General features: G+C 41.6%; 1 protein-coding gene and 1 pseudogene across 2 annotated transcripts; one reads left to right on the plus strand and one right to left on the minus strand.

Annotated features, from left to right (window-relative positions):
- Positions 1–12023: 12023 nt before the first annotated feature.
- RH36 (RNA helicase 36) lies at positions 12024–41844 on the minus strand. Of its 2 annotated transcripts, XM_086515125.1 has the most exons (8): positions 41222–41844; positions 40651–40973; positions 14159–14362; positions 13210–13291; positions 13018–13116; positions 12851–12933; positions 12661–12750; positions 12024–12572 (listed from the first exon to the last, which is right to left on the minus strand). In XM_086515125.1, the coding sequence occupies exons 1-8, from the start codon at positions 41789–41791 to the stop codon at positions 12374–12376; spliced, it is 1650 nt and encodes a 549-aa protein (XP_086371251.1). In that variant the 5' UTR covers positions 41792–41844; the 3' UTR covers positions 12024–12373. The 2 variants fall into 2 exon arrangements, 1 of the variants encoding a protein (XP_086371251.1); XR_015188471.1 differs by having other exon boundaries at positions 12433–12572; positions 12722–12933; positions 41222–41839.
- A 2501-nt stretch (positions 41845–44345) lies between these two features.
- LOC147456684 (uncharacterized) lies at positions 44346–45508 on the plus strand (annotated as a pseudogene).
- The last annotated feature ends 26581 nt before the right edge of the window (positions 45509–72089 follow it).

Consider the following 72089-nt stretch of genomic DNA (forward strand, 5'->3'; position numbering starts at 1 on the left):
ATCTAAACAAAAACTCCACTTTACATGGATAAGAACAGCATCAACATCCACAACAAATTTTATACTGCCTGGCATAATCATAATAATTATACAGAGACACCATTTTTAAGTCTCGAGCTCTAGCATGTGTGTGTGTGTGTGTGTGTGTGTGTGTGTGTGTGTGTGTGTGTGTGTGTGTGTGTGTGTGTGTGTGTGTGTGTGTGTGTGTGTGTGTGTGTGTGTGGTGTGTGTGTGTGTGTGTGTGTGTGTGTGTGTGTGTGTGTGTGCCCACCCATTCCCAGGCACCATATTCTAATAGGTAGTAGACGCATAGAATATGGGCCTACTACCTCAAGAAAAGTTTTTATAGTTTTGAACCTTTTAATATTCTTATTGTAGTTCAAGAAGACTAATCAAATTCTACAGGTAAAACTTAAGTCTGGACCAGTTGTGTTTTTTAAAAGAATTACAGATACAAGCAACAAGGTCTCTTTTAGAAAACCCATTATTAATGAATTTGGAGTCATGATTTCAACATAAGCTATGAAGCTGTCTGACAAGGCATACATAATAAGAAAAAGCATACCTAGACAGGTGTGTAATGAGTTCTTGAAGGGTCTATTGCTTTTCCTTTTTGTATATTCAGAGGATATGAGATTGAGATTTTCTCTTTTCCAAAAGAAACAAGTATAAAAATTACCCATGAATGGGGGGGTTAGAGTAATCTCAATATTCAGGAAGTGTGTCTTGGAAATGACCCATTTGTCAAGCCATATTACTCTATCTGAGAACGTCGGTTCAATGTTAAGACACGGTGGATAAATATCTTTAAGTGTATCCATGAACATAGGATTGTTAAGGCTACACAAGTCATCCATAAACCTAAATGAATGACGAAAGTGTGTGAGTGACAAAGTATTGGCTGCGTTACTTAACATTTTTAAGAGCCATTGGTATTCAAAGTGACAAAGATAGAGATTACACATAATCGGAGAGCACGAAAATCCCATTGGGATCCCTAAGATTTTCTTGTAGCAGGTAGCACCCACTTGGATACAACTATTGTTAAGGAGCCTAGAGACATATTTATATAAATCATCTTCTTTGAAGATGAAAGGTGTGGATTTTTTAGACTTTTTTAATTAACCTTTATGCCTTTTTGTTGAGATACATGTATATCCTAATCTTGCTTTGTGAGCAAAGGCCAACTTTATAAGAGTAGATAGAGTATTAAACAGACCAACATGTCCTTTTAGAGGAATATTCTCATAACATTGTGTTTGTCTACAGTAAAAATAGAAAAAATGTTTTCAGGGAGGTTAATAGTAAACTCCACCGCGTTTTTTATGATCCAAAATGGACAACAATCTATATTTCTGAATAGTTTAAGATCATTACGCTTGATGGAGCAAATTGCTTCAATTTCAAGCAGAATATAATTTAAGTAGCAGTTGATGTCATTCGTAATCAAGGAAAAAAGACTATTGGATGCGTCATAAATCCATCTAAATTTATGTTTATGATTTTTATACGTTGGGAAGAGTATAGGAATTTTCAGAGTGTTAGGACGGTACCCTAATTCTCATAGCTCATTATTTAAAAGTGTAGCAGTACAAATCGGAGAGGTATCAATTTTTTTAAAATCCAAACCATTGAGCCTGGCAAACGCCGACTCACATGCCAACTTTTACATATAAAGGAAGTAGTATTCGATGCTTTATCAAGGCCTATAATAAACCATTTCTCTTTAACATCAGAAATTGAATTCTGAGTAAGCCAGGTAGTATCATTACTTAGCCATACTTGCGTCATAAGACTGATCCTTTTCCAAAAAAAGTTCTTTGAGAGTTGAGATCAGTAGAGTGTAAGCATCCGCCTCCAGTTGGAGTTTTAAGGCCAAGTTGGCCAGGCATTCAAGTAGAGCCAATAAGGCAAGCAAGGATTAAGTGGAAAAGGAGGAATATGATTCAAGCCTTTACTCAAGAGGTTCCTAACCAAAGTATCCGATATGATTTCAACGTTAGATGTACATACATGTGAGCCAAAATCAGTGAAAGTCTTACAAAACTTTGGAAATAGATGACAAGAACAAATAGGAACCTCATCAATATGGAGGAACCTATTTGAATAAAATAGATTCTTGATAGGTGGCAAGGATTTCCATCCAAACATCACATCCATTAGTAACAGAAAAGATCCAAAAACATGTCTAAAACACTCTGTAAAGATAGCTTGGGATAAAGAAATCCAAAATCTTGCTGGTAAACAAGCAATGTGCAAATATTCTATTACATGCTTCTTCCTTCGGAGGTAGGTAAAGTCTTCCACAGGCGTTCCTCTGTACCTGCACATTACATATCCAAAAGATTTCTGATTGGTAGGTTTCTTCCCCGGCCTCTAACATAACTTCTACCTCTCCCTCTCCCAAAAATAGAATCACTCGAGGAGGGAGTCAAGAAAGAGGTGTAAGACGTAGATGGAGAGACAAGAGTGTTGGGGCGTTTTGAGACTTGAGATTCCTCATCATCAATATTAGGCTTGATTTTCCCAACCATGCTTTTGATTCCTTTGTATCCTCCATATGTGGTTAGTAGTGTGCCGCACTCATCAGAACCAAGTTCCTAGAGAGTGTCACACATAATTGATCTGTATTGAATAAAGGCGATTTGAGCTAAGACCAGCTCTTTAGCTTGTCCACTGGGCCAAGCCATGAGCAAAAGAGGGAGAGATGAAACTCTATGCTTTGTCAGAAAAGATACTAGGCAGATTGTTGAGGGCATACCAGATGGCATGGTCAAACCAAATGATGCTCGACTCGCAAGCAGCTTCAGGATCTAAAAATCTGCATGCACACTTAAGGTAAGGTCTGAACACCTTCCATATTGTTTCAGTGTAATAGTCAGCATTATTTTTACTAAAAGTCATCACACCTTTGGTTCTTGCATATAGACCTGTATTCGAACTGCATTTTTTGTCATCAAGGAAGTTCATATTGAACGGAGCTTTAATTAGATCACCTTTATCCAAGAGCTGAATTCCTTTAAGAACTTTAAGTTTGCATTCTTCAATAGTGGCAGGTGCCAGGTTGGCCAGGAAGACCCAAGTTTCCATAGAAATGGGTGCAAGAAACCCTTTATTTGGGAACAGCCAAAGTTTGTCCTCTACACCCAAGGATTCTACTTTAATCTGTTGTGATGGTAAAAAAGGAAAGGCCCTAGAAACCTTCAGCACCACATCTAACAGGGACGCTTCACTAAGCGAACATAGGTCCTTCTGAAATTCTTTTACAGCTTCGAAAGCAGCGGCATCCCTACAAAAGAGGCTGTTTGGAGGAGGAACTATAGGTGTAGAGGGACCAGTAATAAAGATGGGACTAAGCCCGCAAAATTTTTTAGAAGCAAGCTAAGTCCTGCAAATGGGCTTTGGAAATACCCACCAAATTAGAGGTAAATTCCCGAAGAAGGTTGATACCATCAGATTTATTCTTAACAAGGAGAGCCAGAACCTTCATCCATTGGTCAAAAGAGATAAGTTGGACAAGAGACAGACTAGAATCCTTCGAGGCATCAAAAATTAAGGTTGAAGCCTTGCTATCTTGAATACACTTTAACACAAGTAACGAAGCAACGGAAAGGGGTTCCATAGGAAGCGTGAGCCCTTGGGAAAGGGATACAATCTGCATAGATTTCAAGAAGAGTAGTTAGATTACATCATTTTGGAAGGGCTGAGTAGACCTGAACATCTTATACAGAGTGTAACGATTTTTTGAATTTTGCAGCCCTATGCAGATAAGGCCGAATCCTAAGAGAGATATAAGGAAAGGTGCTTTCTATTTCTTTAGCAAGTCGTAATTTCTCCGAAATCGGAGCTCTTTTGACAGGGTCAGAACAGACTTTTATTCTTGCAGTGACCTTTCCAGTAACCTGGTAGACAGAAGTAATAAACTAGTGAAATGTCATGAACAAAAGGGGAATTTCTAGAAAGTGAGAGTATAGAGTGGAATGGTCGTGCTAGCAACCTTTAACCAGTCAGGTCAAGGAGGACCATTGAGACTGTGTGATAGCACCCCTACCTATTAGCATATAATAAATTATATAGTAATAGGCACTTATAACTAGAACTAAGGTCTGAGAGATAAAAACACTTAAGTCAATCTCTCTTATGCGTTTATTGTGTGTGTAGTAGTTCTAAATATATAAAAATATATACGCAAACGAACTATACCAGTTCATAGACCAATAATTATAGGCAAATACAATGGATTTGTATAATAATTTATTTGCAGTTGAAAATAAATTCTATACAAGGTAGTAAAGATAACAAGTAAAACTTGGGAAATAGTCATCCCAGACTCTGGCGTGAAGTTGCTTCAAGGTAAGCGAACTGCCCCCAGTCATCTACCACAAAGAACAGAATGTTTTTATCAAAGAAGGTAGCCCTCACCTGCATCCATACCACAAGAAAATAGTTCGTTAGCACGTGGCTGTACACAGGTGATGTTGGGCATCCCGGTTGTTATCCATGTCACAATGAAAAAACAAACCTTTCTTCAATAAGTTTATTTAAAACAATAGAGTTAAAATAAGAATTCCCCATTTTTTTTAAAACAATCCAGGAGAGTGATCTTCCTCTCAAAGCTAATATATAATGATTTAGTTCCAAAAAAAAACCAAACCTTAAGCCCTATCATCATCTGAATCTCTTACTATGCCATAATCGACATATTCTTCCGAAAGCCAGTATAACACATAGTCGCAAAATATATTCATAACCACCAATTTCCATCCACATTTACCCAACCAAGGCAGGTTTGTTCATTTTTTTATGGAAGAGCCAGAAAACGGACAAATAAACAATTGCTTCTTTTTATAGTAGTCTAGCCTTTCCATTTTCCAAAGTTATGCACGCCAGGGAAGGTCATTTAAAAGGCAACAGCTTGCCCAGTCAGTACCAGCTAAAAAAACCAAGTCCAGCATCCACTCTTATCCGGAGCGCCACACAATTAAAGTTTTGCTCACCAAGTATAGTCTGGTAATAAACATCAGCAGGTAGAATAGGATTTTATTTTTCGTTTTTTAATCGATTCCTACTATTCAAATGCTCATAGCATTTCAACTAAGTTTCCCAAATCCGCATGTCCCACATTAACCAACTAGTGAATTAGTTTCGAGATTTGGAATCTCTTAGCATCAGAAAAAAGTCCCAAAAAACCAATTGGAATCACAACCTCAGAACAAAGGAGTTATTTTTTATAAAATATATGTCTAATTAACAAATTATCAATTTTAAGCTTCTTCTTTATAGCCAAATCTTTCAGTTTGTATTGTTTTTAAAGCTTCCAGATAGCCGAAACCATAATTACCCAGTAGACCAAGAGATAAAGCAAACCAGTAGGTCAGGTCATACGCAGCATAATAACCAAGTCCGTACGCGCCATAAAGAACAGAACTATGATGACTCTTTTTTATGAGTAAACTATTTAAGTACGATCTGAGTCAATCTCAGTAAGACCTGTTAGGAAGGTCTAATACCCGGATACAGTAACCCAGCCAAAGACACACAACGAGACCTTCCTCGACTTAGTGAAAGTGATCTTAATGCATGAGTAGAAAATTTACAGTCAGTATTTTAACCAAAGACTACAGAGAATGCTGAAAAAACCATTTTATACTCTTCCATATAACATTATGCAGGTATGCAACCATACTCCCATGTATAGATCAAAGGTCAAGTTAAAAAAAGTCATGCTTTAGGACTTCCTACAGTAGGTGACCAACTCATTTAAGGTAAACAGGCAGTCAACCATTAAAGTTATATCCTGTAAGTAAAAAACCAGGCAAAAAGAAGTCTGCAAAAATTATTTTCAAGATTCAAGCATCTAAACAGAAACTCCACTTTACATGGATAAGAATAGCATCAAAATCCACAGAAAAATTTATACTGCCTAGCATAATCATAATAATTATACAGAGACACCATTTTTAAGTCTCGAGCTCTGGCAGCGATTGGCTACAGTCAAAGTACACCAATTTCATTTAGTATACCAGTCGACCTACTTCTCATGCCATAGATTTAAGCCAAACTTACCAGCATATATTGTTTTTAGGACTTCAAGAAAGTCGAAACAAAGTTAGCCAGTCGACTAGGTTATGAAGCCAACCTGTACGATAAGCTAGGTCAAAAGTACATAGCTTAATAAAAGCCACACTCGTACAGGCCAGAAAGACCAGAGTTTTGCCACATCTTTTTCATGAGTAAGTCTTGAGTCAAACTCAGTAAGAATTAAACGGAATGTCTACTACCCAAGAAAAGTTACTCAGCCAAAGACAAATAACCCAAAAAATGTCGAGACATTCATCGGTTAAGTGACAAGGTCCTACACTCATAGTAATGAGTACATAATATACAATCAGTATTTCATTGACAGTCTTCATAGTAAGCCTGGAGAACCATTTCAAATTTTTCTACAAAACAACATGCATGTAAGCTATAATACCCCTATGCTTTTGCCCGAAGATAGTAGGTAAAGGGTACAATCAAATTAGCTAAGCTTAGGACGTCCAAAATTTGGTGACCAAACCGATACAGGCAATAAGCCCACTGTAAGTAATAAGCCTAAAAAATCTATGCTTTCAAGTTTCAAGCTATTTAATAGACAACCCATTATGTACGACATATATTGCACAAACAAAATTAGCAAAATTTTCCCCATTCTTGGCCATACCATTTAACCTATTTGAGATATCATTTTATCATCTCGAGATCTGGCAGCCAAAAGTCAAGTTAAGGTTCTCAAATTTCTTCAAGAATATCAGTTTTAAACATATTTCCCATAACTCTAGACATACTCGAAAAAACAGTCATATTAAACGGCTTTTTAATTACTGCATTTCAACCATTAGAATCCCCATCCACACATTAGCAAAAACCGTCCAGCTCACAACTATGTTTAAAGCTTCAAGAGAACATCAAATAACCTGTAGACTTGATGACGACGAATCCATCACCACTTTCTCAATTTTTTTCGGCATGATGAGGACACCACAGCAAACCAGAATTAAACGCACAATAGCGGTTACAGAACACAATGCCAAGTGAGCATTAAGAACTCACTTTCCAAGGTATTTATAAGTGATGATGCTACTCCTTAGCAGAAGGGGCCCGAATTCAGCAAGTATTGTAGCATCGAGGTCGGCATTCAAGTCCCCTTATCTAGGGATTATACACAGCACAGGATCCGGATGCGAGAGATCAGCGCAGGGATCACTTCGCACAATATTCGCTCACTCCTACTCTCATTTTATGCAGAAGAATCCGTGCGGCAGTAACCTACAGAGAATGCTTTCCAGCGTTTTTACAGACGCTACATAGGTTTAAGCATCAAAGGACAATTTACCCTAAAGTAAATGAGGATAAAAACACAAAAAAATTCAAAGGCATACACACCATTATTATGAGCCATATATGCTTTATTAAAAGAGTTGGAAGATAGCAAGGTATTCTTGCCTACTTTCAAACGGTGGAAAACTCGGTAGACATATTTACAAAACACACTACTGTTCACAGCATTGGGTGGAAAAGACCATCAGTACCTAAAACTACCAATATTTCTCATGCGACTATAGTCAGAAATAAATTAGACAAACTACGAGAGTAGACAATTTGCCAATCACTACCAAGTGAGATAAAGTGAGGAAGTAAATTATTTTGGGAATTCCGAAGCAATAAACATTGAGTACAGATATCAATGTAGGTCAATAAAAGACGGGCATTTTTTTTGAAAGGGTGAGTGCACAGAAACTGCCTTGAGTAGCTTTCCGAGAGTTTTTACATCCACCATCTCCAATTTTATATATTATGACTTCTAATGATGATCAGGTTTTAGCTATATCCATTGCACATCTTCAGCAGTCAAATGAGTCTACTAAGAGAACAACACTACTCCGTTATGAACGTCATTTATTTCCGCAGTTAAGAACATCAGTTACTCAGACTAAGTGGTGGACATATAAGGATAGAGTGACGCGGGTGACTCTTTGGGGTCGAGAGCATTTTAAGAATAATATCCATCTGGCGATGGTGGTAGAAGCCATGGGCTTAGGGGCACAATATTATATGTAGAACATTCAATGAAGCGAGGTTTTTTCGAACAGTTATATATGTTAGCGCCGTTTCTTCCACCACAAAAAAAAAAATTGTATCGTGGTTATGGACAGCTACTCCGAGAGTATTTTAATTGCACTCCTCGCACTCCCACCTATGAATTTTGAAATTCACCTTTGACTTCCAAGTCAATTCGAAGACGAGAGCACCCACAACACTCAAAGAAATATAGCATGAAAGCCTAAGTTTTTTTTAGGGCTTCAATTTTTTAGGCTAATCTCAAATTTTTGTAAGGAGAGTTGAACTAAATCGAGTTTAGTCATAGTGCTTTCTCTCAAAAACTTGAAAAAACTTATGTATGAGAAAATTTAGGGACAAATTTATTATATTTAACGCCTTTTACACTCAATGTCTCTACACTTTGTAGCTTTCCTCACCCTCATATCTAGAATCTTGAAATAAATTTCAAAATATGTTGGAGGGATGTCAAAGGTGAATTTCATAATTCATAGGTGAGATTGCTCTAAGCCTAAGTGTTTTTTAGGGCTTCCATTTTTTAGGCTAATCTCAAATTTTTGTAAGGAGAGTTGCACTAAATCAAGTTTAGCCATAGTGCTTTCTCTCAAAAACTTGAAAAACTTATGTATGAGAAAATTTAGGGACAAATTTATTATATTTAACGGCTTTTACACTCAATGTCTCTACACTTTGTAGCTTTCCTCACCTTCAAATCTAGAATCTTGAAATAAATTTCAAAATATGTTGGTGGGATTACCCTAGGTCTTTTTTAGCATTCAGTTTTACTCTGTGTTTTCCCAAAAAAATTAGAGACAAATCTACTATATTTGAAGTTTTTTGCACTAAACTTCTCTGCACTTTGTATATTCTCTAAACTTTAATGTAGGTTTGTAGTTTCTTTGAACTTTGGATTCGGAGATGTTCTCACCGTCGATTTAAGATTGTGATATTAAATTGTTATTCTTTTTGCATCCATGGCTCTTTTGGAGCATGGAGATTTTGTATTTTTTATGTTTCTAATTCATTAGAACTCACTCTTCACTCTAATGAGTAAATGATGGTGAAGCAAGATTTTTTAAAAAGCTAGGTAAATCTCAAAATTTGTAGGTGGGATTATACTAAACCAAGGTTTTTTTCTCTAATTTTTGTGGATCTTCTAACCTTCAAATTAAATCTTAGGAGTGTGTGGCTCGTCCTAGAGAGAGAGAGAGAGAGAGAGAGAGAGAGAGAGAGAGACCCTTTTTTTAACGCCCAATCCACTCTCTTCCTTTCTTTGCGTCGGTCTCTCCCTTAACACACACACACACACACACCCGCCCCCGCCGCCCTTGTAATGGAAATGGCCTATGAACTTTGAGAATAGCGGAATTAGGAGAATAAAGAGAGCGTTTTTGTGAGACTGCTTTGAGAACATAGAGGGTAAAGTTAATTGATGGTAGCAACATAATCATAGTACTTAATTAACTTGGCATGAACAATACTTTTGCAAGAGAGTTTAGAGAACTTAACAACAGTTGAGGACCGGATTTATGTGAAGCCGGCCTCCCCCTCCAATAAACTTGTATTATAGATTCTCCCATCAAGAGAGACTTGGTACAATAAAATCTTTGTGTTCCTTATGACCTAGGTGATACAATGAAGATGGAAAGCTTCATGCATCACGAGCATAACATAGACTTTGTAAAAAGCATTAACTATCCCCAACCTCAGTCCCAAAGCCAAACACCTTCAAAGGTGGAGAGAGCTAACCGAGAATGAGGGTAGGGAAGAGGAAGAAGAAATACTCAAAAGAGAAAGAAATAGTTCCTCACTTATCATCACCCTTCTTGCTAGCATACCTAATAGCATAGTAATGAAAATGGAGAAGATGACAAGCTTAAGCATTGAAGCATAGCTCTTGGTTAGATTTGCATTTCATAGCCAAGAGTGCCGATGTAAGCTCTCAACTTCTCTACTAGCTTGGAAAAAGAGATGGAGCTCTTCCACTTTGCACTTCACACAATGACAGAGTGTGTCTGTGTGTGTGTATGTGTGGGGAGGAGAGTATATCCTACAAACATGTCCCCCTCCTTGCTTGGGTTGACCCCTCTTCTAGCTCTAGATGAAAGCTCATTGGCCTTTCCAAGCCTAGCCAATCACAAGCTAGGTGCATATCAAGCAACAAGGGTAGCCCTGGGCAAGTGTCTCCCTTTCCTCTTTGAGAGAGAGGACTTGATAAATACAAAAACAATTAATTAAATTAACTAAATTTTCATTGGACCTCCTAGGGATCAACCAATAGGCTTTGGACACTGCTTGAGAGAGCAACCTAGCTAGGGGTTTGTCATGTGTCCTACTTGCCTCTTGAGCAAGGGATGCCCTTTGGAGGAGAGAACCTCCCCTACTTGCATGACTCAACCCCTCCTTGTAAGGATATTTGTTGACTTTTGTGACACCTCAAGCTCCTCAACCTTGGGCCCGGTTCTCACCACAAGCTCGGCCCTTAAACCCCTCAAGATTGGATTGGGTCCCACCTCAAGTACAACCATAACAACAAGTAAAGAAATGAGATGGCACGATTAAACAACAGAAGCAAATTTACTTGAACAAAAGCGAGAAAATCTAATAGTTGAGAGCAAATGACACAATACTTAGCTAGAAAGATAAATGTTCGAAGAAATGTGGAGCATTCGGATGATATTTAGATTAGTTCAAGGAGCTTATCTACTCCTAATCCCAAGGGAGTCTAAAAAATCTTAAAGTCTAAAAAGGCACAACAATCACTATTTGTGGAACATTTAAGTTCACAAAACATAAATTCCTCCACCTACAAAACTCGAATTCAAGTACATAAAATATTGGGCAAGTGTTAGCAAGGACAAGACGCTCCATAAAATCAAACTTGTAAGTAAAAAGATAGAAATTAGCAAGAAAAGCAACACAATTTATGCCCATAGTCACCGATGATTATATATAAATTGTCCAAAAGAAAATATGACCAAAATATACTAGAAACATTGACAATACTATAAAGCTACATTTTGTTGAATTACCATACTAAAGAAATAAATAACCATAAGAGGCCATGACTATTGAACCTGGATGATATTCAAGTATTGTTCTATACTAGTACCATTGACAATACTATAATAAAGCTGCTTTTTATCGAATTACAGTACCAAAGAAATAAATAACCATAAGAGTGAACCATACTTTCCCAATGACAACTAAGTAACCCAAACATTGTCACAAGGAATGCACCACGGGAATTGTACAGAAGCACTTTTCCATAGTTTGGAGAATGTTGGGATTAGGGGAAATAACAATGATTATGGAGATATAAAAGGCATGCCTTGCATTATTCATGACCAATGTACAACGAACCTCTTTCACAGAGGGAGAGAAGAATCTTAGGGCTTACAGCCGATAAGGTGGAGGTCGTGACACCATGCCACTAGCTGGCCAATTTGAGCCCTCTCTGTATATGATGCTTTTGAACTTTTGTAAGATGCATGTTTGCCAAGTTGGCATCACATTGCTAGTTCATGCACATGGTAGAAGGGGGTATTCATTTCATGGTAACCATCGCATGACTAATCATTACATACAAGAAGAGGTTCACAAAGAAGGTCAAGATCATAGAAGGCACCAACAAAATCGAAGTACTTGCATGATCCAATCTAGAGCGAGAAGGTAACTACTACCAGCTCCAAAATGGCAACACATGTGGCAGGGGCAGCCTTGCGACCTTCTCATCTCTTCAAGAAGACTATGAGCTGAGCTTTTGAATTTACAAACTCACATTACTTACTTGCGCAAACATTTCAGATTTAAAGATAGCCAAGGTCAAACAGCTGCAAGAACACCCAACACCTAGAGACTAACTAATATATGGGTTATATTATCAGCAAAGGGAAGAACACTGATGGCTTCAAAAAATGAGCTACTAGAAACAAACACTAACTTCATCAAACACATCGGTTACAAATAACAAGCAACGGACGGGCTTGTTCAAGAACCTACCACACAAAGTGGTTTCTTATTCTTGGATAAGCATTTGTAGTTAAGGGGGTCATAATGTTGTAATGTACTGAGCACCATTATTACCTTGTCTGGGGAGCTCCAATGACCAAAATAATAGTGCTTTTAGAATCAAAGCAATACTTATCATTTACAAGGATACTTTTGAATGAATATTTCATTGGTATGAAGATTTTAAGCTGTCCGTGTGATTTTTTTATGATAAACTACTGTTTTTCAAAACATTACCAGATGCATCACGCTCAGGTTAGGTTCAAATTTGCAGGGAAACAAAGACATAAAACATTGTGTTCCACAACTCACAGACAACTTCGAAGGTGCAATCCATAGCATTGTAAACATCAAGACCTTGTCGAGATCCAGAGGATCCCCTCTTCTCTTTCATATCCTCCGGCAGGGATATATCTTTGCAATCAATTGAAAGTCTCGTGCTCCTCATGGCATCTCCATACCTGCGGCCAAGAAAGAAGATTTCAATTTCCACATTCGATTTGTGCCTCAAATGACAAAAGAACTGCAGGGGACAGGAGCAAAAAATACATGTTTTTTGCATCTCGACGCAATGTAGTGGACCAAACACTCGACCAAATTGAGAGCTCACTTGTAAGACACAAATCCTTCAGTGTATCTCTATTGGGAAAACTCAACACATTAAGCTCATAGTGCTGGTTCATTTCGCTTCCTCTTCCTCCTCTTCTTTAGAACCCTTTTTTCTTTTAGCGTCTTTAACTTCTTTTCTTTGCGATCCTTTAGCACATCCTCAAATCCAGAGTCTTGCATTTTTTGAGCAGCCAACCGTTTGGCTTTAAATACCTACAAATTACTCAATGAAGAAGGAAACACTGTTATCCTCACTTCAGAAGGATGCAGAAATATTTTCAGAGACAAGGTACATACCTTGGTAATGCCCTTAAGCACATCATCTTCGTCTACCTTGTATTCCTCTAGCTGCTTGCCAATGAGTGTTTCTATCTCATGCACGAGGTCAACATCGTACTACACACAGTCCGCTTGGTAAGCAAGACAGCAAAGCTGACAAGGATTTTGTTAATGATGCCTTCTACTTAAAAACCCATAAACTTAATTTACCTGTGAAACCAAACTAATACTCAATCCACCTCTGCCTGCACGTGCAGTACGACCCACGCGGTGGACATAATCACGAGTGAACCTACATTGCCCAGTAGAATATTAAAAAAATGTTTATTAAGGCTCTACAAACAACTCAGCACTGTGCAAGAGAACCTTTTCTTTCCAAAATTCAATTGTCTTCGTACAAGCAATAGAACATGCTTGAACAAAAAAACGCAGAAGATTTGAAGGCCGAAAGTATCTGAACTGCTATTGTATAATGTAGCATTGAGGGAGCTTTGCACATCAACTTTATTGAGCACAACCTGAACCCTTGGGAAACCGCAACTCGGAAGATATTCATAAACACCCAGAAAAGATTAATTTAATATGAATAGTCCATGGCGGTAGTGTCCACGTAATGGACATGTCTTCACACTTCTATTTCAGGACCTGTAAACTTCACTCCTCTTTACCAAAATCGTCACTCTACAGAATCTATATCTATATAAGCCGAGGCCTTGGTGATGTTTTGCTGAAAAGGCACAAACCTGCTTTTGAACTCAATTTCAATCTATGAAAGGACCGTGAAAGCACACATTAAAATCAAATTACCAGCCCAATGGTTCATCCAAGCTTTCCTACAGCATTCTTCTCCTTCCCTTTACCCCTAATTTTACTCTTTATTTCTGAATGAGAGGTTATCACACAGAATCTCTTTGTTATTGCAAGCACAGGATGCATCCAGCATCCTTGGTCAAAATGTCCTCAAAATTGATGTAATGTGTGAACATGATAAGATACTTCAGATAGGAGACCTTTGCATAATCTCTAGACAAAAGGAACCAGAGGAAGCTGCAAGGAGTTATAACAACCAGATCAGACAGTCAAAAATAGTAAGCACGTTTCTTAAAGCCTTTTCTTCAACAATTAGAATCAACAATACAGAATCTGATCAGTTTTTCACCTGGGAATATCGTAGTTGATTACTAAATCAACGGTTGGAATATCCAAGCCTCGACTGGCAACATCTGTGGCAATCAGAACAGGAACTCGTCCAGATTTGAAACGATTCAAAGAAGCAAGCCGTTGAGGTTGTGACTTCATAGAATGCAATGCCGTAGTATGAATGTCGAGCTCATCAAGCAACAAACTCAGAAGTTGGCATGTCCTGCACATTTGACAAGAAAAAACAAAACATAAATGACTCTGCATGATGGGACTACGAAGCATTTTCTAAACAAGGATATTATGATGTCCTTAGTTGGGACATACGTGGGGAGAGAATGCCACTTCTTTAAAATGAAACTCATATCAAGACACTCATAACATAACTTCCAGCTCTTCGTCTTCAAACAACTAGCGCACTGTTGCTAAATTGGCTTTATCTGACAGAAAAATAATTCTAAATGAATTATTGGAATTTTAAGTGACACGGTTTTTCTCACTAGAGATATCCGAGTACAGATATTTCTAGTGCGTCATTCAGAGTGATGACGGGAGCACAGTGAGAGGGAACATCTGTAAGGCCACCAGGAACTGGTACTTCTGATGAGTCACATCGAATGGGTGACAGGGAGCATCGGGAAGAAGTATTCAACCATCCGAGAACAGACATCTCTGATGCGTCATAGGATGGTGACATAGAGCATCGCGAAGGAGATTGTACCGTAAGTTCGGTAGGAAAAAACTAAGTGATGGGTATTCCTGATGCGTCACAAGGTGGGTGACGTGCATCGGAAAGGGAATATCCATACTCACGAGGAAATTCCGAACTGTGTTAGAATTGTGCACAAGGATGAGCAAGAAATAAAAGAAGAGCAAAACCCAGTGCTGCCTTTTATAAAAAAATGTACAATCTCTCTCTCTCTCTCTCTCTCTCTCTCTCTCTCTCTCTCTCTCTCTCTCTCTCTCTCTCTCTCTCTCTCTCTCTCTCTCTCTCCGGCTAGCTGGTGGTGCAAGCGATCCCTTTAGCTTTGGCGCTCCTCCTCCTTCCCTACTCCCGCCAACAAGACCGCCCCTATTTCCGCCGGCTGATAGGAGCAATAAAAGCAAACCTCTCCATGCACTCAGACACAGAGAGAAGCCAGCACTAGAAGAAAGAAGCTGCTGCTGCAGATTTCAGCCATGAAGTTGACGCCGCCGGAGATGCCCATGGCTGCCCCGGATGTACCAGATGTCGCTAAGACCATGTAGTCAATTACCATCACGAAGAAGCGCCTACGAAGATCGAATCTGTCGCAACAAGCTGCTGTTTTTTTCTCTGTTTTCAGCCCATAAACGACGAGGACAGGGCTGATTTACGAGAAAGAACCCGAGAACACACCTCTTCTGTGTGTAGGATTGGAAGAGACGATTCTCTGTGCAGAGATCTCTTCCGGGGGAATTGCTTTTCGAGAACCGAGTTGCGTTTTGAGCGTTGAGACTTTGGAGGTAACCTTTTTTTTCGTGTTATGATCTCTGAGTGTTTTGTTTGCAGGTGTACTTCCTCTTCACGAGGGAGTAGGAGCAAAGGAAGACATGAGACTCTGCAGGAGAAAAACGCTTCAAGGAACTAGATCCAAATCAGCCCAAGGGTTTCGTACCCGAGTTTGGGAAGTATATCCACGGATCCGAGAGTGGTAGACTCTCGAGATGGGATCCAGAAGTTGAGATTCCTAAGGAAGGACTTCGCATCCGAGAAAGCGGAGTTATCCTGCAGGAAGTTCCCAGAGTTGGACAAGAGTTGCACGGACGCCATGCCCGGAGTCTGGAAGGTGAGATCCGGAGGTGAGAACCTTGATTCTCAAGGATTCAGAATAAAGAACGGAAGTTCCTTGGAATAGGGTTTTGCCCTAGGAATAGGAAGTCGAGGCTTCCAGGAACCATTAAGTCTTATTCTAGAATAAACGTGGTAATACGTTCGATTCAAGTGCTTGTAAAGACTTCTCCTCAATAATAAAGATACTATTACGTGGGGGGACCAACCCATCTTTTGGTCCCAATACTGTGTCGATCTTCTCACTCTCTATCTCTCTCACTCTCTCTATTTCTCTCTATATCTTCTGGCTTCAGTATTAATGATAAATTCTATTTATCCAAGTATATTTTATATTGCCATGCGCCTCCGTTTGTGACACGCACCATCCATAGACACGGATGCATTATCTTAAGTCTTGAAATACCAAAAAGTTAGAACTACAGAAAAATTGAAAACTTCACCCAGCTTGACATCGTATAACCATCGCTTCGTCACTTGTCATTCCTTATTGTGCATAAAGTACGTAGCATACTCTAGCACAAAGAGTATGTGGAGGGCTTTAGAAATTCAGTCCCAAATCAAAACTTCAAAAGGATCAACAAACTAAGTCTCCCGATCACTCCTGCCAGCTTCCTAATCAATAATCCTTCCAAGAGCACAGAATCGTTCAAAGTGTACGAAAAAGGGTAAATGCTTTTACTGTGGTGAAAAGGGATATCAAAAGCCTGAATGTCCTCAGCCTAAGAAAGAACCGCTTCCTCCCTCTTCCATACATTCAATACCTGCTTACATGTAAGGAACAACGCGAGTGGAAGTTACTCAAAGAATGAGGAAACCATTAACGGACAAAAAAGAACCGCTTCCTCCCTCTGCCACAGATTCAATACCTACTTACATGTAAGGAACAACGCAAGTGGAAGTTATTGAAAGAATGAGGAAGCCGCTAACGGACAAAGAGTCCTAATCCTTTACTTCCCACGCTCTACAAACAATTTTCTCTCTTTTTACTGGAAAGTGACCAAATCTTACTCCTGACCAATTGCGAACTTCTATTGACTCGAGTCAACTTTTGAAGAGTTATCTATAAACTCAACACATATTCAAGGAGAACTGAACTTAAAGACAGGAAAGCATTCAGATAGAAAATCTTCTCAAGGATGCCATGTTCTTTTGGGATGCCTTAACACTTCAAACACATCCCATTCCATATTATGCCAAAAAAACTATGACCTTCATATACAAAGGTCAACCGTACACAGTAGTTGCTTACGCTGACATATGGCCATTACCATGATCAACCATAGTGATGTAAAGAAAAACTTTAGAAATTGCGTTTCTGCTTATTTGATTTTTGCAAGAGAGAAAGATGTGTGTGATGAAAACATTCGACAATTTTTAGGATGCCAAAATGACCATGTTTGTTAGATTCTTCATCTCCAAATGCTTCGCACCCTGCCTACAAGCTTCACACACATCACGTGCACTGGCCCTTGGTTGTGGGTTGGCCCCCCGTACACCTGCTCGACAGGGATCTTCAGGCACATTTAGGGTTTTGCTAGCACTTTGCTCGGCCGGACCTATTCTGGTCCTGTTCCATTTTTTCCTCATTCATGGGTATTTTTGTGCATGATCGTTGGGTTTCTGGTATGCCCTACCTACTCCCTATTCTCCTATATATAGGAGGGGGGGGGGGGGGGGGGGGGGGGGGGGGGGGGGGGGATGCACTCTCCCATTTATATATCTTGCCATCTTGTACATAGCAATTTGTGACGTCTGGAGTTATTGGGGCTTGCCAACCTTTTCCATCTGTCTCTTGTGTATCCATCACCATTCTCTCTCTCTCTCTCTCTCTCTCTCTCTCTCTCTCTCTCTCTCTCTCTCTCTCTCTCTCTCTCTCTCTCTCTCTCTCTCTCTCTCTCTCTCTCTTCCGCTGCTCACTCTGACATGGTATCAAAGATCTAGGCTTGGATTTGCCATCACGAAGAAGTGCTTCATCTCCATTAGCGTTTTTTTTGGGACCAACGTTTTTTGCTTCAACCCTAGCGTTTTGTGGATCTGCATCATCTTCTGCGCACTCTGCTCTCACCCTCCCTCCCTCTGCCTCATTGCCACCATCTGCCTTCTCCTTTGCCTTGCGCTTTTCCCCACCCTTGGCTTAGCATTTTTTGCAGAAGGGACTCCCTTGCATCAGCGTTTTTCGCCAGCCTGTGGATCTAGCATTTTTGCAAAACGGCAGCCAGCATTCCTAGGGTTTTTTTTGGCAGTCAAGACACCATTGGAGCAGCGTTTTTTACCCTCTACTTCAGCGTTTTCTTCTTGCCGATCTTGGACAACCGGAGCCCTGCTCCTTGCCCCTTGGTCTTCCCGCTTGGAAGTTGAACAGCTGTGACTATTGCCGGCGATTTCCCGATCACTTACCTGCTGATTTTCAGCCTGTTTTGGTGCATTTACAGCCCTCACCTACCAACCTCTGCATCCCGTGTTCATCACCTGGCGTTTTTTCTCAAACCCTGCGTTCTCGCTATTGCTAAATTGGCTCTATCTGACATAAAAATCATTCTAAATGAATTACTGGATTTATAAGTGAGAGGGTTTTCTCGCTTGGAACACCAGGAAAAATAATTCTAAATAATTATTGGAATTTTAAGTGAGGGTTTTTCTCACTAGAGACATCCGAGTACAAAGTATTCCTAGTGTGTCATTCAAAGTAATGACGGGGGCACTGAGAGCGGGAATATCTGTAAGGCCACTAGGAACGGGTACTTCTGATGCGTGACATCGGATGGGTGACAGGGAGCATCCGAAAGAAGTATCCGACAATCCGGGAACGGCAATCCGGGAACGGACATCTCTGATGCGTCATAGGATGGGTGACATACAGCATCGTGAAGGAGATTGTACCGTAAGTTCGGTAGGAAAGGACTAGGTGATGGGTATTCCTGATGCGTCACAAGGTGGGTGACAGGTGTATCGGAAAGGGGATATCCATAAGAGGAAATTCCGAACTGTGTTGGAATTGTGCATAAGGAAAAGCAAGCACTTGAATAAGGATGGGTTCAAAGGAAACTTTGAAGAAAGCAGAATCGCTTTTCGGGAAAGCAGATGCTTTCCCACGAGTAAGTCTATGTCTGCATTGCGACTATGCGTGTGATTGCATCCAAGGACGTATGGGAAGTGCTGTGAAAGCATTGTTTACAACTTATAAGGTTTTATTGAGTTTTGGGCAGATTCAGACTATTTTTAAAATACGTCGGCCACCCATTTAATAAGTGGACAGACATCTGATAAATACGGCAACAGATCAACGAGCGTTTTTTCTCTCTTTTTTTGGCAAAACAGCGAAAAAAATGGAAAAAATTTAAAAATAAATAAATTTAAAAAAAACCACACACGGCCGCGATCTCTATGCGAGCAACTATTCGTGCCCATGGGTAGGAGCTAGAAAAGCATCACATGCCCTCACTCAGAGGGGAGGATCAGTTTTTGCAAGAAGAAGATGCTGCTATTGCAGAGTTCACCCGCAAAGAAGACGTCTGCCGGTGATGCCCATGACTGTCCCAAGTGTACCCGATGTCGCCAAGACCCAGTGCGCGAGTTCTCTCGAAGAAGTGCCTATGGAGTGTGCTTCCATCGCGACAAGCTGCTGCTTTTCTCTGTTTTCAGCCCATAAACGTCGTAGACGGGGCTGATTTACGAGAAGGAGCCCAAGAATACACCTCTTTTATGTGTAGGATTGGAAGAGAGGATTTTCTATATAGAGATCTCTTCCGAGGAATTGCTTTTCGAGAACCGAGTTGCGTTTCCACAGTCGAGACTTTGAAGGTAACGATTTTCATGTTATGATCTCTGAGTATTTGATTGCAGGTGTACTTCCTCTTCGTGAGGGAGTAGGAGCAGAGGAAGGCATGAGCCTCTGCAGGAGAAAGCGCTCTGAGGAACTAGAGCCAAATCAGCCCAAGGGTTTCGTACCCAAGTTTGGGAAGTAGATCCACGGATCGAAGAAGGTAGTCTCTCGAGTTGTGATCCGGAAGTTGAGATTCCCAAGTAAGGACTTCGCGTCCGGGAAAGCAGAGTTGTTCTACGGGAAGAGGACTCTCGAAATAGAGTTGGAAAAGAGAGTTGCATGGATGTCTAGCCTTGCGTCTGGAAGGTGAGATCTAGAGGCGAGAACCTTGGTTCTCAAGGATTTTGAATAAGGAACGGAAGTTCCTTGAAATACGGTTTTGCCCTAGGAATCGGAAGCTGAGGCTTCCGAGAACCATCAAGTCTTATTCTAGAATGAACGTGGTAATACGTTCGGTTCTGCTTGTATAGGCTTCTCCTCAGTAATAAAGATACTATTACGGGGGGGACCAGTCCATCTTCTGGTCTCCAGTACTGTGTCAATCTTCTCACTCTCTATATCTCTCTCTATCTATTTCTCTCTATATCCTCTGGCTTCAGTAATAAGTGATAAATCCTATTTATCCGAATGTATTTTAAATTGTTATGCGCTCCCGTTTGTGACAGTGGTATCAGAGCATGGTCTCCTCTCTTTCTCTGTAAAGGAGGACGACTCTAGGGAGATACGGGAAGAAGCCATGACAAGCCAAGAGAGAAGTAAGCAAACGGAACCCTAAGTCTTGCAAGGAAAAGCTCGCAGAGTTGGAAAAAAACTTTCTTTCTGCAAGAAGTCGACACAAGACTTGGGGTTCTCTGAGAAGGCGACCAGAGCATTATGCTCAAGAACCTAGAGAATCCAAGGAGCGGAATGCTCAAGATACTTTAGAACTCATAAAATATCCATGAACATCAATCCAAAACCATAGCCAGGAAATATTTCGAGAAGGATATGAAGGTCTTTAGACCTCAGAACACTCCACTCAAGGTTGATACTTTTGACGGACGAGAATATGTCCCGAAAGCTACCGCTTTCATTCGACAGTTTGAAGTTGCCTTTGCAAACAGTAATTTCTGAAAAGCGTCAAAGGTGAGGCATGCAGCCAAACACTTCAAGGGAATTGCAAGTACTTGGTGGTATACCAAAGCTTTGCAAGGAATTCACAACAAGACTTAGATTCAATTCGAGGCTGAATTTTTGGACAAATTTTTTTTCCTCTACGCTTTGAGGAAGGCATCTAAGAAGATTGGGATCGGTTTGCCCGATAGGAGCACGAGCGAGTCATGGATTATGTGAATGAGTATTTGTTCACTCTTTCCAAGGTGGCTCCATTCTTGAACCTCTTTGAGGAAGAAACGATAAAGAAGTTTAACGAAGGACTTTTTGCCCAAATTTTTTTAAACGCATCCGCAAGATACTTTGTAGCGGATGGTGGAGTCAACAGTACAAGCTGAAAGTGTACACCTCAGTGTACATAGAATCTAATCCCCACAGTGGGACGGGAACCATTGAATATAGAAACAATGAATTTTTGTTACCTCTCCTCGAAGGATACGTTGTTATACGGAGAAAATTTGGAGTAATGGAATTCAATCTAACTCCTGAGTTTTTAAATAGAAGACCCTCAAACTTCAAGTGAGAGGGCAAGTCTGATCAAAGTTACATCTTTGAGGAAGTTACAAAGCACGTTTTCTTTTTCGCAAGAGGAATGCATGAGTCTAACCAAGACTGATCACTCTTGAGTGCTTATGAGAGTAGGGTTGAGTTAGAACATTGTTTTATACGATGAACTACTTTGCTTAACCATCTGGAAGGTCCATAATTGATCTGGTATCCGGTAATTCTCGAACAGATTACCTGCTTTTGCGGGTAGGAAATTATGAAGGAACCATTCTGAGCTTACGAGCAAAGAAAAGCTTTCATTAAGCTTGAGTTCTCTTTAAGCCTACACCCCTTACCCGGTAAGGAAAGATATAGTAGTGCTTTTCACACAAATGAAGGAATACTCTCTTTACGAGGGAAGGAGCAAGCGACGACTACGGCCTATGATCAAGGAATCCAAGGAATAAAATCCTAGTTTATTTGATGAGCGGGTTTTGCTCTAAAATTGAGCCAAGGGATCGTCAGGTTGAGCGTCTTCGCTCTAAGGATCTTACGAAGGGAAGGTAATTTCCCAGGCTCACTGAAACTTAGGTACACCTTTGGGTACATGGATAACACATGAAGATACAGACTAAGGTGAGTCTGTCACGTGACACATCCAACCCTATGTGTCCGTGGACAAGCTACAGCACGACAAGGGTTGGTTCAGTCCAGTCAGTCTAGATTTAGAAGCGATCTGACACTTTTTGTGAGTCTATTCGTAGACCGTGCATGCCCAGTCACTTAGTGTAGATGCATATCCTCTGGTTGCACGCAGCATGATCATAAGCATCCCCATCAAAATCAGTCAGGAGAATTTTCCAATGCATTTAGCCTATTTTACCTATTTTTGGCATTTTTCACTTATTAATTTAAGTGACTTTCCAACAAAAGTAGGTAGGGCAATTTTGCTAAGTTTGTATATAAGCAAACTAGGGCTAGCACTATTTGACAGAAGAGGCAACAGGAGCCAAGCTCAGCAGGCCACTTCTCAGCAAGACCAAGCCTTGGTGGTTCCCTCCAAGCAGCAGATCCCCCCATTGCCTAGCGTTTCCAACAAGAACCATCGCCAGCCATCCTAAGCATTGGCATTTTTGCATCGGCAGGTCCTCGCCAGAAGAACACAACATATAGCGTTTTTGCATCAGCATCCTCGCATGCAGAAACATCAGCCTAGCGTTTTGGTCCAACTTCAGCCTCTAGCGTTTTGGTCCCAGATTCAGCGTTTTCAGATTCAGCAAGGCAGCGTTTTTCATCATCAGAAGACATGCAAGATCGGCCCTAAAAAGGTAGGCAGATTCAGCCCGATAAGACCATCAGTTTTCAGCCTAAAGACACCTCTGTTTTCAACCCTAAACCTGCAGATTTTCAGTGTCAAAGACCCACAGAAAACAGTCCCCCAAATCAGCGTTTTTGGACTATTCGCAGATTTCAGCCCATAGCGTTTTTGTACAGCAGTATAAAGATTGCAGATTTCAGCCCTTAGGTCAACTTCGTCATCTCCGTCGTCATCGTCGACATAGCCTAGACTTGCATCAGTCTCATGCATCACCATTGTACCAAATTGTGCAATCAATAGTAGACCACTCTCGCCAACGAGAGTGGGGCCTTCGGAGGAGGGTTTTACAATGTCTATGGTGTCGTATCTCTCTTCTCTCTCTATCTCTCAGTCTCATACACTTGCACACACAGTGTCCATTCACTTTGTTTGTGATCATAGCATTTTCTCATTAAGAACGGAAGGCTCTACCTTCCATAAGAACAAAAGGAACCTTGAGCACAGTTTGGAGCACTCATCTTGAGCAAAGCGCAAACAATCATTCCGCTGCACCTAACAGGGTCATCTACCAATCGAAATTTTTTTTGCTGAACGCAATGAGATGAACCAACTTTCTTTTCAGGAACGGGACGGGAGTTTGTTATACTCTCTTGAGCGCCTTTTTGCGCGCAAGGATATTCCAACACGAGAATCTCTATTTGAGATGTGTTCGGTAGAAGGACTTTGAGTGTCTACGAAGAAGAGGTTTTCTGATGATCGTTGATCATTGAGTACGCTATGTGCTTTTACTATTACAGAAGCAACTTTTGGTTGCGGTTTATGTTTCTCCATGAGCAGGTCAAGTAGCATTTACATGCTGTTGGAATAAATTCAAACTATTATATTCGTAAGAATATAGCTCGCCAACTGTTTCAAAATGGTAAGAATTACATATGAGAGAACATCCCTGAGAATCAAAGAGGGTTCGCTCTATTGTGAACCAGGTTTGAACGTACGTTCAGAAAATGCTATGGCTAGAATCCTATCTGCCTGAGATTTTGCAAGGCGTCATTGATGCTCGCAAGGTGAATCATTTTTTTATGATTCTGTAAGGAAGAGACTCTAATGGGCGTGTGGAAAACACTGCTGGTAGTAATAATTCGCAGGAGGAAAAGATTGGAAGGAAGTGCCGCCGTGCACAAGGAATCTTCGGATTGGAACCATCCGCCTACGTTGAGCGACAGCCCAGAACAAGAACCTTCTTTAAGGTGATCGCAAATTGTGAAAGAAAGACATCGAGCTTAATGCTCTATGACTTGGGCATTCCCTATGTGGGAGGACACAAGAGGTTTAATACCCTCTGGGCTAACAGTGCAGGATTATGTGCAAGGATAGATACCTAGATTGATTTCTAGGAAGATTATTCTTCTCGAATTTGAGAAGACGGAATCAAATTAACAGAGTCTTGGATAAGGAAACTTTGGATCAGAACAATTGGCCTACCCAAAGCAAAGGCCCGGAATAAGAACTTACTTTGGTAAGATGACACACTTTGTGTGCCGCAGGAAGATTCACATGAGCTTAATGCTCTCGACATGCTCTATGCAGGAGGACAGAAGAGGTTTGATATCCTCAGGACTAATAACGCAAGGTTATAAGCAAGGACATAGACCTAAATTGATTTTTAGGAGGATTATTATTCTTGGGATTGAGAGGGTGGAATTGAGTTAACAGATTATCGGAAAGACGCGAATGACGAGTTCTTACATGGCTCGTAAGTTTGATGAATGGTGAAGGATATCCTCGAGGTACCAGAGGAAGGACATGAACTGATGATTTTTAGGAGGATTATTATTCTTGGGATTGAGAGGATGGAATTGAGTTAACAGATTCTCGGAAAGACGCGAATGACGAGTTCTTACATGGCTCGTAAGTTTGATGAATGGTGAAGGATATCCTCGAGGTACCAGAGGAAGGACATGAACTCATAAGATAAGTATTGAATTATGAAATTTTTTCTTTAATTTACTTTTTAAGTTCTCTATTGAGAAAGGACTAGCTCAACTCACCATTGAGCAAAATTTGGAATTTTTTCCGGTTTCTCCTCAGTAGTTCAGTTGGACCTCTACAGTTGACGACAATTGTTTATAAGTGAGAGGGATGTTGCTAAATTGGCTTTATCTGACATTAAAATAATTCTAAATGAATTATTGGATTTATAAGTGAGAGGGTTTTTTTGCTTGGAACACCAGGAAAAATAATTCTAAATGAATTATTGGAATTTTAAGTGAGAGGGTTTTTCTCACTGGATACATCCAAGTACAGAGTATTCCTAGTGCGTCATTCAAAGTAATGATGGGAGCACTGAGAACGAGAATATCTGTAAGGCCACCAGGAATGGGTACTTCTGATGCGTCACATCGGATGGGTGAGAGGGAGCATTGGAAAGAAGTATCCGACCATCCGGGAACAAACATCTCTGATGCCTCATAGGATGGGTGACATAGATCATCGTGAAAGAGATTGTATCGTAAGTTCGGTAGGAAAGGACTAGGTGATAGGTATTCCTGATGCGTCACAAGGTGGGTGACGGGTGCATCGGAAAGGGGATATCCATAGTCAAGAGGAAATTCCGAACTGTGTTGGAATTGTGCACAAGGAAAAGCAAGCACTTGAATGAAGATGGGTTCAGAGGAAACTTTGAGGAAAAACAGATGCTTTCTAAGAAAGCGGGATTGCTTTTCGGGAAAGCAGATGCTTTCCCGCGAGGAAGTCTATGTCTGCATTGCGACTGTGCGTGTGATTGCATCCAGGGACGCCTAGAAAGTGCTGTGAAACTATTTTTATAATACGCCGGCCGCCCATTTAATAAGTGGGCAACCATCTGATAAATAAGGCAACAGATCAGCCAACGTTTTCTCTCTCTTTTTCTAGAAGGCAGAACAGCGAAAAAAAAATTGAAAAAAAAACACACACAGCCGCGATCTCTATGCGAGCAGCTATTCGTGCCCGTGGCTAGGAGCTATAAAAGCATCACATGCCCTCACTCAAAGGGGAGGATCAGTTTTTGCAAGAAGGAGATGTTGCTGCAAAGTTCACCCGCAAAGAAGACGTTTGCCGGTGATGCCCATGACTGTCCCAAGTGTACCCGAGCTTTTCTCTGTTTTCAGCCCATAAACGTCGTAGACGGGGCTGATTTACGAGAAGTAACCCGAGAACACACCTCTTGTGTGTAGGATTGGAAGAGAGGATTTTCTATATAGAGATCTCTTCCGAGGAATTGCTTTTCGAGAACCGAGTTGCGTTTTGAGCGTCGAGACTTTCAAGGTAACGATTTTCATGTTATGATCTCTGAGTATTTGATTGCAGGTGTACTTTGTAACAAACTGTTGACATGTCAAAGCCTAAAGAATGGAGCCAACTTATAGAGGTGGCCGGGGAGCCTAAACCCTAAGAAGAACAAGTAACAGAAGAAGTGTCACAAAGTGATGACGTGGTTGTCCGAGAGCAGAAAACCCTAACCCTAATTTCTGCCAGAAACCCTAACTGCTGAAACCCCAATTCCAAAAACCCTAACTGCTGAAACCCTAATCCTGAAACCCTAACCCTAAAACCTGCAAACCCTAATTCTGAATATCCTAACCCTAAACCTTGCAAACCCTAATTCTGAAAACCCTAACCCTAAAACCTGCAAACCCTAATTCTAGAAACCCTCAATCCTAAAACTACAACAACGTGGCTGATTTCCGAAAATTGCATTGGCATGATGACGTGGCAAGCTGTACGGATTTCCATGATTTACGCTGGCAGCTTTTTGGCTTTGCTTTTAGACCAGAAGCTTTTGAGTTTGAAAGCTTTTCATGTAAACTGCTTTTTAGGCCAAGGGCCTTTAAATATGAGGCTAGGGCTCATTCTCTGGCATGCTTCCTAGAGAAGGTGCAGAGTCTGGAGAACCGGCTTGTACTTTGATGATGCAATATAAAGAAATACCGAAAGGGGCGCCAAGGTTTGGGGCCAATACTCTCTGGGGTGGAATTCCGCCACTTCGTGTCGCGTGTCGTCTCTCTCTCTTTCAGTTCAGTTGTTATTGAAGTGTTAAAAGTCTATTCAGCCTGATCTTTTCTATTGGCACGTGGTGCCCGCCTTGTGACAGTGGTATCAGAGCATCAGGCATGTGCTTTTCTGAAAGCATACCGGTCCTACAAAAGAGCAGACAGAGCTATTGGAATTTTATTTGAGGACTTATTAGTCACTCCCACCCTTACTTCATCGCGCATCGGGCGCGCTCCCGTCTTCACCGCAATGTCTTACAGGGCATAAGTCAATTAAGATCACTTGCAAGAGAAGGATCCAGATTTGTTTCAAGTCACTGTTTTTTTTTTTTCTCAAAAGCAGTGCCATGTAGTTGTTGATGTCTACAGCTAACAAGCAGCATACTCCAAGTACTTGGCAAGCTTTCAAGAAAATTTTTGCCCGAAGTAATATGGTTTCTGACATCTTCCTTCGGAGTGCAACTTCTAGCAAAGTGGGGTATCTTGAAATGCTTGCCATGGAAACCCTAGCAAATTATAACTTGAAGTTTCTGGACATCTCCCAATAGATGTCTCTTCACGATCAGATGACCTTGGAGGTTCGGTGTGATTGCTATCTCTTGGGACTACCATCGCCGCTAAAGAAACATTGTTTGTCCAAGAGCTGATGGACCATGCTGTGCTCGGCTACGGCCTCATGGAAGGAACCTAACCCTAATTTTTGGTGCAGGTTTCAAGATGGAAAGTCAATCGACTTTTCGAGCTCGACTGATGTCAAGATTGCTTTTTAAGTTTGAGTTCTGTTTGATCTTGTTTGGTGATCCTGTTTGGAATCTGTTTGAAATGGATGGTATCTGTTTTGAACCTGTTTTGGTGCCAATTTGAAATGTTTGATTTTGGTTTCAATATTGGTTTCATTGATTGGTGATTTTTACTCTCGGATGGAGAAGTGAGAGATACTATTTTGGTATTGTTTGAACCTCGGACGCAGGCCGATGCCTGGGGAGTGTTTTGTTGTATGCTAGAAAACCTCCGAACGACGCAGGCCGATGTCTAGGGAGCGTTTGGTTGTATGCTTTAACCTCCAAGCGACGCAAACTGCGGTTTGGGGAGCGTTTGGTTGTGTAGTCCTCTGAGCTCATGGCCCAGACCTTTTTAGGTTATTTGCGTGGGGAGTGACGAGGTAGTCGTTGAGTAGCTTTATACTGCAGACCGTTTGTCTCGAGGGAGTGCTCAGCGGCGTTGTTTGTTGTGTCTTGTAACATGCATATGTAAGCATTTGTGTTGCATTGTGATGTGCCAATTACTGAATATTCCTAATTGGATGAGATTACCTAGGTATGTAATTTTAGTGCATCAAGACACCCATGGAAGATCAATACGGTTTGGGTGTGATGACTAATTTTACTATGCCGGAATATCAAGAGTTCCAATCTGGACGAAAGGAGAAGCTAACTCCTTGATCAAAAGAGCAGAAAGGAGAAGCTCACTCCTTGATCAAAACAGCAGAAAGGAGAAGCTAACTCCTTGATCAAAACAGCAGAAAGAAGAACCTAACTCCTTAATAAAAAGAGCAAATTGATTGTCCCTCGGAATGTCCCTCGGAATGACCCTTGGAAATTTTTGAGCTAACTTGAGTTGTTTTGCAAATATGTTATAATCAAGGACGATTACTCTCTTTCAAGAAGGGGAGATGTAACAAACTGCTAACGTGTCAAAGCCTAAAGAATGGAGCCAACTTACAGATGTGGCCAGGGAGCCTAAACGCTAAGAAGAACAAGTAACAGAAGAAGTGTCACAAAGTGATGACGTGGTTGCCCGAGAGCAGAAAACCCTAACCCTAATTTCTGCCAAAAACCCTAACTGCTGAAACCCTAATTCCAGAAACCCTAACCCTAAAACCTGCAAACCCTAATTCTGAATACCCTAACCCTAAACCATGCAAACCCTAATTCTGAAAACCCTAACCCTAAAACCTGCAAACCCTAATTTTGGAAACCCTTAACCCTAAAACTACAACAACATGGCTGATTCCGAAAATTGCACTGGCATGATGACGTGGCACGCTGTACAGATTTCCTTGATTTACGCTGGCAACTTTTTGGCTTTGCTTTTGGACCAAAAGCTTTTGAGTTTGAAAGCTTTTCATGTAAACTGCTTTTTGGACCAGAAGCTTTTGAGTTTGAAAGCTTTTCATGTAAACTGCTTTTTAGGCCAAGGGCCTTTATTTATGAGGCTAGGTCTAGCATGCTTCCTGGAGAAGGTGCAGAGTCTGGAGAACCGGCTTGTACTTTGATGATGCAATATAAAGAAATACCGAAAGGGGCGCCAAGGTTTGGGGCCAATACTCTCTGGGGTGGAATTCCGCCACTACGTGTCGCGTGTCGTCTCTCTCTCGTTCAGTTCAGTTGTTATTGAAGTGTTAAAAGTCTGTTCTTTTCTATTGGCACGTGGTGCCCGCCTTGTGACATACTTCCTCTTCGTGAGGGAGTAGGAGCAGAGGAAGGCATTGACCCTCTGCAAGAGAAAGCGCTCTGCGGAACTAGAGCCAAATCAGCCCAAGGGTTTCGTACCCAAGTTTGGGAAGTAGATCCACGGATCGAAGAAGGTAGTCTCTCGAGTTGTGATCCGGAAGTTGAGATTCCCAAGTAAGGACTTCGCGTACGGGAAAGCAGAGTTGTTCTGCGGGAAGAGGACTCTGGAAACAGAGTTGGAAAAGAGAGTTGCAGGGATGTCATGCCTTGAGTCTGGAAGGTGAGATCTAGAGGCGAGAACCTTGGTTCTCAAGGATAAGGAACGGAAGTTCCTTGGAATAGGGTTTTGCCCTAGGAATCGGAAGCTGAGGCTTCCGAGAACCATCAAGTCTTATTCTAGAATGGACGTGGTAACACGTTCGGTTCAAGTGCTTGCATAGACTTCTCCTCACTAATAAAGATACTATTACGGGGGGGGACCAGCCCATCTTCTGGTCCCAGTAATGTGTCGATCTTCTCACTCTCTATCTCTCTCTCTATCTATTTCTCTCTATATCCTTTGGCTTCAGTAATAAGTGATAAATCCTATTTATCCGAATGTTTTCTAAATTGTTGTGCGCTCCCATTTGTGACACTCGCGGTGTTTCGAGCTCCCTTTTGCTGCGATTTCAGGTTTGGACAGCACCTCGACTTTGCTTCTCACTCATCAACTACCACTTCTTCTGTAGTTACACGTGCTAGCTCCTCATCTACTTCTTCTCACGGTACTGCTTTTGGCGGATTAGGTACTATGGTTACACAGATTATGGTGGATTATTGACTCTGAACCATCGCAGAGTTTACTCTTTCTTACTCATCAACTGTGCGGACAGTGTGTTGACGTCTTTACGATCTCGCACCACTCCACATGAGGTATGGGGTTTCCTTTCCAACATGAGGGGAATTTTCCAATGTATTAAAACCTATTTTCCCTATTTTTGACATTTTTCACTTATTTATTAAGTGACTTTTGTTGGGAACTAGAGGGCAATTTTGCTAAGATAATATATAAGCAAACCAGAGCTAGCACTTTCTGGCAGAGGAGGCAACAGAAGCATTGCTCAACAGGCCAATTCTCAAGCAAGAACAAGAACCCCCATAGCCTGGCGTTTTCAGCGAGAGGACTCCAGCGTTTTTCAGCCATGCACTTGGCGTTGTGCAGCCCCTGCATCTAGCGTTTTCAGCCAACCTGCTCAGCGTTTTTGCACCAACAAGATCAGCGAATCCACAGCAGTTTGACTGTTTTCAGCAATGTTTTTACAGCAGCTTGGCAGCGTTTTCAGCAGCATCATATCAGCGTTTTGCATCAGCAAATTCAGCCGTTGAAACCCACCAGATCCAGCATTTTCAAGCCACAAGAAAACAGCGTTTTCAGCCATAGGAAGCAGCGTTTTTGCAACAGCAGCAAGTCCGATTCAAGCACTCAGTTTTCAGCATTAGCCTCGTCCCCGTCGTCCACACCGTCGACATCGACATCACAGCATTTAGACTCAGTGCATCAGTCATTGTACCAAATTGTGCAATCAATAGTAGACCACTCTCGCCATCAAGAGTGGGGCCCTTGGAGGAGAGTTTTACAACGTCTCTGGTGTCGTATTCTCTTCTCTCTCTATCTCTCAACCTCATGCACCTTCACGCACAATGTCTATTCACTTTGTTTGTGTCCATTGCACTCTCTCATTAAAGGAACGGAAGGCTCTCCCTTCCCTAAGTAAAAGGAACCCTTGAGCACAGTTCAGAGCACTCATCTTGAGCAAAGTTCAACATTCATTCCGTTGCACCTTACATTGGTATCAGAGCTTTGGCAGTGTTCTGTATCACTCAAGGAAAGAACCACAAGAACCACAGAACTTTTTTTTGCTTGTTGCGATCGCACGTGTCACGATTGTGACTATGTTGCAGTATTACATACACTCCTAGTTGCAGATACGCAAAGTGCCATGCCAAGGAAAACCCCTACGCTTGGATGGTCACGACCCTTTGCTCAAGAGACATGCCTCTTTGTCAAAAGCCGCACTCCTTCGACGACTAGTCATGTCCCTTCGACCAATGGTTGCGGCTCTTCATCGAATGGATGTGTCCATTCGCCTAAAGACATGTCTATTTGCCTAAAGGATGTGTCTCTTCGTAAAGGGTCATACCTTTTCATATGTACCTGTTCATCTCCTATATAAGGAGCCCTTGTATCACACAATCAAGCAATCAATCAAACACAGAGTCTTCTAAGTCTTGTTCTAAGTTCAGTTTCACTTTCTTAAGTCTTAATCATGAGTTTAAGTACTTAATTAAGGATTAGAACCTAGAATCCTTACAATGGTATCAGAGCAATTTTTTTCCCAGGACCCGAAGGTTGTGATCCTCTCACCCTCGCCGCTACCCTCTCCCCCCCTTCCCGGAGTTGCATGGAAGCAGAAGAAAGGTGGTACGCATGTGCATACGAGCATATGAGGTAACCTAAACCTTATTTCTCAAATCTGTAAACAGAAAACAGAACACAGATGTGTGTGCGCGCGTGCACGTACCCGTGAATGGTGATGTTGGTGGCCTTGTTGTTGCCCTTTCGAGGGATGTACCCTTTGGCTGCCCCTTCGTGTTCGCACCCTTTCCCGCCGGAGTGCCTCTACGTGCTCGCACCCCTTGGCGTATGATCTACTAGCTGCCGTGCCCCTTGACGTATAACCTGCTGACTGCCGTGCCTCTTCGCTTGCTACCCATTGGCGCATGAAACGCTGGCTGAATGCTGGGTTGAATTGAGCATATGCGTTGGCAGCCAGCACCCCCCTTTTCTCTTGTACTCACACCCCTTCCCAAGCGGCATGACCTTTGGCGCTCTTGGCTGTATTGAAACATAAACTGCCGTACCTGTTGGCTGAAAGTTTCAAGCACCTCTTCGCCGAGAGCCGGTGCTCGCACCTTTTCACGCACCCCTCATTGGCTGAATTGCTGAAACGCTGCCATGCTGAAACGCTGGATGAAAACTCTTCGCTGGCCTGAAATTCTGAAGCACTGGACTGAAACGTCACAGACGGCAATTCGCTGATTTTTTTTTTTATCTTGCGCTGATTCACGCTGCGGGGCATTCTTTTGCGCTGAATTTTAATACACCAAGTGGCCTTTAATTTTAAAGAGCTTAATTGGCCAGCCAGCCAGCCCCAAAATTTTTTTTAAAGCCCATGTGGCCAGACCTTTTAAGTGACCACCTCTAAACTTACCCAATGTGAACTCACTAAGAGTTACATTAAAAGAAAAGGAGAACCATGTGGCTTGTTCCTTGTGGGCAACGGTATTACTCGTGTGTTCTCTTCCCGAATAGCCCTCGCCACTGGCTCCTTGCACGTGTGGGGCTCCCTCTACCATGGACACGTAATTCGACATTCCGGTACCCTATCTCTTGTACATAGATAAAGTTCCCGCAAGCAAATTGTGGCAAATTTATTCCCTTCACAAGATTCTTGTCATTCCGGATTCACCCTACCCAAGTCGGAGGTTATCATTATTCTCGATTCCCCGACTCCAAAGCCGAAACCCGTTCTAGACGCAGTTTCCGCTCCCAGCTTATTCAGACAAACGGTTACTTTCATTGAAAGTCGGCATGGCCAAATCACAAGATGGCGACGACAATATTTTACCCGAGAACCCGATAGCAGTTTTCAAAAAGCAAATGGTAGCAATTTCAACAAGCCTCGCATTGATTCATACTCGCTTGGGTCAAATGCAGACGCAAACCTTTTCTCGGAGTCACCCAACAGCTTCTCGAACAATACATGCATCTTCTTCCAACACTTCAGTGGTCGACCAACAAGAACCACTCAAACATAAGCCTTCGGAACCAAAATTCTCACCCAAAGCATGGTTTCTCAAAGACAACTAGACACAAAGTACCTTCGTGCGAGCAGCAAAAGTCTCAGCATGAATATTCTTGGAAAATTTACAGTACTAAGCAACCAGCTTCTTATTGGAATCGTCAGCAAACAGAAGCAACAATATGAAGCTTCCAACGGATCATCAACGATATCAAGATGGGCTTACTTAGTGGCACATATATCCGACCCTAGTCAAGTACTCAGTCGTGAATGCCGTGACGCTGGACAAGTTCCCCCTCGCGAGCCATGCCCTACATTTAAGTCTTTTTTATCTAATGGTGGTAAAGTTGAAGATTTATTGATCCTTTCCTTGTGCAAGAGGATCCTTCACAGGTCTAAGAGGCAACAACTCCCTCAACCTCCCCCTTTTCAATTGGAAGCCTTAATACCTGCTGAGAAAGCTGAAGATTCAAAAGATTCCAGTTCTTATGTGACAACCAACGAACACATAACCCCTTCTTTGGCCGTGATCCAGGCAGGAAAATTCGCCTCGTCACTGCCCTTGCAAAATACAGTCTTTGTCTCTAAACAGATACCAGATGCTATGGTGAATGATAATTCTTCAAACTTGAAGAGTCCAATCCTTGCCTTCAACAGTGCAAAGGATAAAGCAGATGCAGACTCTTGCAACACGACTTCAGTCGCTGCAATAGAATCTTTGGACATAATTTGTTCCACAGATAAACCTTTACAAATGGATATACCTCCAAACACTACTCTGTCTCAGTCTACGACATCCCTTCAGGAGGATCTTACTGTTCCAGACAAACCACCTTACAAATTTCCAACCAGTGGTCATCACTCAACAAAAAACTCAAGTCAATTTACCAATAATTTCACTCGAAGCAGATACAGATTCCATCTTTTCTAGCTCGAAGTTACAAATGACTTTGACAAAGGCACTTATCAAGTTGCAGATATGATCAGTTTTCAGTTTGGCAAAATAGTCATGATCAATAATAGTGCCAAGACGTGGGACTTAACAGAAAGAGCTTTCGATGCAGAAGCACAACAACAATACATTTCCTTCTTCCCGGAGTTTCCACAACTACCCTCGGTTTTATTTAAAGAGGGAGGGAATATCACGATTGTGACTATGTTGCAGTATTACATACACTCCTAGTTGCAGATATGCAAAGTGCCATGCCAAGGAGAACCCCTACGCTTGGATGGTCACGACCCTTCGCTAAAGAGACATGCCTCTTTATCAAAAGCCACACTCCTTCGACGACTAGTCATGTCCCTAATCGTGTTTTTGAAGAGTGACAGGAAACCCAAGAAAGAAGGGCTTGTCCAGCCTCCCCTTGTGTCTCTTTTCACTAATTGAGAGCGGACTGTGCACTTAGCGGCCGGCCAATCGACGTGAGGTGGAAAAAAGCAACCTCGGTGTGAGCGCAAGACCGCCAAGGCGTGCGCCCGCGGGTAAGAGAAGAGCTCGGGTAAGAGAAGATCCTTCTCTAACACAAATTGCAAGCGAAAGAAGAATCCCAGAACTTCAAGAACCTCAAGACCCGCAAGAACCTCAAGAACCAAGAACCCAAGTTCCTTGTGAACTTAAGAACCCAAGACCACAAGAACCCAAGACTTCAGTGGATGGTCATCACTCGAAGCGGAATGGATACTTCGCTAGGAGGTGATGAGCATGAGAGAGGCAAAGAAGAATTTTCCCCACCAGGAGGTTTTTCCGACCCTCCCCCTTCCCCATCTACGCCAAGGATTGCACTAACTCCTATGGAGGAGTTAAAGCAGTTGTTTATGGAAGGGAAGTTAGAACGCGAAAAAAGAAAAGCAGAAATAAAGGCCTACGAAGAAAGGAGGGCAGCCATAGATCGTAAGTACCAAGAAAGAATGGCAGCCATAGCGCGTGAGAGCGAGCAAGCACGCTTGGAAGCCAAAGCAAGAGAAGCAAAATTTGATTGCGAGAACAAAGCAAGAATGCAAAAGATGTTGCGACTCTTTTCTCAAGTGCAAGCACAGATACAAGAGATTCAGGAAAAGGAGAGTCTCTCAGTCTCTTCTTCTCCAAAGCATGACACACAGGATTTGCATGATGATAAGCATGATGAATTGCATGATAATGATGAGCATGATGATTTGAATGACAATGACAAGCATGATGATTTGGATGATAAAGACAAGCATGATGATTCGCATAATGATCAAGATGTGATTTCTCACACGCATGATGATTTGCATGAAGATGATGTGATTGTTCACAAGGATGATGTGTTAGTTGATACTTTTTCTACTGAAGCTAACCTCATTGCAGATTCGATCAATCACGAAGAATCGATCTTGGCTCTCAAGTCGAGGTCCACTGAACCCCCACAGGAAGATTCGATCAAACACGAAGAACCGATCTTGGCTCTCGAGCCTAGGTCCAAAGAACCCTCACAGGAAGTACTACGTGCTCGAATGATTCTTCAACACGCATTATTTGAGTGTTTTATTCGTGATCGTTTCGTATATTAGTCAGCGTCTTTATGTGATCCCTTTTCCTAGGCATGACATATTGTTCGATGAGCACGATTCACTCATGAATGAGCACGGATGTATGCGGATGATTCATGAAAAGATGAAATGTTTGCATTCAAGGAATTTACATTCCATGTCTCTTCCTTGGCATGACACAGTCGTAGAAAGAGCATGAGAAGAATTGAGCATCCAGCATCAGCATTTCCGTTGTGAATTGCCACAGTTGATTGATTTAGATCAGAAAGTCAAGATTCGACCCCATTGTTTACGTGTGTTTGATGAACCTTTGGCACTCCGTCACTTTGTTCATCTGCATTTCATGCACAGTTTTTTCAAAAGACTCGAATTTTTCCAGTCACTTTACATGGAATGGGTATGTTCATGTTTTTGTGTTGGAAGTGGTTTCAGGAATTTTCAGCCTCGGAGATTCTAAAAGGTAGACGCATGACTAACGATGTGAAAGCATTGAAGATGACTTTGTGTCGCTTTCGACGCGGCCCAAAGAAGAAGGCATTGCAGACCTTTATGAAGTTCGAGTATCGCATGACCCACACATCAGAGTGGGCCGGCGAAGAGTCCTTTCGAGGATTTCGGATGCTATTGGTGATCTCGATTCTCCCTCGACGCCATACAGTTCGGTACCAATACCTGACTTTGAAAAGGAGGGGATGTCACGTGACACATCCAACCCTATGTGTCCGTGGACAAGCTACAGCATGACCAAAAATCATTTCAGTCAAGTCAGTCTAGAGTAGAAAGTGATATGGCACTTTTGTGAGTCTGTTCGCAGACCCTGCACGATCAGTCACGTAGAGTAGATGCATATCCTCCGATTGCACACAGCATGATCATCAGCATTCCCATCAGATCCATCAGAGGAATTTTCCAGTGCATTAAAACCTATTTTTCCTATTTTTGACATTTTTCACTTATTTATTAAGTGACTTTTGTTTGGAACTAGGTAGGGCAATTTTGCTAAGATAATATATAAGCAAACCAGAGCTAGCACTTTCTGGCAAAGGAGGCAACAGGAGCATTGCTCAACAGGCCAATTCTCAAGCAAGAACAAGAACCCCCATAGCCTCGCGTTTTCAGCAAGAGGCCTCCAGCGTTTTTCAGCCATGCACTTGCGTTGTGCAGCCCCTGCATCAGCCAACCTACACAACGTTTCTGCACCAACAAGATCAGCGAATCCACAGCAGTTTGACAACGTTTTCAACAGCATTTTTACAGCAGCTTGGCAGCGTTTTCAGCAGTATCATATCAGCGTTCTGCATCAGCAAATTCAACGGTTGAAACCCACCCGATCCAGCGTTTTCAAACCACAAGAAAACAACGTTTTCACCATAGGAAGCAGCATTTTTGCAACAACAGCAAGTCTGATTCAAGCACTCAGTTTTCAACATTAGCCTCGTCCTCGTCGTCCACACCGTCGACATCGACATCTCACCATTTAGACTCATTGCATCAGCCATTGTACCAGATTGTGCAATCAATAGTAGACCACTCTTGCCATCAAGAGTGGGGCCCTTGGAGGAGAGTTTTACGTCTCTGGTACGTAGTCTCTTCTCTCTCTATCTCTCAGCCTCATGCACCTTCACGCACAATGTCTATTCACTTTGTCCATTGCACTCTCTCGTTAAAGGAACGGAAGGCTCTCCCTTCCCTAAGTAAAAGGAACCCTTGAGCACAATTCGGAGCACTCATCTTGAGCAAAGTTCAACATTCATTCCGCTGCACCTTACAGCAAGTGTAGCTTCCGCTTTTTCGCACTCATCTGTCCTTTCAACCTTCCTCCCGACCTGAGAGGAGAATCAATGGCCTCACACCATAGCGAATGGATCTCGTCAATCGGGTAATTCTTCAAGTGTTTCCAAATCTCAAATCTCTCGAGTATCTGATCAATCTTTTCACACACACACAAGTTGACGTTTGTACTCTGCTCTGGCAAACTTTTCCGTCAAGAATTTGTCCAAATCTTCATTCTTTTCTTCAGTTCCTGCGCCGGATTTCAACTTTTCTTCGCCCTCCCCCCCCCCCCCCCCCCCCCCCCCCCCCCCCCAAGAGGTGTTATTTCTGTCAGATTCTTTGCGAGAACCGATGTGTAATCTTGGGTTCTTTATGGCTTATGCCCTTTAAAACAAAGCGATGAAGACGAGAATGCACCCGATGCGCAATGTACGTGTTGAGTGGCTGATAAGTTCGGGGTCGGGACACGAGGGTCTTTCACATACATATAAAATCTTGAATGTTTAGTCATATTCTCCTCGAGAATCTGTGCGCGCTGGACCTGGATCCTACGTAGAAGAAGAATCTTTCTGAGCTCTAATGCCACTATAACAGGCTTGGACACTCCAAGCGAGAAATCAATAGCAACACATAGACGAAAACTTCAAAATCACTGAACTATGAGAGAGAGAGTGAGAGAGAGAGCACTCGACATGGCACGACGGAGTTCCGCGCCCAGAAGCATTGGCCCCAAAGACTGGCACCCCTTTCAGTTATTCTTTATTTATTGATCTCAACAAGGTACAACTCCCAAGGGACCTTTGCTCTCAGACTCTATGTCCAGATGATCTGTACGATGAGACCCCAAGGGCTCTTATAAACATTACAAGGGATGCCCAAAAGCAGAGCCCCAAAAGCACTACCTAAAAAGCTTCAAGTTTTAAAGCCATCCCAAGCCCAAAAGCTAGCGCTCAAGGCAGCCAGCGCAAATCAAGCAAATCCATACGGTGCCACGTAAATAGTCAACAAAAAACGCGGGATGTTCGTACAACTTTGCCACGTCAGCATCCTTGCGCAATTTTCTTGTCCTTTTCTCCCTTGGGCCCCTTCGGATGGGGTACCATAAGTTCGTACAACTTATAAGCTTCAAACTCTTTAATTTTAGGGCCCTCGGAAGGTTCTCGAAACTGGTAAAACTTCATCTGCATCTTTCTCTAGAGACTTAACCGCCGACTATTCGGAGTCCGTCAAGATGGTCATGCCACATCATCACTTTGTGACATAAGCAAGGACCCCTCGGTACCAATAGTACCCGCAATAGTACCGGCAATGCAGTAGCGTTTTTCAGCACTACCAACCTCTTCCATCCAGTGTTTTTTCTTCAGCATTTCAACAGTACCTCAACCCTACGTTTTCAGCTTTGTAACCCCTTGGCTGCCACCGCTTGGCCTCAACCCCGCAGTACCGTCAGTACCTTCAGTTTCTAGCACCCAGTACCCAACGTTTTGGCCTCTTTAGCACCAGCACATTAGCCCTTCGATACATTCAGCCAGCGTTTTCAGCATGAACCTTCAGCCATCAGATTTCAGCCATCATTGCAAGCAAGTAGCAATTTTCAACCTTCACCCATTGGCGTTTTCAGCATTCAGTCCCATAGCCTCGCAATACCAACGGTACAAAGCACCTTCAGTATCTAAGCAGTACCAAGCATCTCAGCATGTACCCATCAGCAACTCAGCATTTAGCCTTCGTATCAGCATTGTGCAAGTAATAAAGCAAGTACTTGCTCAAGCAACAGAGCAAAGGGGGCCTTGAGGGTGGTTGGGACCCTACTTGCAGTGTTTCTCTCTCTCTCTGTCTCTCTACTTCATTTTGTTCAGTTCAGGTTCTCTTTTTAAGTGAAGTTAAGTAACCTTATGTTTTTGCAGAGTACTAGTTCCGAGCTAAACCCTTAAACCCTTTGTCACCAGGCGGTGTATTTTTCATGTTGCCTTCTTTAAATATGTACTCCTTATTTTTAACTTTTTTATTTCTCCTATTTTTCTCCAGAACCCTTGAAAAGGTGCAAGTGGACATTGCATGACAGTGTGAAATCGTTGCAGCCGAACCACGTTTCTCACATCGGGAGTCTAGGTCGGTCAATCTGAGACTAGTCGAGCAATTAGCATTGTATTCTGATGAGTATGGAAGCCTATGTGCACCATAAGGAATTTGGGCCACTCGACAAGTCACTTACAACTTTATAAGTTGGTGGGTATTAGGAATTAAACCAAAGGAGCAAACTGGACACATGGCCGTAGGTGTCACAAACTTGTGACGTGGCAATCCTAGAAGTTGTCCCAACTAATGGCCAGTGACGAGGGGACCCCGGAGATACAAGGAAATAAGTGAAAATAAAGCAAAAGGCTAGCTCTTGTACGGAGATCCGCAATTTACACTGCTGAAGTGGCTGCCGTACGGAACCTCCGCAATTTGCGGCGCAAAAAAGCGCAGGTCAATCTGTACGCAATTCCGCAAAGAGCGATGGCTGCTTTTTGGCTCTCTCCTTTTGAGTGAGAAGCTTTTCACTTGATGCTTTTGGGACTCTGCTTTTGGGCATCCCTTGTACTTATAAATAAGTGGGCTAGGCCTCACTTCGGAGAGCATCTGGACCCAGAGTCTGAGAGTGAGCGCCTACCTACTCTCTTGTACTTTGAACACAGATTAATATAAAAAAGAAATACCGAAAGGGGCGCCAGTCTTTGGGGCCAATACCTTTGGGCACGGAACTACGCCAGGCCGTGTCAACTTTGGGAACTGCTTTGAAGTGAATCTCTGTTGTGTCGCGGTAGAATCTTGACTTGGGGTGTCCAGCATCAAGATTCTCCACCCACTACCACTCTTGACTCACCCACTTTGTATAGTTATTCCCATTACCTACCCCCACGAAAGCACCTTGCATCTCTACATAACACTTCATTACAACCATCTCAAGTTGTCCACGTTCTTGTACAAGCTTCTATAGTGATCCCCTGCACACTTGTGTACTCTATCTTCAATATATTAGCATCATAATACACACCTTCTGCTTGTCTGTAATTGTGTGCATCTCTTGGCATGTGTGTGTGTGTGTGTATGTCCACTGTCTACAACTATTGACACAAATACAGAAAATCAAGAGGGTGTTATTGGCACAGAACATGGTGAAATAAACATATGAAAAAGAAGAATTCACTTTAAGAAATTCTTGTGATATCCCTTGGTGGCTAGAAGAGCTTCTTGTTTTGAGGACACAAAGGATGTATATAGCACACATATGGAAAGGTAAAGAATCAAAAATAAGACACTTGCCTGCAGGTTGAAGCAAATATGATGACAGAACGAATATCCTTATCCTGCAAAGTGGAAAGGACATATGACAGATATACATCCTTCACATCCAAAGGCATGAACATGTATTGCTGTTGCAGTTGCTCCACTGTTTGCAGACCTTGGTATGCCTCAAAGAAAAAAGCTTTGTCACCTGACAACTCATGCAATGCCTTGAGTTCCAGGGTCATGGTGGCTGAAAATAGGAGGGTCTGCCTGTGTAAGGGCAAGCTACTCAAGACTATCCCTAGTTCCCTTTCAAAGCCAAAATCAAGGATGCGGTCAGCTTCATCCAAAACAAGAAACTGCAAAACAAAGCAATGGCAGACATAAGAACTAACTTAAATGCATGTTTAAATATTTCAGCCTCTATATTCTCCTTTCACTTAGAGGTGCTGATGGTAGCATTTCATACTTTTTCAGTCCACACAACTGAGAACGTGCACAAATGTTTGAACCACCCGTACAGACTGTTGTTGTCAAAATACATAACTCTTTCTTATAGCCTTGTGTGCAATGTCAATACCGACACATTTCTCACTCTAAGATGTACCTTGATCCTCTTAAAAACAGACGCAATATCTGGGTCATTCTTGAGCAAATGTGCAAGTCGTCCTGGGGTAGCGATAACAACATGTGGGCGCCGCATCAGTGCTTTGGCCTGTTCAATCATGTCAAGGCCACCAATAATGACAGAGCAACGGAGATTGAGGCCAGAACCTAGGGCCTTGAATTGATCAGAGAGCTGAAAAGCCAGTTCTCGTGTTGGCGTAAGTACCAAAGCGAAGACACCATAAAGACTTTGTGCCAGTCTATGGAGAATGGGTAAAGCAAAAGCGGCGGTTTTACCACTGCCTGTTTGAGCAAGGCCCAGGACATCGAGGCCATTGAGGATTTGAGGAATGCAGCTCCTCTGAACAGGGGTGGGGCGTTTCAGGCCCATCTGCGAGCAAGCGTCAGCCAGCCACTCGGAGAGACCCAGGTAGCTGAAGCTTTGGTTGTCATCCTCACCACACGTGCGCAGAGACTCGGCGACAAAGGAATGCTTTTTCACGATCTTCCTCGAACCCTTCTGCAGACTGGCCTTCGAGGAGAAGAGTGCTGGCTCTTCCATAGGGTCCATCAGAAAGTTATGGACACAAAGGGGGTTATAAGTAAAAATCCAGTTGTCGGGAGCGCGCTTCTCTTTGTCTATCTCTAACAAACAAGTGATAAAATCACGAGGCCTCGAGTCTAAAACTACTTTTGAGAAGGGTTTCTACGACGGGTCTACGCCTCGCCCCTCCCCCCCATGAGTTGGGGGGACTCTTTGGAGGAGAGTGTTGCAAGGGAGGGTCTACGCAGGCCTCGCCAGGGTACTGCAGTGTGAAGGGCGTTGTGTCCGATGGGCTGGGGATTTGCTCCGGAGTGGGCACCTAGCTGCCCAACCTTTGTCCCCGAGCAACTCCTCAGTCAATCCCCTCTCTTTTTGGAAATGGTGGAAGGCACCCCTCTTGGCTTTGGCAAAAAGATGCATGTACAAAGTGTACTCGACAGCGGTGTTTCCTCTTGGGCTGACGTTCATGCAGCAGATGGTACGCCAGGGATCGGGAGCTTTTGGCTCGATGGATCTGGTGTGTGCAGTGCTTGGAGACTTCATGCATGTAGAGTTGGGGTCTTTCAAGATGTCGGAACCCCTGGTTGGAGCTTGGACCTCCAAAATGGCCTGTGGAGATGTTGTTCTGGTGGTGATTGTTTGAGATGGATGGAGCTCAACTGCTCGTTCTATCTAGATAGTCCCTTGGTAGTCTGCATGTGGTATATTCCGCTTTGATGGTTTGTTACGTTTTGATGCTGGCCTCTTAAGGCATGGGGTGCTCTAGTGGCAAAAGAACCCCAATGGTGGCACCTCTTGAGTCCCAGGTGGGTGATGGGGACAATGGGTCCCCCGCCCCTTTTCGGCAGATATGCTATGGTATCAAATCTCAAGGGTGGCACCATGTTCAACCATGGTCAGCGTTGTCAATCGCGGTGGCTCCCCTTCTTTAGACGATGTACTTGGGCTTTTGATTTGGTGTTCGTTGATGTGTCTTGGTTGGCAGGTTGGTGGATCTTGGCTCCCTGGCTCGGTTGTGAGCATGGTCTTGTTATGTAATTTTTTTGGGTTACATTAATACAATTCCACTCACATATTGTGAGTTCTACAACCCAAAAAAAAATTCATGAGGCCTAGGAAGCATTAAAATCACAAGCCCTACTCTTTTTTTTTCAGAACTCACAATATGTGAGTGATATTCCTACTCATTTTTTATTGGGTAGAATTTTAGGATGTTCATAATAATAGCTTGGGAAAATTACCAAAATACCCCTCTAATTTGTGGAAATTTCCAAATTAGCCTTGTGTCTATTTTGGTTGGATTGTTCAAAATTTTCTAATCTTTATTTCTTTTCGACAATTGAGATCCGTTTTTGAGTGCTTATCATGTAATTTGTCACAAATTACCTCGCAAAAAAGGCAATTATGTCTAGAAACAAATAAGCAACTCATCTCCAAAGCCTACATAACCAACTTGTTTTAGCATCTTGTATGATAGACAATCAATCTTCTTATAAAAAGGTGCAAACTTTTTTATTTTTGAAAGAATTTACCCCCACAACCAAGGGTATTTTGGGAATTTTGGAAAACTTGAAGGCCATTTTGGGAATTCATGACAAAATACTCGGGGTACTATGGGAATTTTTTAAATTTAAGGGGTATTTTGGTAATTTTCCCTACTTTATCTGTAATCAAGCCATCAACCAGCTCATAAATGGAGAGAAAGGGACGCAAAGACTATTAGCATCCAACCCACCGTGAGGTGTTTTTTACCTTGATTATCTAAGAGCGATTTGCAAAATGGAGAAAGGAGAAGCGTGCCACTTGGCATTGGTTGATTGGAGAGGAAACGGTAAAAGGCAGAGGCTAAATTTAGCACGAGCTTCATGCAAAAAAAAACAACGCTGTCTGCTTTCGACGCACCAAAGAAGGCAAAGGACGAGCGATATCGGAAAGTGGGCAAGCTTGCAGGGGGTGGTGAAGCAGCCCTCGCTTACTATCCGGAATTCTTAGAATGCACTGATTGCGGGATACGCACAACAGGAGCAGGGACAGAAGGCTCTACGCTGATTTCAGCGCTTGCTGTCCGGAATGGCGTCTCTTGGAATGGGATCCCTCCTTCTCTTGTCAAGCTAGTTCGCCACATAGCATCCGCCTCAAAGCATTCGCCGAAGGATCTTTCAAGAGGTGGGCACCCAAATTCCCAGCCTGGAGGTGGGTTCCGAAGTGCAAAACGGGTCCATGAGCGGGCGTATTCATATGCTCATGGACCCATGTCACACATCAGAAATCCTCAGAAAACGAATGGTTTTGTCAGTTTCGGTTAGTATTGCTGGAGGACAGCTTGGGAAACATCAAGAAGACCTACGGTACCTCTTCCGCCTATTGGAGGATTGCGAAAGCTTTCAGTGTAACATGTGCACACTCCCACCTTCCTATCGGCATATTGGCAATTGTTCTTGGAGGCCATTCTGTGGCACATGCCCAGGCGCATGCTGTTTCTTTGCCAAGCAATCCATCATCATTGGCATTATCAACAGTGCACACATTTTTTGACCTATGTGGGTTAGTTACAAGATCTGTGTACTTGTGGATCCTCTTCATGCCGGCCATATTGATAGCTCCTTTGGCAAGCATGTTTGGGGGCTACTTTTGGTGGGCGTGGTTGCAACTTGTGCACCACACTTTGGAGTTTGCAGGCGCCGCTTTTATCAAGTGGGACAATGGACTGCCACCCGGCTAGATTTGTTTCCGAAGGATCTTTGCGCAGAGCTGGAAAAGCTGCACTCAAATGCACCAGCCTACAAGTTTTCCTATACAGTGAAGTCAATAGAACGAGCGTTTGGCAAGACACTTCATGAGACCTTCATGGACTTTGAGGAGAAGCCAGTTGCATCTGGAAGCATAGCACAAGTTTACAAGGCAACTCTCCAAGATGGGGTTGCTTTTGGTAGGCAAAAGGGGCCTATGACTGTGGCTGTCAAAGTGCGACACCCGGGTGTTATTGATGTAATTCGGCGAGACTTAATTATCATGAATTGGATTGCTAATTTGTCAACCTTAGTAGCAGGGCTGAGGTGGCTGAGGTTAGACGAGAGTGTGCACCACTTTGCGGTTTTTATGTTGATGCAAGTTGATCTAACAGAGAAGCAGCACATTTGAGTAGGTTTTCATATAATTTTAGGAGTTGGAGAGATGTATCTTTCCCAAGACCAGTCTATTTGTTAGTGCATCCGGCAGTTCTTGTTAAGTCCTTTGAGCAAGGAGAGAGTGTTTCAAATTACATTAAGATTTCTGACACAATCAGGTGAGTCGTAAGCTCGCATGCATTGGCACAAATACCATTCTGAAGATGCTTTTGGTGTACACATGCACCCTGGCAACATTCTGGTGAGTACAAAAAAGGAAAAAGTCTAGACCTCAGTTGGTCGTTTTAATGTGGGTTTGACAACTGAGCTCTCTCAAAAGGATCGCGGCAACCTTTTAGAGTTTTTCAAAGCGGTGGTGTTGAGAGATGGCCGAAAAGCAGCTCAATGTGCGCTTGGATTCTCTAGTAAACAGTCATGTCCGAATCCGGCTGCTTTTATTAAGCAAGTGGAGACATCTTTCGAGTTTTGGGGTTCTAAAGAGGCAAACGTTATTCATCTAGGAGAGTGCATGCAAGATGTTTTAGAGCAAGTGAGAATACACAGAGTTAACATTGATGGTGATGTTTGCACAGTGATGGTCACCATGATGGTTCTAGAAGGTGCAGCGCAAGCTTGATCCTGATTTCAATATGATGCACACTCTTCAAAAGCTTCTCCTAAAACAGGACATGGCAGAATCTCTCGTGTATACCATAAATGCCATCCTTAGTTTCATCGCCATTGCTATGCTATTACTGCAATCTCATGGGTTCAAGCAAAGCAATAAAGCAAAATTTTTGTTATACATCAGGGTTGCGGCTATTTTATCGAAAAGGTGGAGGCATGTGAAGTCTCAGAAAGATGGGACGATGGTGGTGTACACACCGCATTGGAAATTTTGTTCTAAGAGAGACACTAATGTACATGGTACAATGGAAATTTTGTGAGTTAATTCGTAATACTAGAACATGCAGGGTGACTGACTGCCAGTTGCGGCTTTGTTTCGTATGAGAAGTTGGAGCATCTGCAACAAAAGCTTCGACAAATCACCTAAGATGGCCATATCCCTTTCTTGTCAAAGATCCTGCTACGGGCACCAGTGTGGTGAATACGTTGGTAGACCTGCTCTCAAACCCCATTCGGCCACCGATGCTCCTCCAGATGAGGGCCTTGGCTACCACCCGAAGGTCAGTCACACTAGTTGTATAGAGAGGAAGGTATCCTTTCATGGATGGAGGGTGGAAGTGGGCCATTGGAGATAGACCAAGGATTTACCAGGCTGCAGAAGCTATGTTGCAAGTTGCAGTCTATTGTAGCAAGATGTGAGGCAGGTGCTATAGGGACGGCAATCAACATTTATGCAGGCAGTGCATTGGTGTCTTTGCTGTGCGATGGTCGAAAGGAGGAGCTGGTCAGAAAATCAAGACAATCTTAGCAATCATAGTGAAGAGTTGGACAAACCCTAGAGGTGGTTAGGGTCGTTGCCCTCGTCTTTTGGGCCCCCGACTTGGAAGTGCTGGAGAGGCTCCGAAAGGTAGGAAAAGATGTTGTGCTTGGCAATGCCGTAGTGTGGACTCTTGGAATGCACTGATTGCAAGATTTGCCCCACAGGAGCAGGGCCAGAAAGCTCTAGTCTGTTTTCAGCAGATGCGAAGCGATGGCCTCTCTCCCGATTGTAGGATTTGCTCCATAGGGCAGGACCAAAAAGCTCTAGGCTGTTTTCAGCAGATGCGAAGTGAGGGCCTCTCCCCAAAAGTTCTCAAGGAGCTTCCTATCGGGAGTGTGGACTCTTGGAATGCACTGATTGTAGTATTTTTCCCACAAGGTAGGGCCAAAAACCTCCAGTCTATTTTTAGCAAATGCAAAGCAAGAGCCTCTCTCTTGATTCCAGGATTTGCCCCACATAGACAGAACTAGAAAGCTCTAGTCTTTTGCGGAAGCTGTAAAGTGAGGGACTCTCTCAAGATGCAATCACCTACTCATGCTCTTGAGGGCATGTGCTCTACGCAGGATGCTCGAAAGTTCTAGATGAGCTCCCTGCCCGCGATGTTGTCTCTTGGAGTGTGTTGATTGTAGGATATGCCCAACATGGCTGTGGCAAGGAAGCTCTCGACTGTTTTCACCAGATGCAAAGCGAACACGACATCTCTCCATATATAATCTCCTATGTAGTGCAAGACATCAACCTTGGAAAGTTTATTCATGACGAGGTCGCTAATCAGGGGATTTTAATGAAACATGTTGTGCTCAGAGGTGCTTTGGTTGGTATGTATACTGAATCTAGCACTCTCACAAAAGCTCAAAATGTTTTGGATTAGCTTCTTACATAGAAAGTGGTCTCTTACAATGTGTTGGTTGTGGTTGCTACAAAGGGAAGTAGGAATGTCAACAGTAATTAGGAAACCGACTGAGTAGTGAGAGTGAGGACAAGGCTCCACGCAGCATGAACATGGTGTAAACACGCGAAGTCGAAGGACAGGTTGCATCTTGAAGGCTTGTGACCTTACGCAAGATGTTGACATGGTTGAGAAAATTCATGATAGCATTGTTCGTCAGAGGCTATTGGAGAAAGATGTGCTTGCTAGTGCTTTGGTTGATATGTACGCCAAATGTGGTGTGGTCATGAAAGGACAGGAAGTTCTTCATGGACTTCTTCTTTGAAATGTCCTCACTTTGATGTGTTGATTACATTTGTACATGAAGATGACAAGGTTTGAAGAATTTTGTTTTGCCAACAGAGGGATACACGCAACATGGCAATGTGGAATTACACATCTTCATAAAACATCGGTAACAAGTTCTTCCTTGTACAATTGAGTATTTTTATAAATAAAAAAGTCCCTCCAACACTAGAGGAGAAGCATAAGTCCCCCTTCAACATTTAAGGGGATAAAAGTGGCGGGGGAAGGGCACATTCCCTACGGTTTTATTATAAATGTGGAAAACGGTGCCAACTCCACACCATACATACATATGGTTTTTTCTTTTCTTTTTATGGGCACAAGCATCGCAATGCACGAAATTCACCCTCTCCATTTTTATTATATTGTGTTAATTTTCAACTCCATTCATCTTTTAATGCAAAATCTCATTTGTGATGCGAGGTCATAGAGCTTCTGGTGAAAGCTTCGAGGAGATATGGTAACGAGCCATCAACACAAACTATGCCATGAGGTAAGAGCTACACCATTATCACTTTTTGAATTCTTACCATGTGCACAGTAAAGCAATCAAGGCAAACTAGTTAGTTCTTTTCAATCAACACTTTTGATAAGTTCTAGTAGGGGGTACCCCAATTCTAAAAATTCTAAAATAGAAAGGTAATACCCTTGATGCCTAATATGAGCAAGCGTCGGCAACCTGGCGAGGCGATGGATGAGGAGGTAGACGGGCATGCATGAGCAACAGTCGAGTGAGATGGGAGGCCCACTTGCAGCAGTAGCTATGGAGCGAGACACACGTCCATGCAGGCAAGACAGAGGGTAGGGGCCGTGCACGAAGCAGGTTATTGTGATGGCGCTGGCGTACAGGCATATTTTTAAGTTTGTGGGTTCGCCTCGGCATCAGTTTCACAGGGATGCTTGGGTGGTTGCTAGTGATCTCACGAGGTTGCTGTGAAACCAGTCTGTACGTGTTCAAATCCTGGTTCCTCTTTTCGTAAGGGTAAGAGAGAAGTTCACATTGAAATCGGGAGAAATCTCGATAATGGCACATAATGAAATATGATAGTTGCTAGTATGCACCTTGAAAAGCTGACAAGCATGTAAAATAAGCATTCATCTGGCATGCATTGAATGGCATAGCTAGTAAATACTATTTTTATGGAGAACACTTACACAAAATATATAAAAGGTCTCTTTTCCTCTATTTTGTGTTCAATCAACCGAGGACAATGACAAATAATAAAAGCTTTGCTTTGTACAATGTACTAGTCCAATCCCAATAGTGATAAATGCATAAAGCTTATGTTGTTTTTGGAAACATAGACAAAAGCCACTAATAAACCCATAGGTGTGATTTGCAAGAGATCCCACATGTTGATGGACACTTGGCTCACCTCAATGGTGCCTTGCTCCATACTTTCAATAATTCACTTGTTGCATTGATAGCCTTGCTTGCAACACGTCCACATTACAAGGGATTTCCACATAAAACCAAAACTTCTGAATTAGCCTCTTTGCTCTCAAGACCCCTCTAAGTCTCAACGTTTTATTTCATATGGCATTTTGCATGGAGGTCTTATCCCACACAAATATATGGTTTGACTTACCCACTATGTCTCACAACATCCACTCCATTGTGCCTCAACAAATTGAATCATCTTGAGTTGAAAGACTTACTTCCTCAAGAGAAAAGCAAACAATTATTTGTGCATCAAAAAAATGGATATTACTTGCATGCAAATTGTCCCACTATGCATTGAAAAATTGGGGGTTGTGTTTTGAAATACACAGAGCAAGGAGGTAAAAAAGGAAGAGATTACGGTAGCATATTGAAACACTAGCAATAGAGAAAGGGTGGCCTTGGACTGCATGGATATTACTTGCAAGCAAATTGTCCCACTATGCTTTTAACCTGAATGATGGATTGCATGGATGGATGTAGGGAGATTGCTGCTCTGGTCTCATTAATGATTGAAAGTTTCCCAAAAGTCTCTCTGTTTGTTGATATTGTTCTTAGAGTATCGAAGCTAGCTAAGTCACTTGGTTTATGAATCTAAAAAAAAGAAAATTGATTTTTTTAAAGGAATGTCCTGAGTATTGAATAAGCACGATTTGTAAGCTAATTCTCGTCTTTGAGATGAGTTCAAAACTAGTTGATTCTAGTTTTTAATAAGAAAAGAGAAGAACTCGTTTTCTTTTTCAGACGGCATCTCAGAATTTTCTAATATTTTCATCTAGTCTTTGTTTGATTAATCTTTTATGTAAATGATGCTCTTTTTGCCTAGAAAGTGATCAAATGCTTAAAGATTGATAATGAACTACAATGGTTTAGAAAACGCAAAATTATTTTGTGAAAAAAAAGCACATTGCCGCGCCAAATAAAGAATTTCACTATAGCACCCAGCTGGATGCCTCTCACAATCGATTGTTTGCATTTGTGAAACTACTAAGGGATCCCTTTGTCCCTCACTTAGCCTTGCAATACTTTCTAAGAGAGTGAGTGTGAGGGAGGTTGTGCATACTTGCTGCGGTGAAATGCTCTCTTACTAAGCATGGAATTCACTGATAATACTGCTCCGTCTCACAGGTTTTTCTCAACTTGCTGGTTATAATCTATAAAATCTAAAACAAAGGAAAAAGTGTATTGAGCATATTGATTAAAGTTGATTCAAAGTGTTCTTTTTGGAGATAATATGGGTATGCACTAGGTTTATGAGATTCAAATCTCGAAAAGACAGTGAAACCTTGGTTTTTTATAATCATAAAACCTTGGAAAATAGGTATCACTATTTTTTAAATCAAACAAACGAAATTGTTTTGACAACATATTACTTTTGTAAAAACAAAACTATATTTGATCTATCTAAGAAAAACTACTTCTTAATGTGTTCAAAAAGTTATATTTTACAAGTGTTGACATTTACATCAAAAGGGGTGATGGCCTTTTTATGTTTCACATTTTACTTACTTTAAATACATACTAGTATGTAACCCACGCGTTGTCACGGCTAATTAAAAAAGCATGGCCTCTTCTCTCATGACATGATCCTCCTCTCCAAATTGCAGAAGTTTCAAATATGTTTCTTAATGCTTGCACTATGCTAATGCTCCACTATGTATATGATCTTTCTCTTATGCATCAATATGTTCCTCCATCTGACTAATTGATAGGAGGACCAAAATGGCAAAGGAGGAGGTCCTATATGGCCCGAACCATTGGATTCAATTATATGCACCATATGGAAACCATCGACAAAGCTTGCATAATCCCCCCCCCCTTCTTGGGAGGTTCATCTTTTACACATGTAAGTTATCATGTAAGTTCAAATGAGTGGATTTTTTAATTGCCAAATTTTTAAGAATTATATAACAAAAGGGATTTTTCAATTCATTTTAGAGAAAAAGCCGTAAGTTTGAAGAAAAAGGGGTCACTTTATTACCTTCATCATATCAGTAAATGGTTTTTTTGAATACCCTTTGAATGCATGTTATATGAATAATTTCTTAAAGGTGAACCCCCCGAGCCCCCCCCCCCCCCCCCCCAAAACCCCAAAAGTCTCTTGCCATGTGCAAACGCCTTACATACTTCTGTTTGAGTTGGGATCACTTCTCATTGACATTATGGCCATGGAGATAGGTGTGGAGTACATGATAAAGCTACATCAAAGCTTGCTACATGGACTTTCTAAAATTGCATGGAAGGGAAGTAACATATTCCAAAAGACTCTTAGCAGCGAACATTCGAGTTCATGGTGGATGCAAGATGTGCATACATGGTTTGGAATATAGGATGCAACACGTTTTCTTCATTATGAATCACGTGAACCTCCAGTGGTTGAGGCTTTCCTACAATGCCAATGTATTGCCGGATCGGGAAGAGTTGCGGCCTCACAAATTTTGCATTACATCACACCCTAATCATACCATACCCCAATTACAAATGTAGCTCTTATTTGAGAAAGAAAACCATTCATAGCTTACACACTTGAGCCTATTCCCTCATCCAAACCTGCAACATAGCTGCAATTTGGCTTAGCTTCCACTTCCTTTGATTTGAGACATGGCATTGGGGCTTTGGGGAAGATTCCCTTCATGAATGCACACTATGCACCTTGCAAGTTGAAGAGTCTAAGCATAATATCCTACTTGAGTGCTCATTTATTGACCACATTCAAGCTTGTTTTCCTCACATTGTGAGCTTGCATCACTACCCTTCTCTCTCTTAGCTGCTCAATAAACTCTTAGTTACCACCCTCATATATCCACAGTCTTCATGCATCTCGGGAGTTATTGATCATCTCAGCATACAATGTGAGACATGTTTCATTTGGTCCCATAGGTCATATTTAACCTTCTGCTATGATAATATTGTGTGTGTGTGTGTGTGTGTGTGTGTGTGTGTGTGTGTAAGCTTAATGAAGTCAAGATCTTCTAAAAGTTGACAAACAAAACTCTCTGTGAGTGATTTGGTAGTATCAAGAGGCTACATCTTTGACGTCTCTTATAGTAGGCCTTGAGTTTAAGACTCATCGGATAAACTTTTGGCATCTCTTGAGATAGTTTTACTGAAGTTAGTAGCTATGCTGATTGGCTTTGATCTCTCTCTCTCTCTCTCTCTCTCTCTCTCTCTCTCTCTCTCTCTCTCTCACACACACACACACACACACACACACACACACATTGCACCATTTACAAACTCAATAATGCCGGTGAGGTGCAAGAGAAAAGGAATATTTTTGCCTACAATGTAAGGAAAACAATGGTAATTGTGATAAAACAGGTCAATTTCCTTATTTTATTGTTTGAAGAAGCATCAAGAGGATTTATGCATCATATCTCTCTCTCTCTCTCTCTCTCTCTCTCTCTCTCTACATGCGTGTAAATTCAAGCTCATCGCATAGATTTGAGGTCTTTTGTGATTGTTCCTTGACTTGTTAAGCTGCTGCTACTACAAAGCTATAAACACGTCACCCATGGTCACTCGCCTACTAACAAAGTTCATTTCCCAGTCTCTTTCTCATTTTGGTCCTGGCAAGACCTCATCTCTCTCTCTCTCTCTCTCTCTCTCTCTCTCTCTCTCTAGATCACACATCATTTCTAACACAGGAGGACCCACTTATGTGCTGGCACATTATTATCCATGCAAAATCGATTGATGATACAATAGTATGGTAAATCTAAAGGTAATCATACTTCTGTTTGAGTTGGGATCACTTCTCATTGACATTATGGCCATGGAGATAGGTGTGGATTACATGCTAAAGCTACATCAAAGCTTGCTACATGGACTTTCTAAAATTGCATGGAAGGGAAATAACATATTCCAAAAGACTCTTAGAAGCAAACATTTGAGTTCATGGTGGATGCAAGATGTGCATACATGGTTTGGAATATAGGATGCAACACACTTTCTTCATTATGCATCACGTAAACCTACAATGGTTGAGGCTTTCCTACAATGCCAATGTATTGCCGGATTGGGAAGAGTTGGGGCCTCACAACTTTTGCATTACATCACACCCTAATCATATCATGCCCCAATTACAAATGCAGCTCTTAATTGAGAAAGAAAACCATTCATGGCTTACAAACTTGAGCCTATTCCCTCATCCAAATCTGCAACATAGCTGCAATCTGGCTTCGCTTCCACTTCCTTTGTTTTGAGACATGGCATTGGGGCTTTGGGGAAGATTCCCTTCATGAATGCACACTATGCACCTTGCAAGTTGAAGAGTCTAAGCATAATAGCCTACTTGAGTGATCATTTATTGATCACATTCAAGCTTGTTTTCCTCACATTGTGAGCTTGCATCACTACCCTTTCTCTCTTAGCTGCTCAATAAACTCTTAATTACCACCCTCATATATCCACAGTCTTCATGCATCTCGGGAGTTATTGATCAGCTCAACATACCATGTGAGACACGTTTCATTTGGTCTCATAGGTCATATTTAACCTTCTACTCTGATAATATTGTGTGTGTGTGTGTGTGTGTAATGAAGTCAAGATCTTCTAAAAGTTGACACATCTCTCTGTGAGTGTTTTGGTAGTATCAACAGGCTACATCTTTGACGTCTCTTATAGTAGGCCTTGAGTTTAAGACTCATCGGATAAACTTTTGGCGTCTCTTGAGATAGTTTCACTGAAGTTACACACACACACACACACACACACACACAACATGTCGTTTAAGGATTTCATAAAGAAGACCAAAAGGAAATGCTAAAAAAAAATGTGTCAAAGATTTCAATCTCACCATTTACAAACTCAATAATTTCAGTGAGGGGCAACAGAAAAGGAATATTTTTGCCTACAATGTAAGGAAAACAATGGTAACTGTGATAAAGTAGGTCAATTTGCTTATTTTCTTGTTTGAAGAAGCATCGAGACGATTTGTGCATGATCTCTCTCTCTCTCATCCCTACATGCATTTAAATTCAAGCTCATCGCATAGATTTGAGGTCTTTTGCGATTGTTCCTTGACTTGTTAAAATGCTGCTACTACAAAGCTATAAACACTATGCCCATGGTCACTTACCAACTAACATAGTTCATGTCTCTGTCTCTTTCTCATTTTGGTCATGGCAAGACCTCATCTCTCTCTCTCTCTCTCTCTCTCTCTCTCTAGATCACACATCAGTTCTAGCACAGGAGGGCCCACTTATGTGCTGGCACATTATTATCCATGCAAAATCGATTGGTTTTACAATAGTATGGTAAATCTAAAGGTAATCAAGAATTTTTTAATCCACACTTAGAGCACTCAAAGGTAGAAAATTGGGAGTTAGTGAAATACTAGCACATGCACACGAGTACGGTGGTTATGTCTATGTGACCTTTTTGGTAGAAGAATACCTAGCTCTTTCAATGAAGAGGCTTGGTAGTTGTCAATCTCTTGGAAAACAACAAACAACTCGCATCTAACTCAGGCTACACTCAAATGATAGAAATCACCAAACGTTAATCGCTCATCGGCAAACAAATCACATCCGTTACAGCTAGGACATGTATATAAGACCTAAGCACACATGCTTATGGTCTTAAATCTTACTTAAGGTCAAGTGCAAAAATCGCGATTATTAACATCAGTGGATTTTTGACCTAGTCGTTTTTGACGCAGAATGCGTTTAAATGCTTAGTAATGATGCCCCAATACCCCGCCTATAATTAATTTTTGATTTAGAAGCTTCAATTTCTACTTATGATGAAATTAGGCCGCGGGTCGGTGAGGCCAAAAGCTACGAAATACTGTGAAATGCTTACGTAAATGCATAGAGCTTTTACCTGCAGTTGCAACGCAACAGACGCGACTGCAAAGTGACAATCGGGGAGAGAGTAGCAAGCGCGAGAAAGAGAGAAGTGATCCCGTTAGCTCACGCTGGTTTTCAATTATCCAAAACTTAATAATAACTTACAAAAATTGGCTTTTATACCTTAGCCAAGGTTTTTGGTGGTCAAAACTAATAATCTGGGAGCTCTAACTAAAGACAGGTTGATACAATCTAGAAGCTTGTAGCCGCGGCTCATCAATTACAAAATTTATGCGGAAAATAGGAGTTACAATATTCCCGATTCATCAAGATAATAAATGTTTTTACAATGAGAGCTCTGAAAAGATGGTATCCGTGTTATCTTGTTGCTAACATTCCCCCCTCCTCGCCTGTGTCATCCCTTGACACAACTTTATGGGTTGAAATAGTCTTCAGTTGACGGCTGGCGAGGCGGTCTTTAAGTGCATGTAAATCTTTCTCATATCTGATCTTTCTTTCTTTGTCTGGAACCTGCAAAAATTGCATGGTGACTCTGTTCTTGAGCTCGATGGCTGAGTAGCCTACGAATGTGGAGGTTAGGTTGTTGAGCAGTGGCCCAAAAATCTTCATTCGCCACATGAAAAACCCTATATAGAACGCTTCCTCAAACGCCAACATATTGTGAGATGGTAAGAACATGCACTGGGCGTAGAAGCCACAAAGGACTTCTTCGGAAGGTTGGCCGCTTAATGAAGTCAAGATCTTCTAAAAGTTGACACACAAAACTCTCTGTGAGTGATTTGGTAGTATCAAGAGGCTACATCTTTGACGTCTCTTATAGTAGGCCTTGAGTTTAAGACTCATCGGATAAACTTTTGGCATCTCTTCATATAGTTTTACTAAAGTTAGTAGCTATGCTGATTGGCTTTGATCTCTCTCTCTCTCTCTCTCTCTCTCTCACACACACACACACACACACACACACACACATTGCACCATTTACAAACTCGATAATGCCGGTGAGGTGCAAGAGAAAAGGAATATTTTTGCCTACAATGTAAGGAAAACAATGGTAATTGTGATAAAACAGGTCAATTTCCTTATTTTATTGTTTGAAGAAGCATCAAGAGGATTTATGCATGATCTCTCTCTCTCTCTCTCTCTCTCTCTCTCTCTCTCTCTCTCTCTCTCTCTCTCTCTCTCTCTCTCTCTCTCTCTCTCTCTACATGCGTGTAAATTCAAGCTCATCGCATAGATTTGAGGTCTTTTGTGATTGTTCCTTGACTTGTTAAGCTGCTGCTACTACAAAGCTATAAACACGTCACCCATGGTCACTCGCCTACTAACAAAGTTCATGTCCCAGTCTCTTTCTCATTTTGGTCCTGGCAAGACCTCATCTCTCTCTCTCTCTCTCTCTAGATCACACATCATTTCTAACACAGGAGGACCCACTTATGTGCTGGCACATTATTATCCATGCAAAATCGATTGATGATACAATAGTATGGTAAATCTAAAGGTAATCATACTTCTGTTTGAGTTGGGATCACTTCTCCTTGACATTATGGCCATGGAGATAGGTGTGGATTACATGCTAAAGCTACATCAAAGCTTGCTACATGGACTTTCTAAAATTGCATAGAAGGGAAATAACATATTCCAAAAGACTCTTAGAAGCAAACATTTGAGTTCATGGTGGATGCAAGATGTGCATACATGGTTTGGAATATAGGATGCAACACACTTTCTTCATTATGCATCACGTAAACCTACAATGGTTGAGGCTTTCCTACAATGCCAATGTATTGCCGGATTGGGAAGAGTTGGGGCCTCACAACTTTTGCATTACATCACACCCTAATAATATCATGCCCCAATTACAAATGCAGCTCTTAATTGAGAAAGAAAACCATTCATGGCTTACACACTTGAGCCTATTCCCTCATCCAAATCTGCAACATAGCTGCAATCTGGCTTAGCTTCCACTTCCTTTGTTTTGAGACATGGCATTGGGGCTTTGGGGAAGATTCCCTTCATGAATGCACACTATGCACCTTGCAGGTTGAAGAGTCTAAGCATAATAGCCTACTTGAGTGCTCATTTATTGATCACATTCAAGCTTGTTTTCCTCACATTGTGAGCTTGCATCACTACCCTTTCTCTCTTAGCTGCTCAATAAACTCTTAATTACCACCCTCATATATCCACAGTCTTCATGCATCTCGGGAGTTATTGATCAGCTCAACATACCATGTGAGACACGTTTCATTTGGTCTCATAGGTCATATTTAACCACCTACTACGTGATAATATTGTGTGTGTGTGTGTGTGTGTGTGTGTGTGTGTGTGTGTGTGTGTGTGTGTGTGTGTGTAATGAAGTCAAGATCTTCTAAAAGTTGACACATCTCTCTGTGAGTGTTTTGGTAGTATCAACAGGCTACATCTTTGACGTCTCTTATAGTAGGCCTTGAGTTTAAGACTCATTGGATAAACTTTTGGCGTCTCTTGAGATAGTTTCACTGAAGACACACACACAACATGTCGTTTAAGGATTTCTTAAAGAAGACCAAAAGGAAGTGCTAAAAAAAAATGTGTCAAAGATTTCAATCTCACCATTTACAAACTCAATAATGTCGGTGAGGGGCAAGAGAAAAGGAATATTTTTGCCTACAATGTAAGGAAAACAATGGTAACTGTGATAAAGTAGGTCAATTTGCTTATTTTCTTGTTTGAAGAAGCATCGAGAGGATTTGTGCATGATCTCTCTCTCTCTCTCTCTCTCTCTCTCTCATCTCTACATGCATGTATATTCAAGCTCATCGCATAGATTTGATGTCTTTTGTGATTGTTCCTTGACTTGTTAAGATGCTGCTACTACAAAGCTATAAACACTATGCCCATGGTCACTTACCAACTAACAAAGTTCATGTCTCTGTCTCTTTCTCATTTTGGTCATGGCAAGACCTGATCTCTCTCTCTCTCTCTCTCTCTCTCTCTCTCTCTCTCTCTCTCTCTAGATCACACATCAGTTCTAGGACAGGAGGACCCACTTATGTGTTGGTACATTATTATCCATGCAAAATCGATTGGGTTTACAATAGTATGGTAAATCTAAAGGTAATCAAGAAATTTTAAATCCACACTTAGAGCACTCGAAGGTAGAAAATTGGGAGTTAGTGAAATACTAGCACATGCACACGAGTACGGTGGTTATGTCTATGTGACCTTTTTGGTAGAAGAATACCTAGCTCTTTCAATGAAGAGGCTTGGTAGTTGTCAATCTCTTGGAAAACAGCAAACAACTCGCATCTAACTCAGGCTACACTCAAATGATAGAAATCACCAAATGTTAATCGCTCATTGGCAAACAAATCACATCCGTTACAGCTAGGACATGTATATAAGACCTAAGCACACATGCTTATGGTCTTAAATCTTACTTTAGGTCAAGTGCAAAAATCGCGATTATTAACATCAGTGGATTTTTGACGTAGTCGTTTTTGACACAGAATGCATCTAAATGCTTAGCAATGATGCCCCAATACCCTGCCTATACTTAATTTTTGATTTAGAAGCTTAAATTTCTACTTATGATGAAATTAGGCCGCGGGTCGGTGAGGCCAAAAGCTACGAAATACTGTGAAATGCTTACGTAAATGCATAGAGCTTTTACCTGTGGTTGCAACGCAACAGACGCGACTGCAAAGTGACAATCGGGGAGAGAGTAGCAAGCGCGAGAAAGAGAAAAGTGATGCCGTTAGCTCACGCCGTGTTTCAATTATCCAAAACTTAATAATAACTTACAAAAATTGGCTTTTATACCTTAGCCAAGGTTTTTGGTGGTCAAAACTAATAATTTGGGAGCTCTAACTAAAGACAGGTTGATACAATCTAGAAGCTTGTAGCTGCGGCTCATCAATTACAAAGTTTATGCGGAAAATAGGAGTTACAATATTCCCGATTCATCAAGATAATAAATGTTTTTACAATGAGAGCTCTGAAAAGATGGTATCCGTGTTAGCTTGTTGCTAACATTCCCCCCTCTTCGCCTGTGTCATCCCTTGACACAACTTTTTGGACTGAAATAGTCTTCGGTTGACGGCTGGCAAGGCGGTCTTTAAGTGCATGTAAAGATTTCTCATATCTAATCTTTGTTTCTTTGTCTGAAACCTACAAAAATTGCATGGTGACTCTGTTCTTGAGTTCGATGGCTGAGTAGCCTACGAATGTGGAGGTTAGGTTGTTGTGAAGTGGCCCAAAAATCTTCATTCGCCACATGAAAAACCCTATATAGAATGCTTCCTCAAACGCCAACATATTGTGAGATGGTAAGAACATGCACTGGGCGTAGAAGCCGTAAAGGACTTCTTCGGAAGGTTGGCCGCTTAATGAAGTGAAGATCTTCTAAAAGTTGACACACAAAACTCTCTGTGAGTGATTTGGTAGTATCAAGAGGCTACATCTTTGACGTCTCGTATAGTAGGCCTTGAGTTTAAGACTCATCGGATAAACTTTTGGCATCTCTTGAGATAGTTTTACTGAAGTTAGTAGCTATGCTGATTGGCTTTGATCTCTCTCTCTCTCTCTCTCTCTCTCTCTCACACACACACACACACACACACACACACACACACACACACACACACATTGCACCATTTACAAACTCTATAATGCCGGTGAGGTGCAAGAGAAAAGGAATATTTTTGCCTACAATGTAAGGAAAACAATGGTAACTGTGATAAAACAGGTCAATTTCCTTATTTTATTGTTGGAAGAAGCATCAAGAGGATTTATGCATGATCTCTCTCTCTCTCTCTCTCTCTCTCTCTCTAGATCATGCAAAAGGTGGTTTGATAAAGAATGTCAAGATGCTCAAATGTCCTTGATAAAACTTGATGCAACTATGGACAAAGACAACTATCAAAGTCATTTGCATACATACAAGGCATTGATTCAAAAGAAGAGAAGAAGATGGGAAGTAAAGCAACACGAATTTCAAGTCCAATAAAAGGCATATGCATGTGGAAGATTTTGGAGAAACTTGAGAGGCAAGCGGGTTGAGAATTTTGGTAACTTGATTCTAGTGGATATGTACACACGTTGTAGGCAATTATATGAGCAAGCAAATACTGAAAAAATGCCATTTTATGGTTCACTCCCATGTATGCCGTCTTTTTTTACTATTGAGGATGTATGCGGTGGGCTTGAAAAGTTGGCCACTCGCAAAGCGGGAGATCTTCAAGGTATCAAGCCAGAGATGATCAAATGGACGGGAGATTTTACCCATGAGCGGATGTATGATATGTTCAACCTTGCACTTCAACATGGTATGCCTTATGATTGGAGTACTAATTGGGTTAAGCCTTTGCATAAAGGAGGGGATGTAAAGAATGTAAGCAACTACCGGACTATAATGATTGGGTCCCTTATGGCAAAGTTGTTTGGGTGCATAATGGAGATGAAATTGAGTGATTGGGCTGAAGAGAATGACAAGCGTGCAAAGGGACAAGTGGGTTTTCGTCGATGCCATAGCACCATTGATCATCTTGTCACTCTTCGTGTTCTCATGGAGGAAAGTTGGTTGAAAGGCAAGCGATTGTATTGTTGTTTTGTGGACTTTAAGAAAGCCTTTGATATGATTCCACGTAACAATTTGTGGAGAAGGATGGAAGAACTCCAAGTGCCAAGTGAGTTTATGCTTGCGGTTTCTCGAATCTATGAGAAGGTGATTTGTCAATTGCGCATGGGAAGAGAAATTTCAGAAATTTTTGTAAGCACTATTGGGGTTAAACAAAGATGTCCATTGTCACCAGCTCTCTTTGGTCTATGCATTGATCAATTGGAACAAATGGTACTTGACTTTATACAAGAAGAAGGCATTGAAGAGGTCACTATTTGCAATGCGGTAATCATGCTTTTGTTGTATGCGGATCATGTAGTGCTTCTAGCACACACTTTAGAAGATGCACAAAAGCTTATGGTTGTCCTTGAGAACTTTTTCTTGCATAGTGGGCTGATTGTAAATGAATCCAAAACAAAGGTTATGCTTGTGAAAACCAACCATAAGGAGAAGCCATGCATTGTGTACAACAACGAGACACTTGAAGTTGTTGAGAGCTTTAAGTACCTTGGCCTTGAGGTTCCATCCAATCACAAGTGGCATGAATGTGCTATGCGTCGTTTGGAAGCGGGAAAGAGAGCATATTATGCATTTGAGAACATGTGTAATGCGGGAAACATCAAGTGTTGGGTTCTCAAGAAGTATCTTTTTGATGCATTGGTGACACCGGTTCTTCTTTATGGAGTTGAAGTGTGGGGCGGGAGCATCTCAAAGTCTATTTGGAAAGAGTTTGAGAATGTCCAAAAGCGTTTTCTTACAAACTTTCTTCAAGTTAAGACACAAACACCATATATGCTCCTACTTCTTGAGTCGGGATTTCTTCCAATTGAGGTTATGGGCATGGAAAGGGTTGTGGAGTACATGATAAAGATGCGTCAAAACCCCTCACATCGACTTCCTACAATTGCATGGGAAGCAAGCAAAAAAGTTCAAAAGACGCATAAAAGCAAGATCTTGAGCACGGGATGGATGCAAGACATAAAGAAGTGGTTTGGGAGATGGGATGCATTACACTTGCTACATGATGCTTCAATTGACTCTCAAGTGAATGAAGCTTTTCTACAACGCCAATGTATTACGGCTTGGGAGAAATCCGGTGGGTCACGCTTCATACATTACACCACCTATATTGCCCCCAACTACAAAACCATGTTCTTCGCTGAGAGAGGAAACCGTACTCACACTTACATGCTTGAGCCTATTCCCTTGTCCGCGATACGCACTATCGCAGCAATTCGGCTTAGCTCCCATTTCCTTCGATGCGAGATAGGGTGTTGGGGCAATGGAGAAGAGTCAAATCGATTGTGCACATTATACTCACTGCAAGTTCGAGAGTCTGAGTACCACACACTACTAGAGTGCTCAGCTTTTGATCACGTCCGAACTTGCTTCTCTCACATTTTCAGCCATAACTTAGACCTACACACTTTCCTCTCCCAGCCAAAGTGTGGGCTCTCCATTGCGACTCTCATCACTACAATTTTGGAGCATCGAGAGTCACTCATCAGCCATACACATACTACATCACATATAAATTTGGTCCCATAGGTCATATTTGACCTCCAAGGACGATAATAAAATCTATCTATCTAAATCTATCTATCTATCTATCTCTCTCTCTCTCTCTCTCTCTCTCTCTCTCTCTCTCTCTCTCTCTCTCTCTCTCTCTCTACATGCGTGTAAATTCAAGCTCATCGCATAGATTTGAGGTCTTTTGTGATTGTTCCTTAACTTGTTAAGTTGTTGCTAGTACAAAGCTATAAACACTACACCCATGGTCACTCGCCTACGAACAAAGTTCATGTCCCAGTATCTTTCTCATTTTGGTCATGGCAAGACCTCATCTCTCTCTCTCTCTCTAGATCACACATCATTTCTAACACAGGAGGACCCACTTATGTGCTGGCACATTATTATCCATGCAAAATCGATTGATGATGCAATAGTATGGTAAATCTAAAGGTAATCATACTTCTGTTTGAGTTGGGATCACTTCTCATTGACATTATGGCCATGGAGATAGGTGTGGAGTACATGATAAAGCTACATCAAAGCTTGCTACATGGACTTTCTAAAATTGCATGGAAGGGAAATAACATATTCCAAAAGACTCTTAGAAGCAAACATTTGAGTTCATGGTGGATGCAAGATGTGCATATATGGTTTGGAATATAGGATGCAACACACTTTCTTCATTATGCATCACGTAAACCTACAGTGGTTGAGGCTTTCCTACAATTCCAATGTATTGCCGGATTGGGAAGAGTTGGGGCCTCACAACTTTTGCATTACATCACACCCTAATCATACCATGCCCCAATTACAAATGCAGCTCTTAATTGAGAAAGAAAACCATTCATAGCTTACACACTTGAGCCTATTCCCTCATCCAAATCTGCAACATAGCTGCAATCTGGCTTAGCTTCCACTTCCTTTGTTTTGAGACATGGCATTGGGGTTTTGGGAAAGATTCCCTTCATGAATTCACACTATGCACCTTGCAAGTTGAAGAGTCTAAGCATAATAGCCTACTTGAGTGCTCATTTATTGATCACATTCAAGCTTGTTTTCCTCACATTGTGAGCTTGCATCACTACCCTTTCTCTCTTAGCTGCTCAATAAACTCTTAATTACCACCCTCATATATCCACAGTCTTCATGCATCTCGGGAGTTATTGATCAGCTCAACATACCATGTGAGACACGTTTCATTTGGTCTCATAGGTCATATTTAACCACCTACTACATGATAATATTGTGTGTGTGTGTGTGTGTGTAATGAAGTCAAGATCTTCTAAAAGTTGACACATCTCTCTGTGAGTGTTTTGGTAGTATCAACAGGCTACATCTTTGACGTCTCTTATAGTAGGCCTTGAGTTTAAGACTCATCGGATAAACTTTTGGCGTCTCTTGAGATAGTTTCACTGAAGACACACACACACACACACACACACACACACACACACACACACACACACACACACACACACACACACACACACACACACAACATGTAGTTTGAGGATTTCTTAAAGAAGACCAAAAGGAAGTGCTAAAAAAAAATGTGTCAAAGATTTCAATCTCACCATTTACAAACTCAATAATGTCGGTGAGGGGCAAGAGAAAAGGATTATTTTTGCCTACAATGTAAGGAAAACAATGGTAACTGTGATAAAGTAGGTCAATTTACTTCTTTTCTTGTTTGAAGAAGCATCGAGAGGATTTGTGCATGATCTCTCTCTCTCTCTCTCTCTCTCTCTCTCATCTCTACATGCATGTAAATTCAAGCTCATCGCATAGATTTGAGGTCTTTTGTGATTGTTCCTTGACTTGTTAAGATGCTGCTACTACAAAGCTATAAACACTATGCCCATGGTCACTTACCAACTAACAAAGTTCATGTCTCTGTCTCTTTCTCATTTTGGTCATGGCAAGACCTCATCTCTCTCTCTCTCTCTCTCTCTCTCTCTCTCTAGATCACACATCAGTTCTAGCACAGGTGGACCCACTTATGTGCTGGCACATTATTATCCATGCAAAATCGATTGGGTTTACAATAGTATGGTAAATCTAAAGGTAATCAGAAAATTTTAAATCCACACTTAGAGCACTCAAAGGTAGAAAATTGGGAGTTAGTGAAATACTAGCACATGCACACGAGTACGGTGGTTATGTCTATGTGACCTTTTTGGTAGAAGAATACCTAGCTCTTTCAATGAAGAGGCTTGGTAGTTGTCAATCTCTTGGAAAACAACAAACAACTCGCATCTAACTCAGGCTACACTCAAATGATAGAAATCACCAAATGTTAATCGCTCATCGGCAAACAAATCACATCCGTTATAGCTAGGACATGTATATAAGACCTAAGCACACATGCTTATGGTCTTAAATCTTACTTTAGGTCAAGTGCAAAAATCGCGATTATTAACATCAGTGGATTTTTGACGTAGTCGTTTTTGACACAGAATGCATCTAAATGCTTAGCAACGATGCCCCAATACCCCGCCTATACTTAATTTTTGATTTAGAAGCTTAAATTTCTACTTATGATGAAATTAGGCCGCGGGTCGGTGAGACCAAAAGCTACGAAATACTGTGAAATGCTTACGTAAATGCATAGAGCTTTTACCTGTGGCTGCAACGCAACAGACGCGACTGCAAAGTGACAATCGTGGAGAGAGTAGCAAGCGCGAGAAAGAGAGAAGTGATCCCGTTAGCTCATGCTGTGTTTCAATTATCCAAAACTTAATAATAACTTACAGAAATTGGCTTTTATACCTTAGCCAAGGTTTTTGGTGGTCAGAACTAATAATCTGTAAAGACAGGTTGATACAATCTAGAAGCTTGTAGCCGCGGCTGATCAATTACAAAGTTTATGCGGAAAATAGGAGTTACAATATTCCCGATTCATCAAGATAATAAATGTTTTTACAATGAGAGCTCTGAAAAGATGGTATCCGTGTTAGCTTGTTGCTAACATTCCCCCCTCCTTGCCTGTGTCATCCCTTGATACAACTTTATGGGCTGAAATAGTCTTCGGTTGACGGCTGGCGAGGCGGTCTTTAAGTGCATGTAAATATTTCTCATATCTGATCTTTCTTTCTTTGTCTGGAACCTGCAAAAATTGCATGGTGACTCTGTTCTTGAGCTTGATGGCTGAGTAGCCTACGAATGTGGAGGTTAGGTTGTTGAGCAATGGCCCAAAAATCTTCATTCGCCACATGAAAAACCCTATATAGAACGCTTCCTCAAACGCCAACATATCGTGAGATGGTAAGAACATGCACTGGGCGTAGAAGCCATAAAGGACTTCTTCGGAAGGTTGACCGTGGATGTCATTCCTCGAGGGCAACGACCTAAGCGGCCAACCTTCCGAAGAAGTCCTTGATCAAGGGATATGGGAGTGATTGTTGATGCCATTGTGCATTGATTTGGTTGGTAGTTAGTTGGTTAACATTGACGGAATGAAGAACTCTCAACTCTCAATCCATCGCTGCTTTCCATTGTTCATTCGTCTCCTGGGCAACCTGATCCTTAAGTGTATCTTCTTCAGCTTTTAACAGCTGGACCATTGGCACTTGCTTAGCATCTGTTATTGGTACCTGAATGTCTTCTTGTCCTCCTAGCCCTTCTTCCGGTTGTGTTTCCATCTCAGCAAAAGAGACTGAGGGAATTTCAATGTGTGGTTGTTCTGATGTAGCGGCTTCTTCTTGCTTCTCTTGCTATCCGTTTTGCAGCAGCTGATTAACTCGCTTGAGCGCTGCTATCTCCTTGAGCAACTGTTCCTCTCTTTGTACCCGCATTAGTGCAAGGTCTCATCGTTGTGACTGTTCTAGCTTTAGCTCAAGTTCAAGATCCTTGATCTTCTTTTCTAAAGCTTTGTGTACTTCATTCGTAGCTTTAGTCGAGGCAACTGTTGGATTTTCCCTTATTTGTCACAAAAAGGTTTCCTGAGCATTGATCCTTTGCTCTGAGTATTGCAGTGAAGCATTTGCTACATCAAACTACACTTGGATCTTTTGTACTAACATAGTTGTAGTTAAGAGTTCATTGGTAACCTTTGTCAGTTGTTTGTCTTTTGTCTTACAAGCATCTGTTAACTTTGTGAGAAGTTCACCTACCTCTTCCATTTCCTTTTGTTGCTTCTCTTTTGCTACCTGGTGTTGATCAGCTTCAACTCTCAACTATTGTATTTGTCTTTGCAGATCAGTAATGACAATCATTCTATCCTCTAGCCCTCCTTCGAGAGTGTCAATAACCATCTCCAACTCTCTAGCCTTAGCACTGCGGCTAAGTGCTGTTGTTCGCATTTTCTCTGTTATCTCCTGCATCTGCTTGGCTTTATTTCGTTTACTTGTAGAATAACTTCGTCATTCGTCTGCCAATCTTTATGATCTGTCGGCTGTCTAGATGTTTCTGCAATCTCTGTGTGTGGCTCCTTGGGTGGGGCTGTGGTTGCTTGGGTTTGCATCAGGGTTTCTACCTCTCCTTGAGGCTATGTGGTTGCTTCAACTATTTTGTCTTCTCGAGGCTTCGTGGATGCCTCGGCCGTTTCCTGCTGGGTGGTTGTAGAAGGTGTGGTTTCAATTTCTTGTGCCTTAGGTTGCTCAAAACTGGCAGTCTCTTGTAGTTCAGGAGTTGCTGCCTTTTGTAGTGCATGCCCCTTTTCTTTGGCTTGCTCTCCCTCAGTGGGTCTAAGTGTTGGTGAGGGTGGAGGGCTTGGCATCGGGTGGTCTTGTTGTTCCGTAGTAGCAGGTGAGGTAGGCTTCGGAGACATCTCTTCTTGATCGTGCTGTGTCTCTCCTTGTTTCATTGACTCTACCTGTCTTTCTTGCTCTGTCGCTTCTTCTCTAGCTTTTCTCTCAACCTCTTGAGCTTCTTTTAGTTTGAGGGCTTCTGCCTCTGCATACATTCTTTCCAAAAAATCAGTGGGGTCCTTTACCTCTTTCCTTGCAGGGTTCTTTGTTCTAGGTCCCTTTATCTCTTTTGGTACCCACTTTTCAGGGTCCTCTTCTACAGCTTGGCCTTCTTTCGTAGGTTTGTGTTTCCCTTTCAAACCTTGCCTTTTTCTACTGAGGTTCCTCTTGGTGTGCAGCCACTGCTTTTCTTTTCATCTCTTCAATCCGGGCTCTTCTTTCCTCATTGTTTGAGCTTTCACTGCTATGTGCTTCAGGAGAGCTCTCTGCAGATTCTTCATCGGATTTGTAAACTCTTCATCGGAGACCTTGTGGTTCGAGGAGATGGATGTGCAAACACAATCCATGTGTTCTGATCTGTGGCGGGCGGAAAATTGTCTGCCATGCCGATAGCATGGTATGCTATTCTTGTTAGTACCTCAGGTGCACCCAGATAAGTTATCTTACCCTCTTTCTTGGTACCCTTTAGCGTTGATAGCACATATTGCGCGTGATCGATGGGTTGCCTGGTTGTCGACTTCAATACTTGTGTAAATGTAGTCGCAACTGCATGATTAGGTGTTGTGTACCTTGGCGGTCTCTTTGCTAGAAAATGGAAGTGTTGATGATATAACCGTGTTGGTTCTTCCACTTGTTGCTGGATGAGGTCAGTAAAGGTTGCCGCAACAGTCTCTTTGGTGAAAGTGCCTGTTGTCTTTCTGTCTCTGGCCCTCATTATTATCCCCTCTGTTGGCAACTTCAAAGCCTTGGCCACAATCTCTTTTGTGATGACTACTTTGACTTTCTACCCTTGCTGGTCAATAATTTGGGATGTTCCATCTTCCTTAATTGTAGATAAGAGCTCATAGGCTTTCTGGAAGCCTACACCGCATGGCTCCTGGTCATAGAATTCTCTGAGGTGGCCTCCTTTGTGTCTGGATTTTCCGCGACATCATAGATCTCTTTAGTCAGTAGTTGTAGCTCTACTTGGTGTCCTTCTTCACTTTTAAACCTGCCTGTGAAAACTGTGGTGTTTTTTTCTGCAAGCTGTTCTCTGGATAGATATGTTGCTTTGGCCGTCTTTACTGAAATGGGGTCCAGTTGATATGGTGGTAGCTCTTGCAGCTTCTCTTTTTGGGATACCCTCTTCTTGGCCTTCTCCGCAGCTTGCATTGCTCATGTTAAGTGAATAGAGTGTCAAAGTTAGAAAATCTGGCAGATTTTGCTCTGAAATGTCCTTCAGTTTAAATTGCTGACAAATCGAGTCCAATTTGCTTCAGATCAATTTTTGAACATGCATAGATGCATAAAAACATGTAAAGATCAAATTTATAAAGTCCAAGCAAAAATTTGTAACAAAAGTAAATAATTGCGATTATTTATAGCTTATGAAATTTTTGAACTTTTTGCAATTTTAGCATCATAGGCTTGAAATACATATCAATTAGATACTCTGAGTAAAATGTGGGCTCATTTGAGTGCACAGGGTGAAAATGGTGCCAGATTTAGTTCATTCTCTGAAACAGTAGATATAAAGGGATTTTGAGATTTTGAGCTCCAAATTTGTTCAAACTTGCTTAGTGGCTAAGGACATCATGTGCTCTGGTCCCATGAAGGCAAAGTTGCAATTTCCCCCATCTTGGCAAAAAAGTAAACAATCGCGATTATTAACTTTTTTATCAAAATGAACATTTTTTGGTGCAAATTGGTTATAAGCATGATGTAGATTTTGTGTATGAGATATGAGGTGATTTGGATCAAAAAATGTGATTGATAACTCAAAATTTGCATTGGAAGGACTTCTTTGCTTTTTTTTTTTGACAATTGTCCAAGTTATCATTGATCATTTTGGCTCATTTTTGAAATGTGGTATGTAATAGGTGTGCACAAATGATAGGTGAGGTGTTGGTGCCATTTCTAAGCCAAAACTTTCCAAAAGTAAACAATTGTGATTATTTACAGCAATCAACTTTTTATGCAAAACTTGATAAATTTTGACCGAAACATATTCTATACACCTAAAACAAGTCCTAAATTGAATTTGGTTTTGTCTTGTCGGCATCACTTCGTGCTTTGTCTACTCTGAAATCACCATTTTTTGTGACTACATGGTCTGTGGAGGTAGTTAGTCACTTTTGAGGCTATGGACTTGTCCGCTACATAGTCTTGAAGCAACTCATCCATTTTTGGCCTATTTGGAGTCAGTTTGACTTCGTATGTCAAATTTGACGCTTTGTAGCCTTCAAGCTATTTTTTGCATTTTGAGAGCTTGCCTTGATTGATTTTATGAAACCAACCATATACATTGTGTATAGACCCAATCTATAAGCTGTCCATGGAGTCAGAATCCAATTCTGGCATCTGCCAAAAACCTAGCTTTTCTACTTGGGACCCCCTCGACCCCTTCTGACTGTTCAATTGTTTATAGAAGTGTTCTATTATGTAGGGGCATGCTACAGTTCAAGTTTCGTCCGATTTGGTTGAGCTGACAGGCCGCTATGGTCAATTTTTGGTTGTAGGACTTCGTGCACTGCTCGATTTCTAGGTTTTTTTCCTGGGGTTTAGACTAGCTACCGGCCGTGGAGAATGGATCATTGATAAGTATATAACTTACCCCTCATGTCTCGTGTGAGATGGCGCTGTAAATGGGCAACTGTGGACTCCAAAAAATGCACGCGAAGAAGGTCGAAAGCTCTCTCTCCAAAGGCGACAAGTGAAAATGAGGTGATTTTAAACTACCCTGGATATCTATACTCGGACTTCCCGAACCATTTTTTCCCAAATTCCCCCGTTAGTCCTACTAGGCCATGAAATCTATGTTAGACTCAAAAAATTTTCCAATCGGATTCTTGTAGCTCATTCTACAAGAATTCTGCAAAAGTAGGCTTCGGCCGCGTAATTTAGGTCTCCTGCTTCCATCTACCGATTTGAATGGAATACAAGTTCCAAAGTAAAAAATCGTGTCTCTGTGTAGCAATAGTAAATAATTGCGATTATTTACTTTTCTCAGTTTTTTGCACTTTTTGGCTTGATTTGCCAATTATACAACCTGTTAAGGCCTCTGGACAAGTTTTACTAAGTTTGGACAAAATTTGTTCAAGTTATCAACTGTTTCGTGTCCGCAGACTCAGTTTTCAAGAATCTGGCTTAAGTCTCACTTTTGTGATCCAAATTGATTTGTGTGGTCTAATTGATATGCTTGACCTTGTGGTATACTCAAATGTGTACGATTACCAATTTTTGTAGCAAATGTAAATAATCGCGATTATTTACTCCAGCTATTTTTTTGCAAGTTTTTGTCCCAATCTTGACACAGATCTGTTAAGCATCTCAACTTAAGCTCCCTAGCCAAGTTTCATCAAGTTTGGATAATTTTTGTTCAAATGGTCATCAGTTTTGTATCTGCACATTGACTTTGTAAATTTGACCACGATTTTCAATCCGATGATTTAAATCTTATCAAATTTGGTTTGTGGGCTTATTATAACATGCTAAAACTAGTCGTTGGTCAAAAAAGTTGAAAAATGGGGTAGATTCTAATAATCATGATTATTTACTTCTGGTAAATTTTTGCATCTTTTTAATCAGCTGAGCATGTACACATGTCTATCACATCAATATAAGCCTATGAATCAAGTTTCATTGAGTTTGACCAAAAATTTTCCCAATTTACACTCAAGTTCTCGAAAGTCAGTACAGAATTTAGTTTTTGCCCAGTTTTTGGTCAATTTGGTGATCCAAATTCTATGGTCCTTTACAAAAGTTGTTTGTACACATGCATAGAGTCACTGATATCAACCTTGGTCACTTTTGAGCTGAAAGTAAATAATCGTGATTATTTACTTTAAGCCTAAAATGAACACTTTTTTGAACTTTTTTACTGGATAGTCTTTTCATGAGCTATTTTAAGCCTCTGAGTCATGTCAAAACTTAATTTGGCCTAAAATGTCAAGAAAAAGTAAATAATATGAGTTTTTGCAAAGTCTTAAATTTTTTACCTCAATGTGTCCTTGAGCTTACCCATTGGTTCATACAACTTTTAAAGCATACTCTCCAGTCGGATTGACTTGTTGTCAGTCTTCTGGTGCTATTTCTAGCCGTAGACCTGAATTTTTGGAATTTCACATAACAACTCACAATTGATTCTTTTGGAGAGCAATGTTCTGAAATCCACCTCGGATTCTACTCACTTTACTCCTAGGTTCTATTGCAATGGGGTTGTTGAAAGTGTCCACAAACACTCGTTTTTTTTTTTTTTGAGTTTTAATCTTAAGACTTGTCTCATCCATCAATCATTCTCAAAATTCTAATCTAATTTTACAATCCTACAATCCTAAAGGTACTCATCAGCAAGTACGATTACTTCCAAGCTACCTCTACATAACAAAAAACGACAATCTTAAGCTATGCGGTTTTAAAAGAAAGTTTTTACTCTAGGAGATCCTAGAGGAAGTTAAAGGATAACTTCATAAAACGCTCGTGTTTTTCCTTAGTTTAGATCTCTTCGATCCTTGGCAGCGACGCCAAATGTGGGACGGGTGTCTAACCTCACTCCTATCTTATTTTGCAGATATAGCGAGAACCACGAATAAATTGTCAATCCATGGGAAGAAACTGACTCAACTAGTGCATATAGGCTACAAGAGGTTGTCATTCTCTTGAAAAACAACAAACAACTCGCATCTAACTCTGGCTACACTCAAATGATAGAAATCACCAAATGCTAATCGCTCATCGACAAACAAATCACATCCGTTACAGCATCAAATGACATCCAAACGTAATGAAACTTCTAGGACATGTATATAAGACCTAAGCACACATGCTTATGGTCTCAAATCTCACTTTAGGTCAAGTGCAGTGGATTTTTGACCTAGTCATTTTCGACTTAGAATGCATCTAAATGCTTAGCAATGATGCCCCAATATCTGCCTATACTTAGTTTTTGATTTAGAAGCTTAAATTCCTACTTGTGATGAAATTAGGCCGCAGATCGGTGATGCCAAAAGCTACGAAATATTGTGAAATGCTTACATCAATGCGTAGAGCTCTTACCTGCGGTTGCAACGCAACAGACACGACTGCAATGTGACAACCGGGAATGGAGTAGGAAGCGTGAGAAGGAGAGAAGTGAGCGTCGTTAGCTCACGCTGTGTTTCTATTATCCAAAACTTAATAATAACTTACAAAAATTGGCTTTTATACCTTAGACAAGGTTTTTGGTGGTCAAAACTAAGAATATGGGAGCTCTAACTAAAGACAGGTTGATACAATCTGGAAGCTTGT

The sequence above is a fragment of the Adiantum capillus-veneris genome, chromosome 6 (genome assembly GCF_014529385.1).
Source record: "Adiantum capillus-veneris isolate H3 chromosome 6, ASM1452938v2, whole genome shotgun sequence".
NCBI lineage: Eukaryota > Viridiplantae > Streptophyta > Polypodiopsida > Polypodiales > Pteridaceae > Adiantum > Adiantum capillus-veneris.

What these genes read in the sequence shown, in the direction of transcription:
- RH36 (XM_086515125.1), bottom strand. Translation starts at nt 41,791, where the DNA reads ATGGACCCTATGGAAGAGCCAGCACTCTTCTCCTCGAAGGCCAGTCTG. An exon ending in ATATTTGCTTCAACCTGCAG is followed by an intron (nt 14,363 to 40,650) that starts GCAAGTGTCTTA and finishes TCAAATGTGCAG; the next exon opens with GACATGCCAACTTCTGAGTT. An exon ending in ATCAACTACGATATTCCCAG is followed by an intron (nt 13,292 to 14,158) that starts GTGAAAAACTGA and finishes TGGGCAATGTAG; the next exon opens with GTTCACTCGTGATTATGTCC.